Below are 72089 nucleotides of genomic sequence, written 5' to 3'. Positions count from 1 at the left end.
TATTGTCTAGGTGGTTATGAGTGGGGAGGTCTTTTTGCTGGTTCATCACAACAATTGAGCTTCTGTAATCCTAAGAATTTTCATTTCAAATAAAGCTGTGAAACCCAATCTGAAAACAGAAGGAAGAAAAAGTGTTGGGTGGGAAGTGTTGGGTGGGTGCTAGGGAAGGATCTAGGAATTGCTGAAGAGGACCTCCCATTCCTTTCAGGAATTTAACAATGGAGTTTTGTCAGAAGTTAGACTGCTCACCAGAGGGCTGGGGGTGTCGCTCAGTAACAGAACACTTTTCTAGCATGCTTGGCCCTGGGATTGATCCCCAGCCCACAAACAAACAGAAACTGGTAACAAGAGCCACTAAGATCTCAGAGGCTTCAACCAAAAGGTGTTGTTAAGGCTTGTCTATGGTTTGTCCCTTATGAAAACTCACCTTGAAATTGAATCCCCACAGTGAGGTATTAAAAGTGTGGAAACTTAGTTTGACTGTAGTGTTTACAGGAGGGGTCCTTGGGAGGTATAGGTAGGCGTAGACAAGGTCATCAGGGTGGGGCCTCCGTGACTGAATGCTGGTAGCTTCATAAGAAGAGAGAGGCCAGAGGGTACACACGTGTGTCCCTGCCTCTTGCCATGTGATACTCTGAGCCACCTCAGGACTCTGCCAGCAAGAAGGCCATCACAAGTTGTGGCCTGGCAACCTTGGACCAGAAAAGTGAGCCAAGATAAAACCTCTTTTCTTTATAACTTACCCAGTCTGTGGTGTGGTGCTATTAGCAATGGAAATTGGGCTGATGGAGTTGTGCTTTCCATTTGGGTCACAGGTCATCTGTTCGGCAGGTGGATTCTGCTCCTTGCACCAGCCCAGCCCAAGAGGAAGACCTCTGGCATGTCTTTTCAGTGGCAGGTAAGTGCTCTGGCCAGAAATGACACACATTGGCCAGAAGTCATCACATAACCCTGCACAGACACGAGAGTCGGGAGGTACAATTCTCTTACAGTGGAAAGAACTGGAAATACATGGGACTTCAAGTCATTGACAGACATTGCCCTGGGAACCTTTAGGCTTCTGTTCAAACTGAAACTCTGAGACTTCAGATTGTTTTAGCCATTCAGTGGTCTCTGGGGCCACAAAAGCATGGTTTCATAGCCTTGCTCTCCAGTCCTGGCCTAGAGAGCTATGGTTATTTTCTCAAAGCCTCTTTTTAGTTACACGATAGGCCACTTTGGAGGATGGGTGGCAATTGGGATTAGGAGTTGAGATCTTCATCACAGGCATGCCTATTTCAGCATTAATTGGAGAGCACTGCTTGGGTTGTATTAATAAAAGGAGAAGGTGCAGATCAAGGGAGGAGGGAGTACCCCTTTGCTTGCCATAGTCACACCCTGCCTGATGAGGCTATGTGCTCAGTGCCATGCTTTGAAGGCAGCTTTGTCAAGCTGAACCCAGAGAGGGTTACCAGGGCAGTGGGGCATCTCAAAGGCCATTGAAAGGGATAACTTGGCAACTGCTGTCAGTATTTGAAGGAAAGTCAGAAGTTTCTCCTTTACTGGGAGAGGGATTGACCTGAGTCTTAAGTGGTGTATTCATTACTCTAAATGACCAAAGAAAGCTGGAGAGAAGAAAGGAAGAACACTTATGGTGAGTACTTCCGTGGGTCCCTCCTAATTGTCACGATGTAGCTCTGATTCCATTTTTTCCCTCAGGACTAAAAATAAATTTTTCCTCACAGGAGATCCCATTATACAAAGACACTTGCTCAAAAGTGCTCTGCGGCTAATTCCTCTACAGCCTTGAAATTGGTGTTAGGATCTCCGTTTTATAGGTGAGGTGACTAAGATTGAGGATAAAGGGAGCCAGGCATGGTCTGACAAGATGTTGTGGTTAAATGCAGAGTCTGGAGCTAGACAACCTGGGTTCAAATGCTAACTCTGAAGCTTTTTAACTGTGTAACCTTAGGTAAGACATTCAACTTCTCTGTTCTGGTCTTTGTAAAATGGAAATGATAGTACCTTAATGATGCAAACTTAAACCAATTTAATTATGAAGAGTACATTGAACATTAGTATCTTGGCACAAAAATGAACTGAAAGAGCTTCATTTATTTACTGTTAAAATTATTATCAAGCCTGAACGAAAGACTAAGACTAAAGGAATCTGATTTGTATGAAAAAGAAAGCAAGCTTAATTTCTCTTTTCCTTTCTCCTGTCACCCAATATAAATGAGGTAATATATCTCATTTCTTAGAAATGACTCTTTTCTAGCACTTCAACATTATCCAGCAAGTAAGAGTTCATAAATGGAGATACTAGACATATTCAGAACCTGTCAGTCATATTTCAAGTCCTGAATCTTCTAAGTCCATCTTTTAAGTTAGCAACAGAAGAGAGATGGTGTCCTTGGGCCCAGGGGCTGCTGACCTTGTTGCCAGAACAGGAGTCAACATCACACAGCTTGTTAAATCCAGTGTTCTGCTTGCCCCCTGTGTCAAGTTTCTGACCACAGATTCTAACACTTTAAAAGATCACTACTCAAAGACGTCTGCAGAGGAAAGGGGTGGGGGAACCCTATCAACCCTCTTTCCCCTCTCCTTCTCTCTGCTCTTTCTTAGATGGGAACTGTTCTCTACCCCTTGACTTGTGTTCTGCCTTCTAACTGGGATCAGGGAACAAAACTGAGTGGCGGTGGGACTTGGTGTGGGGATTGGAATGGGATTCAGGCAACTAGGTTTCAATCCCAGATGAGTCCCTGTTTTGAATGCCAAGGGGAGCCAGAGCTGCTACAGTCCCTGCTGCTGTTCCAGCATAAGACTTTATCCACATGAACTCTGAGGCGATGGGGAGTATGGCATGGGTGGTACTTTGTCTTAAGTGGTATATGGTCCTTCTCCACACACAGTTCTTCAGCCAGCTCAGAGATCTGGTGATAGACAGGTGGTAGAGATGGCAACAGTAATAATACTCCTGGTCAACTAGGTCACAATGGGTTAGACCATTTTGGAACTAGGACTTTGTTAAACTTACCTGTGGACTTTATTAAGAGCTAAGAAAAGCATTCGAAATGTGATTTTTGCCCCAAACAAAACTTCAGTTGACAAAACAGTCTTTCCCCAAACTAATCATGTAAAAAAATTGGGCATAACTTATTTAACCTCTGTGTTTCAATTTTCTCTTCTATAAAATGGGAACAATTATAGTACCTACCTCAAAATGTTTTGTTGTGGAGGTTAAATGAGTTAATACAAAGAGTTTCTAACAGTGCATGGTATGCAATGCAAATAAAAAGTGTTAGTGGTTATTATAAGATATTGCTTGTAAGGCTAAGCATGGTCATGTCCCTTTTAAAATCAAGGCAACAAACATACCAAGAGCAAACACAATTCAAAAATAGACCCAGCTATTCTACTTCAAAAATCTTGGAATTATATAGCTTGTAAAACCCGTGTCAGGGCTGGGGTTGTAGCTCAGTGGTAGGGCGCTTGCCTAGCACATGTGAGGCACTGGGTTCAATCCTCAGCACCACATAAAAATAAATTAATTAATTCAATAAAGGTATTAAAACCCCACATGTTACCAACATATTTATCACAGGATTATAGTAAAAATTAGAAAGATAAAATAAATTAGACCATCTATGTGGCTGACTCCTTTGTAGGCACTAAAAGATGATAGCTATGCAAATCTTCTTAAAACGATATGAAAATCTGAATATGTAGTACATAACTGCAATGAAGCGGTAGATAGTTATGAATGCTGCATGGAAAATCAGAGTGCACCTAGCCGAGTGTTGGGCTGTGGCATTGTGGGTCATCCTTTTTCTTTCATAACTAAAAAGAAGATGTGCAACAGATGCTCAACAGAGTCGAATGAAACTGAAAGTGGAAACAGAAGACAATGAGGTTCTGTGCTTTCTCTCAGGACAGCCTGACTTGACTTTAATCATTGATTACTAAGAGTCCACTTAGCAGTTCTTTCCTGGAATGAGTTGCTTTTAATTTTTTAATCTTAGTTCACGGAAAGACAATCATAGTGGAGAGAAGCAGCAGCTTTTCTCCTGATGCTGGGAACCCTTTGGCCTTTTGGGGCAACACTTCCGATGTCTTCAGTCCAAAGCCAGCCTCCATCATCAGTAGCCAGGGGCATGTCGAGTCTTGACAATGAGCATAAAGAGCTGAGGTGGTCTCATAAAATCACCCTCCCTCCACTGGCTTGCTGATCTCAGGAAAAAAAGAACTGCTCACCCCAGAATGATGAAGCAGGCTAACCGGAATGGAAGCGTACTTTTTTTGGAGATTTGGTGGTTTTATTCAAGATGCCTTAACATATCATAATTTTACTTGGGGAGAAAAGTCAAATTCGTTTTTATTATAATCCAACTACCTGAAATAAAAGGCAGGGGGTGGGAAAGCATAATCAGAAAGTGTTAAGACTTGAGCATCAAACAAGAACTGCATGGTTTTCCTTCCTTTGCAGTAGACAGGAGGACCTGGTAAGGCACCATAATTGTGACCAGGGCCACTAACAGCAGTAATGCCCATTAAGAATATGATTTAAATGCTGAGCACAGTGGCACATGCCTGTAATCCCGGTGACTCAGGAGGTTGAGGCAGGAAAATTGTGAGTTCAAAGGCAGCCTCAGCAACTTATTGAGGCCCTAAGCAACTCAGTGAGATCCTGTCTTTAAATAAAATACAAAAAAGAACTGTGAATGTTGCTCAGTAGTTAAGTGTCCCTGGGTTCAATCCCCAGTACCAAAAAAAAAAAAAAAAAAAAAAGATTTAAAATCTTTTGCTTGCCCTCCTTTCTTTGCAAGAGATCAACTTTTACACAGATATAAATGGTGTAAAACTGATGGAAAAGACTCTGGGATTTAAGCAAGAGGCTTGATTAATATAACAGTCAGCAGCACAGATTTGTAACTCTATTGACCAGTCTTGGAATTCTTTAAAACTTTTAAACATTTCTCTACCAGGAGGTATTTAAATTGTTTTCTTTCTTCTCCCTTCCCAGAAAAGCCGCTATAAATGTCATCAGTGTTTTCTGGCTACATGGGTGCTCAGTACATGAGTTTGCCATATTCCCTATTTTACCAGCTAAGGACCCTCACTGAGGATCCTTTGGGTACCCACAAAGCACAGAGAGATGCTCCTTCCTTGAAGGTTTGGTGGTTCCCTTGGCGACTGGTGCCCAACAGTGAGTAACATGCTTGGAGGATTAGGTGTGATTCAGCCAGTGTTGTGTGGACCTGACTAAGCCCCCAGTGCTAGTCCATGTTGTTCCCCATGGAGAGCACACATTCCCCTTCTAGTCATGAGAATTATGCTTGTTCCCCAACCCAAGGAAAGGTCGGCTACTAGCTCTTCCATCATGTAGTGTATTTATCACACTCCCACTATGTGTGAGGCACTGTCCTAGACATGGGAGAGTCAATAGAGAACCTAAAGACAAATCCTTTTGTTGTGGACTTAAGTCTAGTTGCAAGATAAACAAGCTGAACTCTAGAGTAGGTGTGTTGATATGTTTGATGCAGAAAATCAGAAACGGGGGATAAATGGTGGAGTCGGGAGTGATTATAGTCTCTATAAAGGGGTGAGGGAGGATCTCATGGAGAAGTCATGGAGGAGAGCCATTGGGGAAGAGGCTTCCAGGTGGCAGTGAGGCCCTGAACAGGGTTGTGACTGTTGTGTTCAGGGACAGTGTGGAGACCAGGAAGAAAGGGAAAGGGCAGTAGGTGAGCCTTTGGAATAGCCTGGAAGATAGTGTGAGACTGACCAGAAAGATCCATTCGGTACAGCTACCTCTGAAATAATGTAAAATTGTCTCATGCTGCTACAGTCAGATCAATAGACCCAGTTTCTATTTCCCACCTTGCTAACTTGATGTGTGATCTTGGTGCTCCAGTCTTGCATATCTCTATGAAACAAAGGATTGGACGAGAGGGTGAGGCTTTGTCTAGATCTCTGAGCTCACACGGTTAATGAATGAGTTTAGTGATGGACAGACTGAGGAACTGTGAACATGCTTTGGAAAACTTCCTTTTTCATCAGCACTTTTCTCCCCTTTTGGCCTGGGTGAGTGGTGAGAAGCACTTATTCCTGAAAAATTTTGTTCCTTCATCCCTTGTTGTATTTTATCAGATGCTAAAATCCAGCAAAGATGCCACAAATCCCAGTCTTCTTCCACTGGAGTCTAAGGGCGGGTGAGTAAGCATGCAATGCTCTTCACAAGTTCTTTGGGGATTTTTTCTTAGTTTTTATACAGTAAGAGAAGATTGAGTTTGGCATAAAATAGAGCCTTGATATCAATTGAATTTCTCATGGCTAAAAACCTACTTGTAACTAACAGTTTATAATTTTCCCTCTCTTCCCTTGCCCTCCAAAGGGTCCAGATAAGGTAGTGATGAGAGCTAAGTTGGAACAGGGTCTGAGAGGCCTATCTTGAAGCTGTTGTGAAGTTGCAGAAACTTGGCGTCCGTGGCTATTGCTCTAAAGATGGTTTTTAGATGGTACGCAAACTTGCTCTAATTCTTTGGGTCTCTAGTAAGCTATATGTTGATAGAGTACATTCTGGAATACAATTGGTCTTTGAGCTTCTTTGGGTACATGTTCTCAAATTTAACAGTTTCTTTTTAAAAATAAGTAATTTCCGATATCCATAAAATGGAAGACTTTTAGTCACTAACTCCAAAGCAATTCAGAATTGGCATCAAAAGGGATGTTAGGCAGTTTCCAAAGTTAACTCTTGTGTACATACATACCATTATTGAAAGAGTCATATGGCAAAAGTTGGTTAAAATCCTTACACTTTCAAATTTATTTTGTTCTGTGTCTGGCTTTTGCTTTTGATAAAATGTTAGCAATGAGTTCATTTGTTTATTCTTTTAAAAAATAAGTACCGCTGATATGCCCAAAAATATGCTAGGAACACGAATATAAGAGTATGTCTCTGAGGGACTTTCGAGAGGTCATTAGGCAGGGGAATATAAGTCTGTAACCTGGTTCTCTTCTCAAAAACCTCTTCCTTTCATTTCAGGAATTGGGTTATCCTCTAACTATCTGAACCTGTGAGTTGGGATTGCTGTGGTCACTGCAATCTTGCTTGTCTTGGTCATTGGTCTTGGGTCACCTGTGACCAGAAATTACATTAAGAAGGTAAATTCTCTGGGTCAGAATTCAGCAGCATAAGAGCACCTGTTGATGGCATCTGCTTTTGACCTGATGAACTTCTGGAAGCTCCCTCCCTTTGACCCCTGCCAGTCTCAGCTATGTGCTCAGGTTCCAGATGGTGCTCAGGGCAAGATTTGTGAAAGTCAGGAATAGCGGGTGTGAGTGGGGCAATCAACTTCTGATGAGAGCAGTCATTTCCCTGATGCCTGAGGACCACTGTGTCCCCTCTGGGAGATGAGAACGACACTGTGCTGCCAAATCACATGAACACTCCAGGAATTCAGGAAAAACAAGCCTGTTTCTGATCCTGTGTGTCACCTATATTCTCTATGATGGAATTGTGTGGTGGTTCCAGACTCTCCCTCTATGCTTGTGATCCCATGTCAAGCAATGACTAAGGTAGACCTCTGGTGGCTCAGACACTGCAGGCCATGAGCACAGTCCACAGGAAGTGCTCTGGGGAGCAGGAAGCACATGGCATCAACTTGCAGAGTTGAATGGTTGAGCTTAGTAATGGACAGACTGAGGAACCATTAACAGCTTGGAAACTTGCTTGTGCTCAGCACTTTTCTTCCCTTTTAGGCTAAGCAGAGGATGAGAAACTCTGATTCTTGGTCCCCAATCCACTTTCACCCTCAACTCTTATGATTACAAGTTTGTATTTATGGAGAGAATTGTTTTCTGTTCTTATTTCTGTTTTGGCCACTGTCTGTGTCAGAATGCTGTTAGAGCCCTGTGGCTTAACCCTAAATAAAAGAAACCCATCTGTGCCTGTCTTCTTTTTAAAACTACCTCTGATGTTTGACTCTTTCAGATTTAATAGTTGGTGGTTACCATTCCTCTGTTCTCCCCTACACTTGGTATTTTCTCAGACAGACTTCTAGAGAGGAGGTAAGATGTCTGAAATGTGGTTCCAGCCTCTTATTAAGTAGGTGGGGGAATTAACACACAATTAGGGATAAAGCATGTGCTCACATACTATGGCGATATAGAGGGAGAAGTTTGTAGATGTAGCGGGAGTAGATCGACGTAGGGGTCTGTTCCCTATCTCAAAATAAAAAATAAAAAGGGCTAGTGATGTAGTTCAGTGGTAAAGTGCCCCAAATTCAATCCCTAGTACCCTCCTGGACAAAAGAAGGAACTCCTTCACTTGAAGTTGAAGGAATCCAGGAACTATCACCCCAAAATATAATGCCCTCATATGTTGACTATTTTAAACTAAAGACACTGGAGGATTTGATATTGGAAGAGGTTTTACTATGAAATTCTCCTGTCTACCTAAAGATCAGATCTTCCAAAAGGGGACATGATGGCCTCTGACCCTCTCCCTGAGTTTCCATTAACCAGGGAAAGTAGGAAGTCTGAGGAATGTCAGTTTTTGTCAGTTTTTCAGGGAGTTTCCAGAGATAATAATATACAGACTGTTGTCTGTTCATTGAGTCCATTCATTTCCTTTAAAAAAATCATTCACTGTCCCTCAATATTGCCTATATTCCCCCATTTCCTCTCCCCTGTGAAGAAGTGTATGGAAGTTTCTGGTTCTCTTTAGGTTATTGGGTGATCACCTTCCTGGGATGCCCTTGTGCACACAAATACATCTGCAAACCTCTCCTTCTGTTAAGCTGTCTATGGTGAATTCATTTTAGCAAATCCTCAGAAGGCAGAAGGAAAATTCCCCTTACTCCTACAAAGTAAAGATTGAGCATAAGGAGTGCATCTGAGTCGACCTCAGGATCTTGAGAGACATAGGGTACATAGGATTGAAAGCTCTGACCTTGCACTAGCAGCTTCCTACTGCTCCTACCCCTGCTCCCACATCCTAACAGCTCCTGAGACCAACCTGGCAGGTTGAATGGAGCTAGGGAAGAGCTGGGCAGAATGAGGTGAAGGGCCCTTCTTGGGGTGGGAATTAATGGTATATCAATTGCTCCATCTTAGACCCAGTTGTGGAGCATGTACCGGCTTCCATCTGGGTCCTTGGCCAAGGTGGGAGGTGAAGAGTGTGCAGCTCTTGCCCATGGATCCCCAAAATGTAAAGGAGAGCACCACATAATTGGGGACCCAATGATGGAGCTGTCTACCAGGCTGAAGTGGTGGAATGTTGTTCCCAAACCCAGTGGTCACCTGGCTGTCACATTCTATGTTTTAAAGTATTTTTAAGGAGTCCTTAAAATGCACATATTCCTGGAAAGTTTGAGGCTTCATCAACCTATATTTGGGCTGTGCCTTTAAAAAGAAACCTGTCTTTATTGAGGTATAATTTATATACCATAAGTATATATAAAGTGTATATTGCAACCATTGCTATAAACAAAATTTAAACCACTATAATCACTTCCCAAAGATCCCTCCTGTCCACAGCAGCCATTCCCCATTCCTGCCCTCAATCCCAGTCCCAGGCAACCACTGGTTTTTCTGTCTCTGTAGATCTGCCTCTTTTTTTTTTTTTTTCATCTATTTTTAAAATTTAAAAAACATTTTAAAAATTTGCTCTAATTAGTTATACATGACAGTAGAATGCATTTATGCATTTTGATAAATCATACATAAATGAAATATAATTTCTCATTTTTTCTGATTGTGCATGTTGTAGGATCATATCAGTCATGCGGTCATATATGTACATGAGGTAATAATGTCTGTTTCACTCTACTATCCTTCCTACCTCTCTTTTTTTTATTGTAAACAAATGGGGTACAACTTGTTTCTCTGGTTGTACATGAAGTAGAGGCGTACCATTTGTGCAATCATACATTTACATAGGGTAATGGTGTTTGATTCATTCTGTTATTTTTTCCTCCCCCCAACCCCTCCCACCCCTCTTTTCCCTCTATACAGTTCCTCCTTCCTCCATTCTTGCCTCCCTCCCACTCCCCATTATGTATCATCATCTGTTTATCGGCGAGATCATTCACCCTTTGGTTTTTTGAGATTGGCTTGTCTCACTTAGCATGATATTCTCCAATTTCATCCATTTGCCTGCAAATGCCATAATTTTATTATTCTTTATGGCTGAGTAGTATTTACCACATTTTCTTTATCCATTCATCAATTGAAGGGCATCTAAGTTGGTTCCACAATCTGGCTATTGTAAATTGAGCAGCTATGAATATTGATGTGGCTGCATGCTGATTTTAAGTCCTTTGGGTATAGGCCTAGGAATGGAATAGCTGGGTCAAATGGTCGTTCCATTTCAAGTTTTCTAAGGAATCTCCACATTGCTTTCTAGAGTGGCTGCACTAATTTGCAACCCCACCAGCAATGTATGAGTATACCTTTTTCCCCCTCATCCTCACCAACAGCTATTGTTGCTTGTATTCTTGATAATCGCCATTCTAATTGGTGCTTCCTACCTCTCTTACTATTTCTTGATAAATGGAGTCATATAATATGTAATCTTTTGTGTCCAGCTTTTTTCACTTGGCATGTTTTTGAGATTCACACATATTGTAGCCTATCACTAACCTGTTCCTTTTGATTGATGAATAACATTTTATTGTCTATATCACATTTTCATTCACTGTTGAACTCTTGAGTTATTTTCCAGTTTGGGCTCTTTTTGAATAGTGCAGCTAGGAACATTCATGTACATCTTTTGTTGTTTTGTTTTGTTATGGTGCTACGGATCCAACCCAGGGCCTTGTACCTGCCAGGCAAGCACTCTACCATTGAACTACATCCCCAGTCCCTATGTACATGTCTTTGGATGTAGGCATTCATTTATCTTGGGTAGATTCCTGGGAGTAGAATTCCTGAGAAATACTATCCCCAGGAATAGATTGTTGGGCATTATGGTTATTTATACTTGACTATTTAAGAATCTGCTGAATTACTTTCCAGAAGGGTTGCACCCTTTTGCAATCTATGAGAGCAGTGTATGAGAATTACGGCTTCTCTATGTCCTCACCAATGCACGTTATTGTCTGGCTCTTATTACAGCCATCCTAGTGGGATGTGGTGTCTCAGTGGGGTTTTATTTTGCATTTCCCTAATAAAAAAAAGTCTTGAGACTCTTTTTATGTGCTTACTGGTCATTCATATGTCTTCTTCAGCAAGATGTCTATCTGTTACTTTTTAAAATTCAGGGAGAAGCAAATGATAAAATTCCTTGGGGCTGGAGATGGAGGTCTGTCCATCTCCACTTTATTCTGAGTGCTGAGCACATAAATTTGAGAGTAAAAGGATGTGTTTTAGTTTTCTATTACTTTTTTTTTAAAAAAAAGTTACAAACTTGAAGGCTTAAAACAACACACTTTATTCTTTCACAGTTCTGGAGATCCTAAGTCTGCGATCAGTTTCACTGAGCCCAAATCAAGGTGTCAGCTGAGACCTTGGGGGCTATGGAGAGAATCCTTCTTTATCCTTGTAATAAGGCTTAGTTTCTCTTCTGCAGTGAAATATTTCTTTGCCTCCCTTTTATACCACTTCTGATTACACCCAGAACCCACCTAAGTATTTCATGGTACTGCTCTCAATCTCAAGAGTCTTAACTTGATCACACCTTCAAAGTCTTTTTGGCTATTAAAGGTCATTAGGATCTAAGTGTCCTGGGCGGGGTTTCAACCTACCGCAGTCAGTAACCATAAGTTAAATGAGTGAGGTGTTGGCTGGGTCTGAGAAAGTAACCTGACTGAGGGTGTGTCTTTTGGAGGACAATTAGGCCCTGGAGGGACACCAGAGCCACTCATGTGCTACAGATCCTTTACTTTTTTCTTCTTATTCCTTTCCTTCCTACAAACAGGAGGAGCTGACAGCGTTTGAGAACTGGGGTGTTGAAAACTGAGCGCTGTTCCCGAGGGGTGGAGGGGCAAGACTAGAACTCAGGGCCTTTGATGGCCCGATTCTCCCCGCTGGCCTTGCTTCTCCTACTTCCCTTCCAGGCCCACTGCCTCTGCGTGGAGTAAGAGCTCAGCCTTTTCCCGGGCAGACGGGGATTCGCCCGTCATGGTCACGATGCCTCTGTCTACCCGACAGCCATGCTGCGATCTCGCGCACAGCCAGCAGGGGTCAGCATCCCCCGCGCAAAGGATCTTCAGGCTGCGGCGGGGACAGCCCGGCTCCGCGGAGGCGTTTCCCTGGGCACCACGTCATACGTAGTGCTGCTTGTGTGTCTTAGACACACAGACGTGTGCCTTCACTTCTCACCCTAACTCGCTTCGCCTCTTTCCCAGAGAAGGAAGTTTGGGTGTGGCAGCCGTAAGCGGGCTCCTGGAGCGCTCCTCCTGGGAGGAGGTCCTGGGCTTGGAGGAAGCCTCGCCTGGCTCAGAAAGGCTGGGGAAAGGGCGTGTGTCTGGGTATGGTGGGGCCCATGAGGAATAGAGGCCCGTGGGACACAGATATCCGTTTCTTTGTGCACTGAAAACTCAGGGAAGGACTAAGAGTAATGAACTAAGAGTAATGTTGTATTTGGAACCAGTTTCTCAGCAAGGGTCTCAGATTCTTGGCCAAAGTTTGGTTCCCAAACCTCATGGTTCCTTGAGCAAGAGCTTCCATCTTCAGAAGGTGGGGTGGGGTCAGGCTGTCTAGCTGCAGGGGGCTGAGTTAGGCCTGTGGAATTTCTTAGCCGCCCAGCACTTGTGGGGCTGCACTATACTTTTTTTAGGGGCCCGAGCAAAGCCAGTGATTAAGGCCTTGGACTAATTGACTGCTTTCCCACTTGTTTGAGGCCTGATCTAAGCAGATGCCCCCAGCGGTGTTTGGCTCCATCACTGCTTGACCACCACACCTAGAAATAGCTAGTCTAGTGAAAAGGAGTTAAGACAGCCCTTCCTTGCACCAGTGTCTTTCCAGGGGTTTATTTCTCTAACCTCAGAGAAGTCAGAAGTTAGAGACCAGATCTGGTGTCAGAAAAAGACCTGGGTGTTAGATCTGACTTTGCCACTCATCAGCTAGAGGATGATGGGGAAGTACTCTGTTTTCCAGCCTTTTGTTCAACTGGGAGGCTAATCGTTTAGCCAGTTTGTATTTGTGGAGCCCTATATCTCTTGGTTTGTGCATCCCAGGAAGGCCTCAAGAACCAGTTGATGGATGTGGCCTTGTGATGAGCCTGCTCCTGGTGGAGCACAGCTGCAGGACAGAAAATGCAGCCTGACCTGGATGACAGAGCAGTTTACAGTGTGTGCTCTCAACAGACACCTTTCTATGCTCCCCTTTGATCCAGCTCAGAGATCACTCCAGGCAGCTCATTGCATCTGAATGGTCATCCTCAATTACTGTAGCCAGACCATGTGATCCAAGATTCACCAGCTTCATGACTTTAGGAAAGTTATTTTGCCTCTGTGGGAATTGGCTTCTGCAGAATGACTCTAAGATATCCTACCATCTGGACATGCCATGCAGAGCAAGAGGTAATGTGTGGTACTGCTGGGCCAGGATACTGAGCCGAGCTCCTGGCCCTCAGCAACCTGGTACTGATAATCCAGGCAGTGAACACTTGGATCTTGATACTAGGGCCAGAAAATGTAGAAACCCCAAGCAGGCTAAGCTGGGCCTTCTGGTGATGCTCTTGCTACTCCTGGGTGGATGTGTTTGTTTCTGTGGAAATCCAGGGCTTGTCAGTGCTTTGGGGTTCCTGGATATTTGAAAGCATGACAGCTGGCCCTATGCTGTCGTAGACATGTTTGTCTTTTCTAATAAAGAATTCCTCTCAATAGCATTATGGAACCCTGCAGATAGCTCAAGGAGAGACTAAACCCTGGTTTTGAAGTAAACTTAGCCTTAATCTTTAAAGCAGACTCACAATCTATTATGAATAAAAACTGCTATGAGCATTTGTGTATGATTTTGTATGGGCATGTGTTTTCACTTCTCTTGGATAAATATTTAGGAGTGTCATTTTTGGGGTCATGAGTTTCTTTACTCAGACTTTTGGATTGACAATTGTTTAAGATATTTGGAGAGTTGCTTCCCTCATGGAAGAGATTTCAATCAGGTTTGACAGCAGGGAGAATGCTATGGGTACTGAGAGTCAGGGGTTGTTTTGTGAATAAAATGGGCAGTATGTCTGTGTGAAGAACTGGGTGTTTCTTCCACCTTGACTTGGGGATGCTCTTGATACCAGCTCTTCAGGGCCTCTGCTGCAGCTGCACAGAGACAGGCCTTGCATGACCCTTTGTGTCCCCTTATTGTATGTCACTAATATCTGCATTTGTTAGACTATCAGAGGCTGCTCCTTTGGGATTTCCTCATGGTAGCATGGTTCAAGTCAAAGACACACACAGTTGATTCCGCCTCCCTTCGGTAGCCTGAGTCCCAGTCGCTTGGCACACAGGCACAGCTCCTGTTTCTGCTGTCCTGACCATGTCTCTCCACCAACTCACTTTGTGGAGCTCTCCTTTGGTTCATTTTCCAGACTGTCTCAACAAGAGACTTTTGTAACAAATTAAACCAGGGCTAACACTTTTCATTACCTCAGACAATGTCGATGCCCCCTGACACACTAACTTATTTCACAAAATAAACTGTAATACTTAATTTGATTTTCATATCGTCCATGTGAGCTCCTAACTGGAGGGGAAAAGAGAATTTCACAATCAGCCCAAATGTCACTGCATGTTATTTTAAAATGTTGTCTTGCAATACACATTTTTGAGTACTGGATTTTTCTCTCTGATGAAATAGTTTTCTCAAGCAAGCAAAGAAATAAGGACAAATCACAGAGCCAAAAAAAAAAAAAAAAAAAAAAATGCTGAAAGCAGAGGGATGGGGACTCTTGCCTGATGGGATGAGTTACTGAATAGTGCTTCTGTCTTCCACAGTAGAGGGTAGACACTTACCTGTAATTAACCAGGCCAAAGTACTGTTTACTGTGGTCTCAGGAAGAGTGAGACCCAGTAACCCTGCTGTGATTTTATTTAATCCTCAAAACAAATCTATGGGTAGAAATGATTGCCATGCATATTTTGTAGATGATGAACTTGAGGCTCCATGAGTAGATGAGATTTTCTTCCTTCCTTTGCTGCAGTTTAGTTTTTGTTTGTTTGTTTGTTTGTTTTCAGTGCAATTTAGTTTTTGAGATGAGTCAGTTATAGGGAATCCTGGAGCAAAATACCTGCCAGAGTCAGGCTAATGGGTCTTGGTCTCAGTCTTGAAATTCCAGGCTTTTTCTGTCATGATATTCCCACATTTTAGCATACATGTCTCAAAGACAATGGTTACTCTTATCCATGAGTACTTTATCTCCTTTTTTAAACTTAAAGGTTTCACCTTTATATCCCCTTTCCTGACAACCAGCTGTCAGGTCTGGGCATCCAGCCTTAATAGTAGACCACAATTGTCTCTTCTTTGATTTTCATTCACTTTACTCACAAGAAGGGAGCCTATCCGTTGGACCCAAGAACAGTACTGTAGTCCCAAAGGTTTCATGTTTTCCCATTATTCCATAGATGGTGTTCTCTCTGAGATAAAGTCCTTTTAGTGTGGGCTGCAGAAGACCCTGCCCTAGCCCTGTGGACTCCAGATGGTACACTAAATGTCAAAACTTCCTGTCCCCAAACCTCCCTCCCTGACAGGGCCCTCCATCTGCCTAGGTGCGAAATGGGTCTTGCCATTCCACCAGCATTCCTATGTCAAAGTTCTTACCATCTTTGTGTCTTTGATGGGATAAATGAGTCCCCAGTGGAACTTTCTTAGGTCATGCTTAGGTCATGCTTCCATTATGATTACAAACTGTGCACACAATTATTGTGGCCTTGGCTGTCTTTCTGGAAGAAATTCCTTCCCCACTTACCAAAGTAATCATTCCATCTACTCACTCACTTTGAAGCTTGGAAGAAAATAGAACTAAGTATATAGTTCCAATTCCTAGTTTTATCCTTGGGGTTCCTTTAGATATCACCCAATACTGACTTGTGCATAGTTTATTATTGCTGAAATGGTCATATATTATTTACAGAATGATTAATAAACTGTAGAAATAAGTAACATTATATCAATGATTTATCTAAAACAATAGCCCACACAAATATTTCTATACTTTTTGAACTGGATAACTAGCCATATGTCATTCAATTTTATTTTTAATTGGATGAACACCTGCTGTGTGCCAAGCATGCTGAAGTCCTTCCTTCCATCTAGTTCAGGAGATGGGCACTAAAATGGCTAACAAGGTTGTAGAGGAGGAAGGAAGCCTTGAAAGATGGGAATTTGGGTAGTAGAGAACAGACAGAAGGCCCACACACAGTGGAAAAACTTAGATTCAGAGGTAAAAACTGATGAGTATGATTTCCCGTAGAGGAACTAGGTCCTGGGGTGTTGGATCCTATGAGAGTTCTTTTTGATCTCCTAGAATTTGGGAGAACAGAGAGTATTTCCAGGGCTCAGGCCATTGAACTCTGCTCTCTATTACACAAATATGTTCAAATGAGCTTTGACCTGTTTGAGATTTGAGGTGACAGGATAGGCCAAGAGAGGGACATCGGAGTGGGACATCAGAGACCTAAACATGACAATGTGGTTTGCTATCATCAGGGGGCTCTGCCACCTTTGGTTCAGTCAGTCTTCCATTTCCACTGCCCAGGCTGGTAGTGCTGATTCCCTGGAGGCCAGTGTCCTGCTTAGCTACCCCTGCTTGGCCAGTGGGGACAGCTTTCTCCTGGCCTGCCCCATACTAACAGGTAGGGAGTGTCTGGAAAATGGTTACTTCCCCTCTACTTTACCCAAAGAAAGTTGTTGTTTTTTTTTTTTTTTTTTTTTTTTTTCTTTTCAGGGAAGCTGTGAGAGACCCCAGAGATAACCAAGTCTACTGTTGCCCAAAGTATGGTCCAGGAAGGAGGATGGCCCCAAATCGTCTGAGGGCATGTGTTAGCAAGGCTCGACCCTGAGCCTCATTGCAGACTCTTGAACCCCATCTCTGGTGTGGGCCTGGGACCTACATCTCACTAGCTCTCTGGTGATTCAGACTGAAACCTCAGAACTAGCCCAGGTCTTCCTTTTGCACCCAGTGAGAGGACTGGAACCTGGTAGGCAAAGGGTTACCAGACGACAGAACGACCCCCTGCCCAGCATTGGTCGCCCTTCTCAGTGTTACTGTTCCTTTCACCTTTCTCTGATAGTGGAGGATGGAGTCCAGGTTAGGGAGCTTAGTTGCTATAGGAGTGGAGATCCTGGGAGTGGGAAATTGAGGTCTGCAACTGGCCCCTGGAGGATTTTTCCAGTGTTTTTAGCCTGTGACTTCTGTATGAACTACCCGTCTCTATCTGGCCCCCAGTCTTCCTATAAGGCCCAGCTACCTGCTTTCAGCCCTGTGTGCAGCTATAAACACCCACACTTCTACGGAGCTCCCTGACCTCCCTTTGCTACCATAGGGGGTCCCAGGCCATTTTATTTTCCACTCCTGCATTGAAAAGTGAGCAAAGATCCTTTAGTACAAGAACAGCTATAAAATCAGTTGTCCAGGACCTGTTTCTAACCCTGCGTGACTTTGAACAAGTTGCTAATCCTTTTTGCTGTGTGAAAAATATTATCCAGTGTGTTTCTCCCTTTAGCTTCTCAATCTGTCTTAATCTACCTTACCCATGAGCCTTGAGGAAGACGAGTCAGAAAAAAACAAGAACAAGAACAAAACCAACCCCTCCACATTTGGCTAAGGGTACCCTGGTTATGCTCACAGTTTTATTCCCAATAGCTAACTATCACATAAAAGGTGCTCAAATATGGAGAAGCTGAATTATGGATAAATGTGAATAGAGACACAGAGATGCTAGTAGTCAGGGGAAGGACTTAGGTTGAAAAGACCCTTCCAGGCTATACTTCCTGCCAATGAGTTCCAGTAAACTCCTTCCCTGAACCCTACTTTGCACTGAAGGATCTGAATATAATCAATAAATTGTGGTCTTGGCCTCCTTATCTGTACAATGATGTACTGGATAAGATGGCCCTTCTCCTTCATCTACCATTTTCTCTCATCACCTACTCCCTATTAGCTTGCTGGTGTCTGTCTCTCAGAGCCCCCCACCCTCAGGGGAGACCATCCCAGCATTCTCTCCTTGCTCACAGACTTGGGTGTGTCTGCAGATAGGCCTCCTCACCTCTTTCCTCATGACCATACGGGCTAGGGAATAGGAAAAAAGGGAGACATTCTTGGTTCTGCCTCCTCCTCTTGACTTACCTGACCTCTTCAATCTTCCCAGCCACCAGGCAGCCCACATGTGCTCTAAGAACACAGATATGAGAGATGTGGAAAGAGAAGCCTGAAATGCAGGTCGGAGTGCCAGCTTCAGCCAGAGGGGGCTACTCAGGGGGAAAAGTAGCCACAGTCAGAGATAGTGGTGCAGGCCTTTTATCCCAGCTATTCAGGAGGCTGAGGTAGGAGGCTTGCAAGTTCAAGGCCAGCTTGGGCAACTTAGTGAGACTCAGTCTCAAAAGGGTCGAGAGTATAACTCAGAAGTAGAGTACTTGCCTAGTTTGCACCAGGACCTAGACTCATTTCCTAGCATGCACACACACACACACACACACACACACACACACACAAAGTCATATAACTGCCAGAATCTAAGCAGTTCCTGCATTTCAGCAAGACCAAGTGAGGAGGGGTCCCAATGCCTGGCAGGGCTCCCTTGTTATTAATAAAGGACAAAGGATCTGAGAGAAAGGGAATCTTCTGAGAACTCTTCTAGAGCTTAGAAGGTAAACTTTCCCACCAGTGGAGAGAGGAAAGGAAAATCCAGTTAGCAGCATGGCATTCTGGCAGGCAGCTGAAGTGGTGGCCCGGGTGGGAGGCAGTGAAAGCAGGTAGAACCTTGGCAGGGCCCGCAGAGACCAAGTATCCTGAGTGGAAATTCAAGCTGAGCCTGCTTACTGCTTCCTGGTCCCAGATGTTAAAATACAACAGGGAGGAAAAGGATGTTGGGAAACCATCCAGGAATGTTTGGGGTCTGCTGAGAGGTTAAACCAAATGCACTGTGAACCAGCCTTGTTGTGTCCAGTAGGAGGGAGGCCCAAGTACTTGATCACATGAGGAGACAGAAAATGAGAACTCAAATTCAAGTTCACTGTAGGGTGAGGGATGCTCATACACCTAGACACATAGCCCTCATCTTCCCTGAGCTGGCACATGTGGCCCTGAGTCTTGGGAAGCAGCATAACCCAGGGTTTCACCATTCAGGACAGAACAGACCAACTGGAGGACATGGGGTTCAGCCCTGGCTGGGCTCCCTGCCCCAGCTGCAGCTGCATGGCTTTGCCCTGGTCCTCCCATAGTCTCCCCTTGGAGAGGAAGGGCAATAGCAGAAGTTAAATCCAATGGAACCAGAATATAACTTGCTATGTTTGGTGGAAGATATGGGTGGATCAACTGCTCTCCTGCATGTGGGGCCCATGGAGGGCATCTAGTCAAGTGTCCTCAGTCCTGTCATCGGGGCACTCCTTTGTAAAAACACCAATGTCACCACCTGCCCCACTCCTGGCATAGTTAGTTTTAGGACATCATAAGTTTTTGTTTGTTTGTTTGTTTTTATTTTTTATTTTCTTTGTGGCGGTGGGCACTGGGGATTGAACTCAGGGGCACTCAATCACTGAGCCACATCCCCAGCCCTATGTTGTATTTTATTTAGAGACAGAATCTCACTGAGTTGCTTAGCATCTCACTTTTGTTGAGGCTGGCGTTGAACTCATAATCCTCCTGTCTCAGCCTCCCAAGCCACTGGGATTGTTTTTATTTTCTTATTATAAAAAACATAGTGAATGGAATAGTTTCACCCTTCCCCCTCACCTGTCATTGGCTTAAACAAGTCTCAGCCCTTGGCTAGTCCTGTTGCAGCACTATCCCCATCAACCCTCCCCATGCAGGTCCCCTGTGTTACTTTGAGCCATCCCAGACATCATAAGCTCAGTACTGCCGTTCCCAGGTGGTTCTCACATGCCCACAGGGTTAAGACTCACAGATCTAGTTCAACTGAATAGTTGAAGTGAACTAAAAGACCCAGAAAGGAGAAAGGACTTGAAAGTCCCATGAAAATTCTCTTCCTAACACAGTGTTAATTCTACAAACAGATGAACTTGGCAGTACTCTAGAGACTTCTGGAGTATCTTTCGTCAAACTCCTGGAAAGGCTCATTGACCTCCCAGAGGTAGCATGGGTTCTTCCCCAGGTGCTGGCAAGGGTTTCTTTTCTTTTGGTCTGTGTCCCATTTTGTTCTGCCAATTTTGTTGCAAGACTGCCCAGTAGCAGCCCTGTTTGAATCTTCTGAGTCCTCAGGGCTCCGGCTGGAAGGCGTCAGTTCTGTTTCCCAGTTGCAGGGTCAGGGATCTGAAATGATTTCTGACCTTTAGGAAAGTTCCCTTTTGAGTCCCCGCTGCCAATTGGGCCTCTTCCTGGAGCTCCTTCACATGATTCTGCAGAGACAGCCTGCTGTCCTGCCTGGCTCTTAAAGAGGCTGTGTTTGGGGCCAGGGCTGAGTGGAGAGAGAAGGTGGTATGTGTGCCCTGGCCTCAAGAGGAGTGGGGAAGTCGGAATACACCAGCACATTCCTGGACCAGCCCATACTCTGTCGGAGTTTCAACAATATGCAAGGGTAGAGATCCCAAAAATTAAAGCCTCAGAAACTCTACATCTTCATTCAGTATTTAGCCTGAAGTCTAAGGGAGAGTCACATTTGCCATCTTAAAAGAATTAGTGGCTTCTAGTAGAATTTCAACTGGGGCCCGGACTTGGGCTGTTATTGCTTTTTGTCCCACCCAGGGTTTAACCTGTACGTTGCTAGATAGAACTGGGTGTTCTTGGTATAGGTGGGTGTTGGGGGGAGAAAGGTTGTCAGAATGGACTCAGCATGCATCACAGACAAACTTTTGAAACCCTGGGCAGAACCAGAGGTAGTATCCCACATGCAAAAACCTTTGGTCCAACTGATAAGACAAACAGGCCCATACATACTGGAGGCACCCACAGGGAAGCCAAATCTCTGTGTGCCAGTAAACTGACTCGGAGGACTAATGTCCACTAAGTATGCTGTCAGAGGACAGAGGAAGGGAGCTATCAAAAGTGAGAGGCATGGGGCTACAGTCGTGGCTCAGTGGCAGAGCACCTGCCTAGCATGTGTGAGGCACTGGGTTCGATTCTTAGCACCACATTAAAAAAAAAGAATGAATAAAACAAAGGTCCATCAACATCTAAAAAAAAAAAATTTTTTTAAAGTGAGAGGCAGCTTGCTTGAAGTGGTAGGAGAGTTAGACAGACTAAGTGTTATCCTTGGACACAATGGAGGCAAAACAGGAGCCCCCATCCTCCCTCTCTGAATCAGAATACCAGGTTAGCTCAGTTCACGTCACGTCAGGCCCTGTCCCGGTGGCAGACACTCACCTCTTTTACCTTCTGTCATTGAATCCCCAGAGGGCCAAGCCAAAAACACCCTTATTTTTCCAGGAAATGTGCAAATATATCTTATGGTATTTCACAAAGATCTAATTTTTATACTACACACACTTTTATGCTATACAGACATCTTAGTGTAGAATAATATATATCCCTAAACCTACTAGTGGCATATTCCAACCCCAGGATCAGGCTTAGTTGATGTGGTTGGCTCATAGAGGTTGCTGAGTTCCTCCCCCAAAATAGGCCCAGGATGGGGATGGGGTGGGGTGACCTGGTAGGCAAAGCTGGATGTTCACTTGGACTGATAAAGCATGTAATCTAGGGGAAGTACAAATTTTGCTAAGTCTTTTATCTTTGATTTCCAGCTGCATAGGTTAATTTAGCATCTCACTAAAATCTTTCAAATTATTATTTTGCTTTTTTTGAATTAAAAACCAAAAGAGATTGACACCAGGTGTGATGGCACATGCCTATAATTCCAGTGACAGGGGGAGGCTAAGGTAGGAGGATCACAAGTTCAAGGTAAGCCTCAGTAACTTAGTGAGACTCTGTCTCAAAATAAAAACTGAAAAATTCTGTGACTGTAGTTCAATGGCTAAGCACCATTGGGTTCAATCCCTAGTACCTCCTCATACCAAAAAATAAAAAATGAAAATCCAGAGATTGGATTGCCCTGGATAATGGAAACAGTCAAAGTGTAGTCAAACCAGGAATTCTTCCCTCCTCACTTTCAAAGCCCTTTCCAAGGAATTTTATTTAAAGAAAACAAAAAATTAAAGGTGATGATTACTCAGTCTGCCTGCTTCTGGTTGCCAGGCAATGGGAGACCAAGGGTAGTTTGGACTCATTCCTGGCTCCTGGAAGAGGAAAGTGTGCAGGGAGTCCCAGCGGGCCTTCCTGTCAGCTGTACTATGTGGTCTCTGGGAAGAGGCAGTGTCTAAACCCAGGCATTGTGCTCACTGACCAGCCTGGATCATGCTGGCTGGCTGTGAGTTTGTCTTTGTCTCTGGTCGCCAGTCTCTCTCCCTTCCCTGGCCCCTGAAAAAGCCCATCCCCATTCCAGCCCAGGAGCTCTGTCTTTGCACCACACCTGTCTTTTTCCCCTGCCCCAAAGGTCAATCCTGAAACCAGTGAATATCTCCTCCCCAGGAGCCTTAGAAAGTCTCCAATTGATCGGTCTGTTTCCCTTTTCCATAATTAGGTTTCTTTTAGTCTACCTTCCTTACCACACTGATGGGGGACACTACTTTCTTGATTCTGGTATTTTCCTCTTTATCCAGCCTCAAGGGTTAAATTCAAGACCCTGTGGTCCCTTTCCTACTCATTAGATCCTAGGACCATCTCCAGGGAGTTAGATGAGACATTTAAATTGCCTCAAAGACAATAAACAAATCTACAAGAAGGTTCTGACCTGAATCCTGAAATCCCAATGTTCCCATACAGAGATCTCAGCTCCTGTTTCCTAAATCCCCACTACATTCTGTCAGGTTTGCTCATATAGGGACAAACACCCACAGGAGGACATTGGCCCACATACTGGTCTGTAGCGTGTAAGTGAATTTATAGGTGAACACTTTCAGTCTAAAGATGACCATTTTCATGGGTGCAGCTGCCTTTGGTTGCATGACACTCCTTGGTCAGAGGCTCAGACACATGGGGTCTTCAGTGACTTCACCTTGGCTGGCCCACTACTGAGCTCCTGGAGCTCCCCACATGTTCTCTCTGGCTCCTCCAAAACAATGCATTCTCCTGGCAAGACTGTAGTCCCTCACAAGGAGCTGCTGAGAAGGATGAGGGGAAATTCAGTTTTATCTCCTGTTCTCCAGATGGCTCATTAGAAAAAGGAGATAAGGGTAACCTCAATCTCTCCAAGCAAGAACACTGCAACCCAGAGCTTTATTTAAGGAAACCTTTCCTGTCATAAGGACTTCTCATTTGGTCCTGTCTTGGGGACAGAGCCTTTGGAGCAAGCAAAACTGTCTTCAAAGAGATGTACATCCCTTCCATGGCTGCTTCTTCACAGGATACCACACCAAGGGACTGTGAGTGTGAGGCCAAAGCAATGGAGAAGGAAGATGTGGGTCTGGATTGCAGGATTCCAGGTAGAATAGCCTCTGACCTTGGACCTGTGACTTCTGTGCCTGAGAGGGATCCAAGAGCAATTCACAACTAATGAATTATTATTAAGCACCCTGTGGCTCTGTTAACTCATCTGTAAGTTGAGGAAAATATTAATGAAAGCCAAGGATGGGCCCCAGATGAATTTTTTGCAATTCCTTCTGTTTTCAAGACAGATGACTCTGTGCAGGGTAGTCATTTGAACTAGTGGTTCAAGTGCTTTGGGGCTGGAGTGGTAGAGATGCCTTCCTAGATTGGTTATCTCCTTGCAGGTAGGGCTTGTGGGTTTCCTGGATGTATCCCCATTCCATTCCTAGAATTCAGCAGGTACTCAGTAATTGCATTCTGAAGGAATGGATAGAGCAAGGAGTTTGAGTCTAGAAGGAGAGCGGGATATGCCAGGCGTATGGGAGAAGGGAGGGCCTTACAGGCTGGAATATGGCACGCATGGGGGTGGGGGCTGGGCTGCCCTGCTGTTTGCTGACAACTTCCAGGCAGCAAAGCGTTTAACGTCTGGACTCTTTTCCAAGGACTGCTGACTGCAGTCAGTCCATAGCATTTCAGCCCATCTGGCAAAGGGACTCTTGTCCTCATTAACATGCCTTTATCTATATCAGGACGCAGATTCAAGGACCCTGGCTAGAGTAGGGAGCAGCCTGACGCCCCAGAAACCATAGTACCAAAGCAAAGCTTGGCAGGGATTTCAGCTTCGGCAGCAGGTAGCCAAGTGTGGGTGGGAATACAGATATTTTGTTCAGGGAAGTGGGAGGAATTTAGAGTTCTTTATGGAAAATAGAGTAGGTTAGCTCATTTATTACTTATGCAGTCTTTTCAAGGATAACACAGACTTAATGCTAACCTAAAACCATTTTCCAACAAAGCCTCCAAAATATCAAAAGAAGCCACGAAGTGCCCTCTTTCCAGTAGAAGAAGAGTGGCTAAGGAGAGCCACCACAGAACTGTGGGCCTTTCCCTGCAGCCTGGGCTGACAACTCCTTTGTGATCCTTGTCTATTTTATTACTGCAGTCTCTGCGCTCAGCATTATTTCAGAACATCGCTGAGGAAACAAAACTGAAGAAGAGAAGGTTGTTTGTTTATTGGCTCTGGCTGACATCTCCCCTGTATGATTCTCATAAAGTTATTTGGGCTTACCCCCAACCTCATGGAACAGAAAGAGGCTAGGACTGGAAGTTCTGCAAATTGTCACTCCTCTCTTCCAATTTACCAAAATCCAAGGTCCAAAGTCAAAGGGGTTCATTTAGTGTTATTTCTGGTCTCATGAACACTAGGTCTCGGGTGATTAATTAGTTTTGGGTTTTCTCAGTTTCAAATGTGTCATTCAACCAGTACCTAGAACTATTATTAGGCATCATTGGCAGATAAAGAAAACGCACACAACAGAATTGCTTGCCGCAAGAAGCCCACAGAGGTTTGAGAGATCAAGACTAACACATTCAAAACAGTCGTAGACTGTATCAGGGTGGTGATGAAAGTCCACCTTTTCAGAATTTGGCCATGGCTAGCCTCTTTGGGAGACACAGTACACCACAGAAGGAAACCCAGGAGTGGCTGGGAGGGAATGTTCATGGAGGCAAGGGCAGAACTGCCTCCAGCACTAAGAACCAAACGAGGGATGGAAAAACTTCAAGCTGCTGGACTGACAAATCAGGTGGCTTCTTACCTCCAGGTGGCTGACCATTTCCCCTCCATTAAAAAAACATTAAACATTATGATGTGTCAGGAACTAGCTACTTTAACAGAAGTAGGTCACTTGATCCTCTGAATAACCCAGTGAAGTAGGTACTATTATTACTCCACTTTCTGGATGAGAAAACTAAGATATCAGCAGGATCTAGCCACAAGGCCAGACTCAGCAGTGCACGTCAGGTCCAGACCACTGATCATGTGATCAGCTGCTCCCCACCGGGCCAGGCTGAAGTTTTAAACAGGACTCAGCATCTAAGAGTCTACTAGGATGCAACGGAGAAAGTGGAGGGCAGCCTGTGGCTCTGGGAGCTGTGGAAGGATGCCCCAACACAGAACCAGGGACAAAAGTCACATCAGAGCACTCCCGCCCGAGGCCTCATGGCAGCAGAGCAGCATGACCCTTGTCCCATCCCAATAACTTCAGCTGCTGGGAGTGAGGGACACAGCAGAGGACTGCAGCTTCCCTGGGCCTTTTGCTGACTGAATATCTGAACCACCCTCTTTCCTACTGATTGTACAACATGATGAGCAGGTAGGCAGACATGGCCATCTCAGTTTTCAGATGTCCCAGGAAGAGAAGAACTAAAGTTGGTGGGTAGTGAATATATCAGCAAAGGAAATGTTGGTGGAACTAACTACATGGTAACTTCCAGAAGGGATCACAGAGGAATGTTAGACAGAATGGGATAGACTCTGTTTGCTTTGGAAACTTCCAGAAAGGAGGGAGGGAAGGCAGGTTTCCAGAAAGAGCCTGAACTTGAGCTAATCACTGTAGAAATTGTGGAAGCAAGAGCGGCTGGGTGAGAGCTGCCCAGAGAGGTAATGGGGAGGACCCTGGCACAGCCACAAGGCTGGAGGGGGCGCGGGGGGCGGAACCTCAGTGACCAACCTGAGGACAGGGAGTGGCTGTGCGGTGGGGGCAAGAGGACTTCATTGTCAATCTGAATAGAAAGCTGCTGTGCTTACCACAGAAACTTATTTTACTTCCTCCCTGTGAAACCGAAGCAAGAAGAAAGAAAAATAGAACTCTGATCTTCCTTCTATAAGAGACAAAACTTCCAAAATAGCTAATTTTTGCAGTCCAGCTCCTTTGATAGAAAAATTGTGTGCATAGGGATATTTAAATGAGATCTATATCTGGTGAGAACAGCTTAGTGTCTCTGAAGTGTTTGCAGTCACAGCGTCCTGTGGCCACAAGCTTGCAAACGCTCCCCCAAAGCTCAACCCATAGCCTGCTCATCCACCTACACTGAAGTTGCTTCTCTAACTAGAACAAATAATACTATGTCTTTCTCCAGTCTACAAAGGCCTGGTAACATTCCTACATAAAATGCCAGCAGCAAAGGGCCTTTGTTGAATTAAACAGGAGGTAGTGAATCAGAAGCTGGGTAATGAGCTCTGACTGCCTGGCAGATACCAGGCACGGGAGCAGGAATAAGACCTGCCCCTGCCTGCAAGGAGCTCAGGCTCAGGGAAACCATGGCAAGCGCAGCTCAGGGTACTAGGGAGCTGTCAGGGTGACAGACTCAAGTTCCACATCCCAGGAACACTTCCCCAAACTCACACCCTCCAATCCCAGTCCAAACAGGGGCCTTTGTCATTCACACTAGGAAGGGGCTCCTATGATAGGATTTCTTTCCTTCTCATTTTATCCCTTGTCTCCATTCCACCCCTGCAAATAAGCTGTTGAAATAAGCTAGCATTTAACATAAAATAACAATAAAGACAGATTATGCAACTAACAATAGCAACCATCAATCCTTTACAGTGAGGTCCCACCCATGCTAACAAATGAAGTCTGGCTTTCCCAGGTGTTTTGTGTATAGCCAGGTGGAGGACCACTGCTGAGGGTTAGGATGTCAGGGGAAAGCAGCAGGAAGGAGACTGCCCAACCCTGTTGTGTACGCTGGAGTGTTTCAGCTCCAGGGTTTCTTCTGGCTGGTGAGAATGAGACCTTCAGTTCCTAAGCAGAGACTTACTGAGGAATTGTCATCTGAACCTCACCATGGAGACCCCACAGTCCCGAGGGGCACATTGGTGGGAAGTAGACAGCATACAGAAGAGGCATGCCCATGCCGCCAGCTCAGTGCATCTTTCTAGGGAACAGCCAGGTACAGATGTCCTCTTCAGCTGGCCTGGGAACCCATGAGGGTCCTGCCCACCTATTTCCAGCCTCCTGGCCTTGCTTCAACAAGTTGCGCCTGGGCTGTTTTCTAGGCTGCTGCTCCCTGGCGGTCCTGGGTTTCCCATTTGTCACCTCCGTGAGAAAATTTAACAGTTTTGCCAGACCCCATATAAACAGGAAGGCAAGCTGTTAACAAGAGCCTCCTGCCCTGCTGCCAAGCCCAGAGCTGGGTTTCCTTCCTCCCAGCCTGTCAATGGTGAGCAGGAGGAAAGCAGAGAATGGTGCTCTCTGGGTACTGGATGGGCTCCCTTTTGACCACTTGAATGCCAGTGTTGGGGTTTGCTGACAGCTGGGTCTGCAGCTGGCTGGCTTTGTCTTTTTTTTGAGGGACAGTTACTGATTAAACCAGGAACAAAGCAAGACTACAGTCGTGGTTGTGCACACCAATGCCGCTGAACAGCAGAGAACAATTAATTGCCGTGTTGTGGAATGTGTGGATGGGGGCAGGGAGGCTATTGGAAAATGTAAGAATGTGCAGGGAAATGTCAAGCAAGTGCTTGTGCTCATTAGAAGCTGAGAGAGGGAACCCGCTCTCAGGACCTCCCACAGTGGCACAGCTCTGGTCACCCCCTGCACATTCCACAGCCTTCCCAACTGGGGTGGTCTGGCACACTGATGAGCTGCAAATGGATCACACATTGCCAAGAAGATAAGGAGCTCCTCAACCTTTGGGATGGCAGATTTATCCATATACCTAACATATGGTTACAAAAAATGCCCATGAAAAACGTCTCTCCCCAGGTTTGCTGTGGGTTCTATCTAGGCACTATACAAGCCAGACTCTACTATAATTCTCCCAAAGCTCACAATCTCTTACACAAGAATCAGAAAGATAAGGCAACAATAGGGTCAGGAGTCCCTAAGCCCACCACTCTATTATCAGTGAAGGAAGATCACTGGGTCTTTAGTGCTACAGTGTCAAAACAGCTTCTGCAGAGAGAAAGGAAGGGGTATGTATGTATTAAAGCAAGAGATTCTAAATACATCCATGTGAAAAAAAAAAAAGAGATAGAAAAGAAGAGCAAGAATATCATCCAAAGGGATCTGGAGTAGTTTTGAGATGGTTTGGAGCCCAAAACATAGGGAATTTAGAGGGTTCTGGATGCCCTTTGAATAGCTTTATAAAGGCTAAAGATTGAAATTTCTTTTATTGATGCCTTTACTATTTACTGGACTGTATGTTGGATTTCCTGCAAAGGCTGAGACTTGTGGGGCCCGGGGATTTACTGAAGTAACACAAAAACATTATTTTTCCTATCCTGGGTTCTTCCTGGAAAGTTGAGCTCCAGATAAGGAATTGTGTGCAGGTGGTTTATCTGGGAAGAGGTTCTAGGGAATAGAAGTGAGGGACCTCAATATAAGGTGTGTAATCAAGGCTACTACTGAGCAACTGGAGCTTAATCATGCTCAGGATTTTAGCAGCATGTAAAAAAAATCTCAGGATTGTTCACCTGATGATCAGTCAGAAGAGGCATTCAACCATCCTTTCCCATTGCCCATTGTTTGAGGGGCACACTGAAGGCATTAGCTCCCTCATAGGTCTGGATTGTGTACATCTGAGTGCTTATGTGGACTCCCACTAATGTCCGTGGTGTCATAGAAACCCCAAAATAGGGAATGCTGAAGACATGGACCTTCTCTTGAGGCAAGAGGCTGCCAGTGTGAGGTTGACACAAACTTCAGGCAGAAGTAGAGTTGAGGTCAAAGATGGGAGGCAGGATGCCAGAGGCATCTGTCCTACCATCACCAAGAACTTGGGCCAGGTCCCTGACTTCACCTAGGAAATGACTGAGATACAAAGACAGGAAGGGTGGGCAGCTTTAGGTCAAGTTGTGGTGGAGGAACCTGCAGGGCCTTCCTACTTTCCTTTATGTGCCCTCTCCTACCTGGATGAGGCCCCTGATCTTACATTCCATGCCAGTATCACTCATGGGCTGGCAGCCCCAGGAACTCCCACCACAGGGGCCCCTCTCTTCAGGGCTTCCCTGCCTTATTTCCTGGGTCCTATATCCCCTATAGTTCCATCAACTGCATTAAACCTCCCATTCCTTACTGGGAGAATCTCTACTTACCATTACAAGGCAAAATTAAAATTAAACTATGTGGTTGCAAATTGGGTCCCATACAAGTGACTCCAGTGGTGGAATTCCAGGTGGGCAAGTCCAAGGAATGTAGTCAGTGCTGGGAGGAGGGTCAAAAAGCCAATGAGTTTCCCTATCCCAAGGAATGACTTGATGGAGTCCTAAATTGAACAGACGGTTTCCTAAATCCATTTCAGTTCATGTGACAGGAGGGGAATACTTCCTTTCCTAGCCCGGTTGTCTGTTATGAGTTCCCTTCAGCTCAGAGAAGGAGTAACATGTACTGTTTTGTGGTTTCCTGTACGGAGAGGGCAGGAATGAGGCAGTCCAGAGAACACTGTCCTCGGCAGCTGCCACAGGAGACCCAGCCAAGTCTCCAAGCACAGAAAGGCACATGGCAAGAAATTACCTTCCGCACATCTATGGGTGTGATGGACACCCTCACTCCTGGGACTTAAGGTGATATGTAACTGGACCGAAAAGGGCCCTGGCTTGATTTAAACACTTGGATCTCTCCCCTTGGCCCATGCATCTTGTCACCTCTTAAGTTGGCTTTGCTACTGACCTTGGGGGGAGTATAAACCAAAGCTGGATCAATAATACAAGATGCTGGTTCCATTAATTTCATTTACTGTGACTCTGGCAGAAAAGTTAAAATGTGATTTGTGCTGAGGGAATTTTAATTTTTTTCCCCTTGCTTTATCTTTTAAAAAATGATTAGTTTGAAGTCTATCTTACCTGATAGCTCTAGTTATATCCTAATTTGTAATTCCCTTGAAACAATCTCCAGAGGGTCCTCTGTCTCAGAAGGAAGCCCCAAAAGGAGACTATGGGAACTTTAGAAAAATTCAGTTCTGTTTTGTCAGTCAGGGTTCAGTGAGAGAAGCAGAACCCCTTAAAAGTAGGCAAGTGTGTGTGCGTGTGTGTATGAGAGAGAGAATGCCCCAGGGATTGACCTTTCACAATTGTGGGGCTGATTGCAGAGTCTCTGTAAAGCTGATAGAACCTGCAAGGAAGGACAAAAACCAGCGTCAATCAAGTCAGCTGCCTCTGACTTGATAGAGTCCTTCAGGAGAAGTTGGCACTCCCTGCAGTGGAACTGACAGGCAAGTTGAAGATGTCGAGGAAGGATTCAGGGGAAGGTGGAACTGTTGTAGGTCTGACTGCTGCCCCACACCAACAAGGTGAACCAGCAAACAACAACATTGGTAAGGTATAAAATGGCTGCTGCTTCACATTTATCTTCCCAATCTCCCTTCTGGCCATCTGACCAGAAACCCACAGGAAAAGGAATTCTGGGAAATGTAGTCCAGCCTAGCCAAATTGACCATTTCAAAGCCAGACATGCCCTAAGCAAAATAATAGTAAATTATTGTTCGGCAAGATCAGAGCCACACCTTTTGAGCAGTGTGCCAAATACTTTATGTAAATTATTTAATCTCATAATAGTTTTATGAGAAAAATATTCTATCCCCGTTTTATAGGCGTGGAATCCAAGGGCGCATGTTGTTATGGACGACTCAGCACTCACTCTGCTTTGGCATTTTTTTCATGTCTCTAGTTCTTTATTCATCACTACTGAAATCCTCCTTCTACTCCTGTTTCCCATATTGTTTGGAATAGTTTGGCTTTGACCAAAAATAATGGTCATACCACAGAGAGTTCCTCAGATGAGCAGAATGAGGGATAAAAAGAAAAGCAAGGCTGGGGTTATAGCTCAGTGGTGGAGTGCTTGCCTAGCATGTGTGAGGCACTGGGTTCAATTCTCAACACCACATAAAAATAAACAAATAAATAAAACAAAGATATTGTGTCCATCTATAACTAAAAAAACAAACAAAAAAAACAGTCACAGCCTTCCTGATTCATAATTTCTATTACATCAGGGGTTGCCTATCACTGCAAAAGTGGGGAAATGATAATATTGAGTCCCAGTTTTTTTCTCCTGAAACCCAGCTTCCTTGATCTTCCTGCTTTTATATGCCTTAACTTACTCCCAGGTTTGGAAACATCAAACGGGCCTTTGTGATTCTCAGAGGGAAATTCAACAAAAATGCTCACAAAAAGAAATAGGCTAGAAGGGTCTCATAATGAATATTTTTACCACTTCTCCTCTGCCTTGAATTGTTTCTTGGCCTGGGCTTTTAACCTTGCATTACACAAGAGAGTAGTACAAAACTTTTATATTAAACATGTGTTCTAAGCGCCAAGAGGATTAGGGGTATGTTTTAATTTGATTAACTCAGTGTATCTTTTTAACAATTTTAATGCTGACATTTGGTAAAATGCAAAAAAAAAAAACTGCTGAAGGTTAACTTTTGGAGATGCCAACAAAAGATGATTGGTTATTTGTTCTTGTTCTCTGGCACTACAAAATTATCTTTGTCTCCATGTCCAGTTTTTGCCCCAGTTAGTGGATGATACTCTGAGCAGCCCCACCAATCCCAGTTCCTCCATTGTCTCGTCCAGAGTCAGTGCTTCTGTGTCATTTCCAGTAGATTCGCACAAATTAACCTTACAAAGTTAATGTTTAATTTTAAAAGTTGCACTTTTTTTCTATTTCCATTTTGGTTAGCAGACCAGATGCTTTGCCAAATTTACCCTCAGCTAATTGCATAGTTCAATGTCCTGAAATGTGCCCTTGTTTGCTTAAAATCTGCTGATTTGCAAAAGAAATTGTTCCAGGAATGTGGGTCACTGTGGACGCTCCCATGGAAGCTGAATTGACCAGGAATGAGCCATGCAGCCCTGGCTGGGGCATTGGGTGCTTGTAAATTTGCAGAAATAGAGGACTCTCCAGGGCAGGATTTTCATTCTAATGATAAGGCTCCTGGAGATGGGGGAAAGCTGGGGCCTGCAGACATGGACAAAAATCAGTTTGGCTCTGATCCACCTTTGGAATCCCCTCAAGCTTTTCATCTTGAGCAGGCTTTGGATCAAGATTGAAATAAAACGTTAATGCACAGCCAGAGGAAAATAATTTCAAAATCTGACATTTGCTCCGCCTCTGTCCCTGGAGGCACTCTGATCCTGAAGTAGGAATGATCTTCCAGCCTGACGAGAATAAAGCTGAAGTTGCTCAGTTAGTTACACTCTCCTGCTTGTAAATCTGGAACCTGATGGTCAGAGGTGTGTTCTTGGAGATTGACTTGGCCTGAGGCATATCATGATACTCTTGCCAGCTCCCACTCGCACTATCAGGGGAATGAGCTGAGAGCAAACTCCCAGTGAACTGAGAGATTGGAAGGGTAGAAAAGAACCCAGAGAGACAATGTGGAAGCTGCTGTGGTTGAGGTGGGCAGCATGTGAGGGGAGAATGCAAGGTCTGCTCACCTTGGTGACCACATGGGTGTTGCCACTGAACAAGTGGGTCAGCTATGAGCACCTCTCGGGGTAGGAGAGGACAGCTCTAGTCTGAGTTATACCACTCTCCAGTTAGCTGCCATGCTCCTGCCAAACCTGCTGCCTGGTCATCTTTCTTTTAACAGATATGCTTTGCTGACCCAGGAGGCAGACGCTGAGGTGTCACTCACTGTATCTCACTCATCTCTCACATCCACCGAGATCTTGTTTCACTCCTTGGAAGTTCAGTCACTTAATAATTAACAAATTATCACATATTTAGTGGCTTAAAACAACACCCATTTGTCATCTTGTAGTTATAGAGATCATGAGTCCAAAATGATTCTCACTGGGCTAGAACCACCTTGCTGGTGTGAGAACTCACTTTCTTGCCTTTTGCAACTTGGAGAGGGGCCACAATCGTTGGCTTGTGGCCTCTTCCTGCTTCAAAGCCAGCCATGGCTGCTTGAGTCTTCCTCACATCTTATCACTCTGACACCTACCCTGCTGCCTCCCTCTTCCTCATTTAAAGACCCTTGTGATTATTTTGGGTCCACTGGGATCCAAAGTGCTTTTTCAGACTTCATTTGATTCTGAAAAGTGCCTGTGAAATAGGCATTAATGGAAAAGGAAGCTAAGATAGGAGTCAAAAAACATAAACAAACCTTGTTTGTATTCCAACCTGAGTTTACTTAGAAATAGAGGGTAGAACAAAGTTAAGTTACAGACCATGCTGTCCCGTTTATTTCAAGGCTGTCCTTCTTGATGACAGTCAAAGAGGAAGGGCATGGGGAAAGAATGGCTGTGTATGGCCTGCTGTCAGGGCTGGGTTCAGGTGCTGTCCTCATACAAACTTGATCTTAAGGGAGATTTCTGACTGCCATTCCAAGACTGTGATCCAAATACACAGGACCCAACTCTGTGGTTCTCCCAACAAGTTCAATTCCCCTCTGCACTTGGTCGAGGAAATTCAGGAATTGGATTCTGAGTCTAGGGAAGTCAGGGAAGAAAGAACAAAATCCCCAACCTAGTAAGAGGCCGTATGTAAAAAGGTTTACACTGAGCTCCTGTTTGTGAGTGCTTGCTCTCTGTTTTATTCTGTTTGTTTTGCTTTGAAGTGGAATTAAAGACTTTCCCAACCTTAGTACAACTTTTCTGTTCAGAGGGCAGATTTTAAAACAAGACAGAAAACACACACACACACACACACACACACACACACACACACACACACACAGACCAGAGCACACTCTTGGGATGTTGGGTTTGCTTTAGTCAATAATACAGGGAATCAACTCTTCTGCCAAGGACTAAACTTGAAAACAACGGTGTCTTCCACAGGCATCTTCACCAGGGAACGAGAGGTGGGCAGCACACACCACATATCTCTCTGAGGTTTGAAAACGGTTCAGCAATTATGATAGAACACACAAGGGTGGGGTTCCCCACGGGCCAGTGTGACTTTGATTCTTCATCTTCCAGCTGCAAAGAGTTGCTGTCTCGATTAGTTAAAGTGACAAGGGATGGAATGTTTTCGTTGGAGAGTCCCAACGCTGTTTCCAGCATATTTTCCACTTGCCTGACTTTGCTCTTGGCCCTGAATGAAGTAGAAGGTGGAGTTTTCTGTACTGAAATCATAAAACTCTCTTTACTGGCATGCGTGCAGTCAGATCTGCTCTTGATATTGCTCATGTTATTAACTGCAGCTGGGTTTGCTGTGAGTGAAGTGTTTTTGTCTTGGGTGAGGATCACTTGTTGACTCGTGATGGCCTGGACCCTGCAATTGGAAGTGGACATTTTAGTGAGGGGTTTGATTATTCTTGTATTTTTGTTGTGTCTTTTTCACTTTTCAATCCATATGTTGCTTTGGGCCTGTTTGCAAAGGGAGAAATATTTGGCTCATTTATTTTCATGCAGTAGAGACAGGAGCTTACTAGGGGCTTGGGAACTGTTTTTGTAATTTAGGGGACTGTTTTTATAACCTAGCAGACTAAAGTTTTCAAAACAATTTGGCAAGCCTTAAGTGTTACTAAAATTTCATGTGATAAGAAGCCACATAGTAACACCTCAAGTGTGCTTGCACCTTACTCAATTCTATTATAAAACAAAAATAATAAACAAAACCTTGCATCAAAGTGTTATTAAATAAGCCTGTACGCTTGAGCCCATGGTATTCATACCAGTGATTTCCAGAATCAGTGAGTTCCTTATTGTTCCTGTAGAACCAAAGATTAATTTCAGAAAAATTTGTATGATATTTTATAAAATCTTATCATAAATGCTGAGGAAGATCTGGAAACTTCTCATACTCTAAAGACTGCAATGTAGAAACACTTTGGGCTGGTGCTCTGGATCCCTAGGCTATTTGAAATGGGACAGAGTTTGGTCCAGGGAGGCCCAGAGTTCCCCCACCAAGCACACCTTGTTCTTTTTCCCTACACTCAAACTTTTGAAAGGTCCTCCTAGACTCTAAGTCGCCTTTGCTCAGGAGCCCATCTTAAAATCTCTGTGCCTGCCAAGCCATAGGACCACAATTAATTTGTAGAACAGAGCTGTGTGGAAGAAACTTCGAATCAGACTTCCCACATTTTGAATCACAATTCTGCCAATTTCCAGCTATGTGATCTTGGTTAACTTATTAAAATTCTCTAATACTTAGTATTTTTTTTTTCATTTTCAAAATGGGAAATGCCATTATAGTTACAATTTTAATATAATAATGATATTTACAGTCACGTGCTGTATAATGTCATTTCAGTCAATGACAGACTGCATAAACAATGGTAGTCCCAACTAATTGTATTCCCTAGTGATGTGTAGCGTGCCTTGTTGGTTTTAAGTACTCTCTAGGATGTTTGCTCAATGATGAAATTGCATTTTTCAGAATGTATCCCCTTCTTATAGTAGCTTGGAGGAGTAAATAAGACAGCACATGAAAGCACTTACCATTTCACAAGGACCTACTTCAGCAAATGGCAGTCCTTTTAATCAGTGTTCCAAAGGGGTTTCCCATTTAAAAAAAAATAATCAAACACACCTCTCTTTAACTGCCAGTCTACTTCGATCAACATGAAATGGCTGAGGATAACAGTCTGAGTTAGTGTAATTCCAATCTGAAGCAAAAAAAAAATCCAGATTTTTAATTTTCTTGGTCGGACTTTTCATGGGTAAATGGGTTAGATTTTATTTATTTATTTATTTATTAGCAACGACTAGCTTTTGAATTTTTTTTTTTTTTAAATATGTAACTACTTTCATTGACTCCTAGAGGTCTGGGATCCAAGTTTGAGAAATAGTGTCAATGTTCCTGCTTTGGTGTCTAGGTTGTATGGTCCTAACAACTTAAATACATTTCTGAAGCACGTGTTTATGGAGAGAGAACATTGCGCAATGAAATAGCATGTCAGAGCCACACAGGGTTAGGTGTGAATCCTGTCTTTCATTTATTTTGCTGTGTGACCACGGGTAAGTTCTGCAACATCTCTTGAGTCCAGTTTTAGCTTCAGTAAAATGGGAACAGTGTCTGCCTTACAGAGTTGTCATGAGAACTGGATGAGATGTTGATAAAGCCCCAGCACAGCATCTGGTACATAGCAGGCATCCAACTAAATGGTGGCTGTTAGTCTGGGAAGTCTAGCCAGATTTGAAGGTTTATGCTTAGTATAGGAGTGGTTACTGGTTTTAAAATTAGGATTATTTTTCATGCCATAAAAATTCAGATATAACTAAATGTGGCATTTCTATTCTGTAGGGAGTTTTAAAAAGAAACTACTGTATATTAAGAATAGAACACAGGAGCTCTGAGTTCTAGCAGCTTGCTTATTCCTTTATCTGTCTATTCAGTCAACATTACAAAGTGCACAAGCATTGGTCCTTGTCCTTAAGATGCTCAGCAACTGGAGGGGAGACAGTGACTCAAACTGGCTTTCTACCTCATCAAGACCTCTGCCCTGCCCTTGTACAGTATTACCCTTCAGAGTTTTGTATTCGTATATTTATTTATATTTATTTTGGTACTGGGGAATTGAACCCAGGGCCTTGTGCATGCTGGATAAGCACCCTGCTACTGAGCTATATCCCCAGCCTGCGCCCTTACCCTTCCATCTTATAGAGATCCTCATAGTTCATTTCTTCAGTCACTTTCGTGACAACACCTGAAATCTCCATATTGTTGTTCTTCCACTGCTCTCCATATGTTCCCAACTTTGAATCATCTCAACTATTTGCCTTCCAGAGTTACCCTGGTAGCTATAGAAAATGACCCAACTACATAGGTTGGAATAACTGCACACTTTGCAGTCTTCAGTCTCAGTGGTCTCAGTACCACTTAGTAATTCTTTGCTTAATGGTTACTCCTTCCATTCTCCGCATCCCATAACCTGGCTTTGCCTATTTCTTCAGTCTCATCTTGCCCACTCTTTTCCTCTCAACCTCCCCATGAGCACCACACAGTGCCTAAATTCTCTAGCACACACACCATGACATTTTCTGGCTTCCCTGGTATTGCTCATGGTATTTCCTTAGTCCTAGGGAGATGGAGCCCTGATCAGTGTGGATTTAAGAAGTCAGTTCTGTAGCAAACACATTTCTAGAGCAGGGATGAGTTACTGTAGCTAGAAGACATGAACAGCCACTTCTCTGATTCCAAGCAACCTATATGATTTCCTACAGGAAGAAAATATACTGGCAATTGTATTTTGCATTATAAACGAATACATTTGTAGTAGGTCTACATATCAATCTTTTGTGAGTTTGGTTACTATGGTTACTCCTTTTGAGTATGTTTAATTATGATACACTAACAAAATTGAGTTTCTGGATATAAGAGCCAAGAACCAAGCTGTACTAAACACGCCTAGACAACCAAAACCAAAGAAATTAGTTGGCCCCCTGACACAACATATCTAACCCTTCTCCCTACATCAGCAATGACTTCTAAAGATCATCACTCATTTTTTTAAATTTATTTTTTTATTTTTATAGACTGCATTTTGATTCATTTTACACAAGTTGGGTACATCTTTTCATTTCTATGGTTGTGCACAAAGTAGATTCATGCCATTTGTGTAATCATACCTGTACATAGGGTAATGATGTCTTTCTCATTCCACTATTTTTCATATCCCCCCCCCTCATTTTCTGCTACGTAATCTAAAGTTCCTCCATTCTTCTCACACCCTCCACCCCCCCACCCCCATTATATATCATCATCCACTTATCAGGGAAAATATTCGGCCTTTGTTTTTTGGGATTGGTTTATTTCACTTAGCATGATATTCTCCAATTCCATCCATTTATATGAAAATGCCATAATATTATTCTTCTTTATGGCCGAATAATATTTCATTGTGTATATACACCAAATTTTCTTTATCCATTCATCTGTTGAAGGGCATCTATTATCAAGAACACAATAATAGAAGTTAGCGTGGATGTGGGGAAAAAGGCACACTTTTACATTGCTGGTGGAGTTGCAAATTGGTGCGGCCACTCTGGAAAGCAGTGTGGAGGATCCTCAGAAAACTTGGAATGGACTCACCTTTTGACCCAGTTATCCCACTCCTCAGTTTATACCCAAAGGACTTAAAATTAGCATACTACAGTAATGCAACAACATCAATGTTTATAGCAGGTCAATTCACAAAGATCATCACTCTTAAGACAAAGGGAGTGGAGGAACTTGGATGTGACATATTATAGATGGAAATGTCCCTAATGCTTGTATATTAGCTCATTAAAAGCATCCTCATACCAATACTCAATTTCCTTTTTCTGAAACTTTGCTTTCCAAGCAACCTCTGCAGTTATGATTGATCTCCCAAGTGAACTTGGCCCTTAGAAAAAGTGTCTTATGCCTGCACCCAATGCAGACCAGATAAAGCTGTTGTTGTGCATTTTGAGCCTCTTATCAGCTTAGATGGAAATATCATAACCCCTGCCTAAGCAAGCCTGAGACTCAAGTTTATGGGCCTATAAGGCAATAAGGTGAATTTGAAGACTTAGAAGGAATTAAACTGCCTAGAAAAATCCAGGATATAAACTTAAAATAAGAATATTCTCCATTCATGAGTGTATTACAGTTTGGGTTTTAAATGTCCCCCCAAAGCTCATGTGGGGGCTTGGTCCCCAGACAATGGTATTACTGGAAAGTGGCAGAAATTTTAGGAAGTGGGACCCAGTTGGAGGAAGTAGGTTATTGGGGAGATGTGACTTTGATGAGTATATGGCCTCTCCTCTCTCTCTCTTCACTTCCTGGCTGTCATAAGTAAGCAGCTTTGCTCTACTACACATTCCTCGGTTGATGTTCTGCCTCCCTACAATGGTGGGGTCAAGTGTCTGGGGACTAAAACCTCTAAAATCAAGAATCAAGATAAATCCTTTTAAGTTGCTTATCTCAGGTATTTTGTCACAGTGACAGAAAGCTATCACAAAATGCTTACCATGCCATGCTTATTTAATTCTTGAAAATCTCTATTAGTACCCATATTAAAGATGAGGAAATTAATGATTAGGTAAGTTAAATAACTTAGCCAAATTGATAAATATGCCAAAAATTTGAATAGAGGTCTGTCTGCCTGCAAGCCCATCCTTTTAACCACTGTGCTACACTGATTCTCCTTAATAAGTCCACTCATTCATTTACTTACTAAATACTTATTGACCAGTTGTTGTTTGTTAAGCATTGGAAATTTAACAATGAGTAAGATATTTGCCATGAAGATCTTACTATGAAGTAACAGGAGTAAAATGTAATTGTTTTAGCTCTAGAAATAGAATAAATAGAGTATGTTCAGCAGAGATAAAGAAAAAAGTACAAGTTTACCTGGAAGTAGAAGACAATGGGAAATTACCATAGAGGATCTGACAGTTGAGCCAGCTAATAAAAAAAAAAAAAAAAAAAAAAAAAAAAAAGCAAGGTTTGGAGATGTAACTAGGTGATAGAACACTCACCAAGCAAGCAAGAGGTCATGCCGGAGTTTCAGCCTGTAGATAAGGTTACTTTGGGCAGAGAGAACAGTATGGAGGGAAAAGATTTGTAGGCAAAACCCAGACTGGTGCAGTGGGAGAACTGGAATGGTGTAGAATCGGAGAACAGGTGACAGCAAGATGAGGCAGGTGGGTGTGGAGAGGCCTTGTATGCCATGCTAAGGAGTTTAGCTATTATTCTGCAGGAAATGAGAGTCTTGACAAGCTTTAAGGAGAGCAGTGTCAAGATTAGGTTTGGTTAAGATTCTCACTAAGTACAATTGTAGGAATGACACTGTGCAATTGAGGCATTTACTACTACAACATGAAACAGAACAGTGGGATTTCTACCCTTTGTGATCCAGTCCTTATACTTCTATTAATATATGCTTATATTAATTATATTAATTGAATTTGCCACCTGAAACACCAGATGTTTTTCCTTTAAAAATAACATAGAATTATGTACTAGTGAGATGCACAGAGGAGGAGAATGTGTGCATGTGCAAGCATGCGTGTGTATAAAATGAATTTGGGCTTAGCAGTTCAACTTTTTGAGATTCTTTTGAAATGTAATTGTATCATCTTATCAAATTAGCTCTCCCTTTCAGCTCTCTATCATTTTCAAATATGACAACAATACCTTGTAATTCTGTTTAATGTAAACATGCCATTCATTGCCTACAGCATGAAGTTCAAACTCTTTATCACAATGCATCATATAAAAAACTGGTAACATCCTGATGCCAGTCTTTTCAGTTTATCTCATCTAAACACCTCCCCTTTTATACACCTTATATTTTCTTGATGCAAAACTTTTGCTTTTGGTTCTATTTAGGCCTTATATTTTCAAATGTCTATATCTTTGCCTATCCTGTTTCATCTATTCCAAAAGACTCATGCCCCCTGGACAGGCTTCCTCACTCATTTTCGCCTTTTACATAGCTTTATCACAATACTATCATGAGGCATTATGGTACTTTAAATTTCTCTCCTCTGTCAGACCTTGGATGGAAGGGCAAGGGCTCAATCCTATTTATCTTTTTAGTCCTGGAGTGTCAAAGCATAGTGGATGAGATATTGTTGGAGCTAATTAAACTAAGTTTACTTTGCAGAACAAAGTCATAGCATTCTAAAAATATGAAGCATATCTTTTGCTGCTGTTTTATAACTTACTGAACATTCAGTTGTTAACTTTCCAGCCTTCTCTAGCAAGGGTTTACTGACCCTAGGGAGCAATAATTTTTAGAACAGCAAAATTTTTGACTCTTAATAAGCTCTTATTCTTTTTAGGAAAGCTATTTGAAGCAAAGTCCTAAATATCTGCTCTTTCTAGTAGTCATTTTAGCACTCCTAGGTACTAATGAATCAAACATTTATAATTATTAACTGTGCATATAACTTGAATATTAAGCATTCTTCCTTGAGTCTATACTATTGAGCAATGTCTCCACTGTACTTTCAATTAGAATATAAATAACTCAAGATCAGGAACTTAAAAGCTTTAAAGATGGATCAATAATACCACTTTTCCTACCAGCTAAATATAGTGCTATTAAAGTTCTAAAAAATTAAAGACAAGGCTATTCTTGGTTGATCATTGTTTTCAAAAGTCTACATTTTTAATGTTCCTGAGTGCTGAACACCTAGGTCTGTGGAACAATGGAGGACAAGACAGTTGAGACCTGACCTTGCAATTGTATACCCATGGGTTAAAAAGCCCCCTCCAGCAAGGATGTTCAGCTGTGAGACTTGTTTAGATTGAGCACACTGATAGATTTCCAAATGTCTTTGGTTTTTCATGGAATATATATTTCATGCTATTCTCTGGTTTGTAGCTTGCTTTTAGGGGCTCTGTCCTTTCCTATCTCTGATTTATAATACTTAGCCTTATTTTCAGAAAGATGCAAATCTATCTATGCACCAACATTTAAACATTGTGGTTTAACTTATATTTAAACACAGTTTCTAGGGCCTGAGTATTTTAAAATGCTTGAACACTGGCGGGGTGGGGGGATTTTTTAAAATGATTCTTACAATTCCAGTAAATATTCAAGTTTTTTTGTTGACTTAAAATCTAAAAAATAAAATTCTCTTAAAACTAGAATAAAAACATATACTCATTACAAATGAGCGTTAACTGCACTTATAAAATACAGCAGTTAAGTCTTCTGATAAATCTTTTCTATGTCCAAAATCTAACACTTTATATGCTAACAAATGTACAGGGTAAACTGCTCTGTCTGCCTCATTGTTTTCTGCCTCCATGCCTATTTTGCTATGCAAAAGCTTTATGTCAATTTACTTTTTGAGCCGTTTAAGACCAAACCAAATTATTCTTTCAGTACATTTTAAACAATCCCTTAAAGACCTCTTTTTCTTGGCTATGTTTCCAATCTTGGCTTATCACTATAATATTTCATGCTCCATGCTTCTGAAAAAATTCAATATTCAAGAACAAAGTAATCCAGAGCTTTACTTCATTTCAGTCTTTTTATGTCCTAAGGCTGTCCCAACTCAATGACCCAGTTTTTATTGTGTCACATCTCACTGTCTGTTGCAGACTGCGACCAGCTTGCCTAATCCTTTTCCTATCCCTTATCAGTTTTCCCTTAATTCAAAAATATTTTTTTTTAATTCTTTGTACTCCTTTCACAGTTTTTAGATTTTTTTTCCTCCTCCTTCTCAAGAGACTCAGGGCTCCTGTGGTAGATACTTAGCAATACAAAGAAAAACAGGAAATCGAAATCCATGAGTCTGTCCTTGTTAGAATTTTTTTTGTACTATTTTTAGAATAGTTGGTAGCAAATGGCAGAAAGTAGATATTATAATTTGGCAATAGGTACTGAGTCCTTAAAAATATTCATACCTTATGACATGCAATTTACTTCTGATAATCTGGTTTATTAGTTAAAAGAATCACCTAAGTTGGGAGCAGTTGTGCATGCCTATAATCCCAGTAGCTCAGGAGGCTGAGGCAGGAGGATCATGAGTTCAAAGCCAGCCTCAGCAACTTAGGGAGGTCCTAAGCAACTTAGTGAGACCCTGTCTCTAAATAAAATATGAAAAAGGGTTGGGGATGTGACTCAGTGGCTAAATGCCCCTGGTTCAATCCTCAGTACCAAAATAAAAAAAAGGAGAATCACCCAAGATATGTAAAAAGCTATACTCATGAGATGTTCATTAAAATTATATATATATATATATATATGTATGTGTGTATGTATACAAAAGAAGAAAACAACACAAATATTCAATAACATAAGAGAAGTTAAATAAATTACAGTTCATGTACTTGATGGAATAATGTGCAATCATTTAAGATGATGGCTATGTGACATTGTAGATACATGGATAAATAATTACAGTGTCCTCAGAAAAGCAGGGTACAAAATTGAAAATGCCTATGATCATAACTTTTTTTTTTGGTAGTACTGAGGATTGAACCCAGAGGTGCTTTACCACTGAGTATATCTCCAGCCTCTTTTATTTTTGATTTTGAGACAGGGTATCATGAAGTTGCTGAAGCTGACATGGAAGTTGCAATCCTCCTGCCTCAGCCTCTTGAGTTGCTGGGATTATAGGCATGTGCCATCATATCCAGTAAAAAAAAATTTTTTTAAAAAGCACTTATAGAGCATTTTTGCCAATAGTTGCTACTTTAGAATGATAAAACAACAGATTTTCTTTCTCTCAAAAATCTTGTGATTCGGGCTGGGGAGATAGCTCAGTTGGTAAAGTCCTTGTAAGCACAAGGCCACGGGTTTGATTCCCAGCACCACAAAAAAAAAAAAAAAAAAAAAAAAAAAAAAAAAAAAAATCTTGTGATTCTACTTAAATTTTTTAAAACTAGAATCTTGCTGGGTATGATGGCACATTCCTATAATCGCAGGAACTCAGGAGGTTGAGGCAGGAGGATGGCAAGTTCAAGGCCAGCCTCAGTAATTTAGTGAGGCCCTAAACAACTTGGCAAGACCCTGTTTCAAAATAAATAATAAAAAGGGCCAGAGATGTAGCTCAGTGGTAAAGCACACCTGGGTTCAATCCCCATTGCCAAATAAATAAACTATACTCTTAACTGATTTAAATAAAAATCATTTAAATAGATTAAGTCAAGTATAATTGATAAAAGACTACTTGGAGAGCTCTATTTAAATCTAATAATAATGTAACAATTGGGGGAAGGAAGCAAAGAAAGCAAGTCGTTTTATTTACCATTGTAGTCATCTCTGAAAGGGAGAATTAGGAAAAATTCTCAATACCTATTTTAAAATATAAAATTTTTAAAATTTAGTAGGTTCTATTTTATTGTTTAGTTTATTTTACTGTCCCTGACTTGATCCAGGCCAGCTCGTTGTCTCCTAAATGACTTCAAGTTCTTATTGGTCTCTCTACCTCTAGTTCAACCCTTTCAAGTAATTTCCCACACTGTCTTCAAAGAGATCTTTCTGAAACCCAAATCTGTTTATGATACTTCACTGTTTAAACTACTCAGGGATTCAGAATATCTACATCTTTATCCTAGCACCTCCCAAGCTTTTCTACCTCATTCTGTGCCATTTCTTCTCTTTGCACCAGCTTTGTCAAACTACTTGTAATACCGCAAGTGTACTCAGAATCATTATTACCTTTACCTTTTACTACTAACTTAGTACCCACTCATTCTTCAGATCTCAAGTGTCTCTTTCTTTGGGAAGGCTTTCTGAATTCCTTATCTCACTGAGATATTCCTTCTCTGTAATCCACAGTGCCCCACCACACAGTATGATCACTCACTTGTCTGTCTTTTCTGTCAATCAGTTTCTTGTTTGTACTGGCAGGTGGGAGTGAGCAGGTATACGTTTAACCTGATATCGACCCCTCCCCTCCATCGTGGAGCACCGTGGATGCTAATTGATGTTGATGAAAGCTTAATGTGCTAACCTGGAAGTTCAATGCTAGGAGCACAGACATGGATGCATGGGAAGCCAGGGGCTTGTTACCCTCAGGTACTTAAAGGGGTAGTAACTCATTCAATGTACCCCTCTCATAAAGTTACACTTTTCCACTTTGTGTTAAGGTTGTTGTGCAGATGTTTACCTCCCACATCATACCCTGAGAATTGGGAGCCCATCTTCTCTATGAACCCTCCAGTATTTCTTGTATATACTCAGCATGCATTCAAACATATATTAAACTAATAAATTTCAATATTTTAAAATCATTTTGATATACAGGAATTCACACCTACTCTGTCTCTGATGAGAAAAAGCCTCTGGGAGAAAAAATATGTGGAAAACAAAATACTTGTGAAGCTCAACATCTTAACTAGAAATTTTCAGAACAATTTTGTGCCCTTAGAGAAAAGGATATATAGCAATTAAGGACAAATAGATTCAAATAAAATCAGGATAAAGACTGCCTAGATACTGAATGTGGTGACATGTAAATATCTCTTCTACCTCAATTTCATTCACTTACATAGGAATGAAGTATATTCCAAGAAAAATCTCTTGCTCAGCATAACACAAAACTCATGGTTATTGTTTAGATAAAAAGTAAATGACCTGGTCAGGTCTCAAATTACATTTTTCATTTCTTTGTTTCCACCTTACTATATCTGTATTTTAAACAATGTGTTTATTACAGCAAAATTACCTGAAAATTTTAATCAATCAAACTTTATTCTCAAAATTTTTACCATCTGAGCATTTTTTATAATGGCTAACATTTTAGGTATTAATCTCTTATTCATAAACTAAAGTTTAAATGTATCCAAGTCTCCCCTATTTAAAATAAAACTCTGGAAACAATCTGGAAATTAAAATCTTTCTGAATCATCCCCCTAATTTATATGCTTCGTAGATTTAAATTTATGTTTTCTTATGGAATCATCTGTTTCTATCTGGAAAATAAATGCAAACAAATGTGAGGTTTTGAAAAATATTCATAGAATTATTTTTTGAATTTCAAATTATTACAGTGTACCTCATGAGTATTCTGATATAGAGAAAGACTAATTAGTCACTGCATGGGGTAGAATTCTTTGGCTGAACTTTATATATAATAATAAAAAGCAGAAATAATAAAATTAACATAATAGGTCAGGTATAATCAAGAATGAATGGGAAGCAAAGATACTTTTTTAAAAGTAAGCAATGTAAGAATAAATAAGGCAAATTATGGAACTCCAAAGAAAAGGATGAATTGCAAAAAAAAAAAAAAAAAAAAAAGGAAAATTATAACAGTTTTCAAAGTAGCCACTATTCCCTCAGTAAAAATGTATAAAGGTATATACTTCCCTGTCAGAATGAAAATCTGAAATAAAAATATTATGTTCCTTCAGACAATCCAATAATCACTAAAACATAATGTTCAGATATAACCACACAACTTTGTTCTTAACCTATTTAAATTCCTTTCTTCTATTTGCAAGGAAACAAGCTCATTTAGGATCACGAGCCTTTGGTCAACTTAGCTCCTCAAATCAAGCCTCATGTGAATTTATTGGGTCTGTAGGAGCTCTTCAATGAATAATTATCTAGCAGATAAGATCACAAGGGTTAATTTAGTGTGTTTACCACAGAATCTGCTACATAGATGGATCTCTAATATTTTTTTCTTAATTTCCCTGCAATTCTGTAACCAAAACAGAACAGAACAAAACAAAACAAAACAAAAACAAAACAAAACCATAGCCCCAAAGAATTACACAGACAGGAATGATTTGTTGCTTATACTTTAGCATATGTTGCTTATACTTTAGCATAGTTTATAATTTATTGTAAAAACATTTTACATACCACCACCACAAATACTGAACATGGGTTTATGAAAATTAGGATTTTATCACAGAAATATTTCCTAAATACCATGATAAACCACCTGTCTTCTTCATTATAACAAGCTAAAAAAAATAAGGATTAGGATTTAATTTAACCCTTGCAGACTTGAAGATTTGGTCTCTTGGCTTATACGTACAGTCTAATATGCAAGAATACTGATTACCATTTTTATGTGTTTAGAGATATATGGTCAAACATATAGCCAAGATATGGGTAACTGACAAGTTTAAAAGAAACATACACATTTCTAGTTATAGATTCTAACTAGAAATATTACAGTAAAACTGGTAAGCTACAACGACAATAGACAGATACCTACACACCTGAAAAAATCAACAACAAAAAGTTTAGCAGCAGGTGGACAACATTTAGGTTTTAGGGTTAGTATACCGCTTTCACATACTGTACATTAAAGTCTTATTGCCCCAGTCTGGGGGTTTCAGAGCTAGACAGCACACAACTCAAAAAACTTGCACTGTCCTTTTTTTTTATGCTAAATCTCTGAGTTTTCCTAATGCTTGTAATTATCTAAAATCGTCTTTTAGATTTGCACTTAATAGCAATGATTCAAATCTCTTCTATACATGACCTCATTCTTCTCATGTCTCCTCTGTTTGCAGAGAGCCGATCAAAGTCCTGGAGATGGAAACGAACTGCCAACTGATTGACCATTTTCCTCAAGGTAAGAAATGCTGAAATAACTTGGAAAGTAAGGAAGATAGTGAAGATGATATGAATTGCTTTTTCCAAGGGCAGATTCGTTAAGCCTTCATTAAAGAGCAGGAAAAGAATTAAAGGCAACTGCAGTAGAAGACTCAAAAGCCAAAAGCCAGCCAACTCAGGAACCTGCAATGATACACATAAATAGTGATTAGATCAGGAAAATGTGGAGTTTTGTTTATACACATAAACAAGTGCTTAGCACTACTAGGAATCTACAATATGGGCTCTGTGGGTAATTCAAAAGAAGTATGACGTGGTCCTTGTGTCCTTAGAGATCTTAGTGTGGAATGAGAAAACAAACAATGTGAAACAGTACTAGAATAGTACACTTTAGTCAATCATTAAATGCAACATTTAGAGGTATATATGCTATAAGAAGTAAGACAATGTAATTAGGGTAGGTGAAAGAAAGATATCAAGGAGCTAGTCTTTTAAAGTTGTGCAGAGGGAAGAAGGTAAATAAGCAAATATGTGAAGATGAGCATGACTCAACACATTGGAAATCAACACATTGGCCTGGAATGGATTGTTGGGTTAAGAAATGGCAAGAAATTTGGTAAGATATGCTGGGTGTGGCCTAATTATGAAGGGTCTAAAAAAACCACAAAATTATCCCAACATTCTGGTTACTGTAAGTGCTTCTGCTTTAGGCAGCACAATGATTCAAAAAGCATGGGCCTGGCAAAGGAAATGAATTTATGATTTTTCTCATTTTCTTATTCAGGATCCAAACAGACATATTTAATTGACCAAATATTTTCAAGGCCAATATGAAGATGAAAACCTATCAATTCTTAAGTGCTTACTATGTCCACATACTTAATATAAATCAATTCACTTAGTCTCAACAAACTTGAGAAATCAATGTTATTTTCTTCATTTTATATATGTAGAAACCAGAGCTCAAGAGATTCAGCAAAGAGACAACAGTGAGAGGAGTGGTCAAGTTGGCGCCAGGTCTTAGGTTCAGGCCTGATGCTCCTTCTACTATCCCACAATGCCTTACACTAGCATGAAACCTTACGGCATTTATGGGTAGCCCTGAGAGGAAGAGAAGGGCCTACCTTCTCCTGTAGATTTCCCATGTAACCCAGGTATAACCGGATGGCTTCAATTAAGGTTATTAGGATGATAACAGTGATCACAATGAATTTGTAGTAATCAGGCAAAACTGAATACTAAAAACAAAACAAAAAAAGAAAACATGTTTGTAAAATCTCACATACAGTAACACTGACCTAAGATTTAAAAAAAAGACTTAGAACTCTAATTTTATTAACCATGGAACGATGTTGGGGATGAGCAAAAGAGCCCTCAGTGGTAAAGCACAGACCTACCTTCATCTGGAGCATCATAATGCAGCTCACCCACCAAAGTGGGAAAAAGTAAGTGTTAAAGTAAAGTGACATCTGCAATGCCAAACTGGAGACCATTTCATTATCTACAGAAGAAACAGAAAAGGAACAAACTCTTAATCCTGGTCTCTGCCCTATGAATCCTTTTATTCCTGAAACTCCATAACTGTAATATTGGCTCAATTAAACTACAAATTTTAGGCCTCTTAATAATCCTTGACAGTAAAAGGAATATTCATCTTAACACCATTTAGTTCAAATATTGATTACTTGGGGGTATGTTTCAAATTCTTCAGTTGCTTATTTTGCCATTACGGTCTGCTGACTTTTTTGCACATTACAGTTATAAATTAAATATGGAATATCAAGATGAATCCTGTTGAACAGACAATAATTATCATTGCCTCCTCTGTAGAATTCTGTGAAGTCTATAAAATGAATGCATAAATACATAAATGAATCACAAACTAATCCCATATAAAAACTAATCTCCTCAAATTATAGGTACATCCCTCTTTTCAGCATACCCTAATTCTATCCATTCTTTAATGCCCAAGCCATCACTACCTTTCTTGATCATATTCCCCCACCCCAGCAGAAATCTCTTTCCCCTCCAGTTACTTATTACTTTAAACTGTGTATGAGAGTGTTGGCATAGAACCATTCTCCCCTTGCCCAGTCTAGTGCACTGAAAAGACCATGTGCTTTAGGGTCCATGTAAACCCAGAACTCCTCAAGCCTGTCTGAACTTGGATGCCAGACTTGGGATAAATCATTTAACCTTTCAGAGCCTTAATTTCATCATCCATAAAATGATATTAAAACTACCTCAAAGGCTGCTCATAAGGATTAGAAATAACAAATCATTTCACCCTGGAACCATGTCTAGCACACTCAGTAAGCCCTCAACAAATATTAGTCCCCTTTCTTTTTCTATATGTATTATGGGCTCATTATAAGCACAGACATGTCCTACCCAGATTTGAGACCCTCATAGAACGTGCATCTTACTTTGTACTCTCTGAATACCAAATACACATAAGCAGAAAGAATAATTTGATGAAAACATACTGTCATAAGGAAAGACATTATCAGGGTAGCCATTGTGATACATAAGTCTCATTTATCTAAGGTTGATAACCTAATACCTTCTGTTTTCAAGTAAAGGAGAAGATCACAAAATTAAGAATTTAACTTTTCAAAATCGAACCCTATAAGATACATCCTAAATTAACCAAATTCTTAAGAGCAGATACATATTTTGAAATTGACTGCTCTAAATGTAAAATTTTACAAAGGCTCTAAAGTAAATTTCTTAAAAACATTACTATTTTCTTTTTCCACAACTGAGTTTTTATCTGTCATTTAGTAATTTTTAAATAAGAAATAACCATAGTCTCTTACAGAAAAATGGTTTCCTTTAGCTTCAAGAATATACCTGGCTATTATGATCTTTTGGTTGTACCAATTTATTAAATTACTACTGATAAAGTAATGAATTTTTTAAAAATATGTTAAGTCTGAAGACAACTTACTAGTCTAGAATTTTTTTTTTTTTTTCATTACAACAGTATAATTTTTGGTCAGCTGTGGCCTGAGAGTGACATAAACTTGTTATTATAGTACAAATAAAACTATTTCAGATTCACAAAGAATAGAATGTGGAGAAATAATGATTCATTAATTAAGTTGAAAACTTTAAACTTTGGAGCAGTGGCTGTTGTCAAAATTTTTCAAAGAATAATTTTTATACATGAACATCTTAAAAGTTATGCTGTCTGTATTTCAGCAGATCAAAGTTATAATCATGCAACTGAAAATCAAGTTAATATGTAAATGAACTTTGAAAGCACAAGACACAAATTTACTAAATTTTGCAAAATGTTGAGTTCTGTAAATGGAATTTAAATTAAAATGTTATATAATCCGGCAGGCAAACTACTGGCCAACTGCCTGTTTTCATACAGTTGGTAAGCTAAAAATAGTTTTTCTTATGTTTAAAAGGTTGGGGGGGAAAGCAATATTTTGTGACACTCGAAAAACATTGAAATTTAAATTTCAGTGTCCATAAAGTTTTATGGCTTTACTATTGTCTATAGCTGTTGCAGAGAACATATAGCCTGCAAAGTGTGAAATATTTATTATCTGGTCCTTTTCAGTAAATATCTGCTGACCCCTAATACCTTGTATTATCAGATGTTAGTGTCTGTTAATCCTCACCCTTGGAATCACAAAGGAGAAAATTAATTTTTCACGTTTTTCTCTGCATGTCTTAAATCATAAAAAGGCCTACATTTGGGAAATAGGCACGTGATCACGGTGACAAGATATAACTGCAGGAACTAACTTTGCCTTTCTCTGCCCCCTTCTAAAAATCCCCAAAGCAGAGGAAAAGATTTTTATTTCCCTGCAGAGCTCAATGATGAAAACCACACAGGTTTGATTGACAATATGCTGTCTATCATAATGATTTAAGAGGCGTAAACTGTTTCAGAGGAAACTGCATTATCACTTGTCATCACGTTGAATGTAGCATCATTATGTCGTGGTATTTTGTGACTAGATTTAGGGAAAGAGTTATATATAGAAGAGGAGAAGACGGCAGGGAAGAGGGCGAGTTTTGATGAAGGCCTTGTTAGTATGGCAGCTGACACTCCAGTGGATGGCGGTTTACAATGACTCATTAGATTTTTTCTTTTTCCATCTCTTCTGGTGGAAAATGGCCTCGTGTGGAACATATTCATTCTGCTAGAAAAGGAGAAAAGGCACATCTACTTCACCGGAGTTGGGGCTGAGGGATCAGGAAGGGGAGATGCTTCGGCTGTTCCCCCGATCCTGGTTGGAAATGCCCCGGCCGGAGCTGCAGAGGAAAAGCAAAGTTGGCTTTGGTGGACCGGTGTGCTGTGAAGGAGGCGTTTTTATTTTTATTTGAGTCCCCTCCCAGGCAGCTCACGCGGCGCAAAAGCTGGCACCATCTCAGCTGCCGCGCTTGCAATGCGCCAGCCAGGTGGCACACGACCAGACCAGGCCGGGTTCGGGGCGGGAGCCTGGATGAGCCCGGGCCTCGGCACCCGGGCCCAGCCCCTCCTCCAAGGAGCTCCCCGCACAGAGGAGAACCAGCTGAAGGCGAAATCGCCATTTTAGGTCCGGGCAAAATCTGGACGCTCCAAAACCCGCGCGGCCACACCCATCGGGCCTCGGCCACTCACCCGGACCCTCACTGTACTCCGGCCCGGTCCGGCTGGAGTCGCTGAATACGGTTCGGCTGAAGTTTCCCAGCCGCTGGCGAACTGGATCCGGCAGCTCCATGTCTGGGCCTCAGTGTCCCTCGCCCCCTCACAGTCTGGCTGGTCTGCTGGCGCAGCCGCGCTCTGCGGTTCCCACGGCAACCTGGCGGCGTAAGACGCGGCGGACTCGGGGTACGCGCTGCAGCCTCATTCGGAGCCCTCTTGCCTGGCGGGGAGAGGTCTGGGGAGAGCGGGTTCCAGGCCCTGGGAGCCTAGCGCCCCCGCAGTGCTGCACACCGCAGATCCCTTAGTCCTGTCTTAAGCCCCACCGTCTTAAAACTAATCACAAGTAGTAATAAACCACCTGAGGTTGGACTGCAACTGCACCACAAGGCTCCCTCAAACCTTGCCAGTGGGACTGTAAAGTAGTGCTACCTTTCTAGAGAGAAATATAGAATGGATGCAGAACATAAAGATTGTTCATGACTCAGTAGCGCGTGTTCTCTCTCTCTCTCTCTCTCTCTCTCTCTCTCTCTCTCTCTCTCTCAATCTGTGTGTGTGTGTGTGTGTGTGTGTGTGTGTGTGTGTGTGTGTGTGTAAAATGTCCGGAGAAGGAGCGTGTGCATGTGTCCACTGGCTTAAAAACAAACAAAAAAAGACTGAAAGTAAATAATCCAAAATAATAACAGTAGTCATCTCTGGATAGTGGAATTATGGGTGATTTAAAATTTTCTGGACATATTTGTATTTCCTAAATTTCTCTCAAGATGTATTAAACACACAATCAAAACCATATAAGTGTAATATAGAGAAAAGCAAAAAATGAATGAATCAATATCTAGGTCAAGAAACATAAATTTATCAGCATCCCCAGGAGCTTCTCCATCCTATTCCCTTTATGTGTCTCAGCATAGGACAATTTTGCCAATTTTTATACTTCAAATTAAAGCAATCACACAGTAGGAGTTTTAAATAAAATCTGGTTCTCAAACTTAGAAAGTCAAGGGTCATAAGTTTTCTCTCATATGTGGAAGCTAGAGAGGAAAAAGGGAAAGAAATGAGGTGGGTGGATCTCATGAAAATCAAAGAGAGATCAGTGGAATAGAGGAAAGGGACTAGAGGGAGGAAAGAGAGGAAAAGGGAAAATAACTTGGGAATTAGACTGGCCATATTATATTGTTATGTGCATGTACAATTATGTAACAATGAATCCCAACATGTACAAATAGTTAGGAGCAATTATGAATAGTGCTGCTTTTGGTAAAAAGATGCCTCTTGATGAGTATATGCATGCACTTTTGTTGAGTGTATAACTGGGAGTGGAAATTTCTGGGGTAGAGGATGCTGTAAGACACAGCTTTAGTAGGGATTGCCAACAGTTTTCCAAAAGTATTGTACCAATTCCTGTTTCCAGCAATGTATGAACATTCTTCTTACATCATATATTTCACCAACACTTGATATTTTCCCCTCCTTTCCTTCCAGCCTTTCTGATGGGTGTGTGGCAAACTATTAATTTTAAAATCAAAAAGAAAACCACACATATTCATACCAATGTCAAGAGGAAGGCATAGGAAGACATAGTTTTTTTGGCTAGAATTTTAAAATAATTCAACAAATGTTTATTGCATTTCTACTACATTTTGGGAAAGTGTGCTAGGCTAACTAGGGATCAAACTCAGTCTAGTGAGAGAGTGCAAGACATGGGAACAAATCAGTACAATGCACTGTTGTAAGTGCTCTAATAAAAGAACATTGATGAAGAAGCAGCTAACTGCAGCTGGGGATGTCAGGGAAAAGCTGGCCAACTTCTTCATTTCAAGATGGTGTACAGGTCTTGGTACCTCCATAAAGGCTTCCAGAACCTTTTTAAAGCTGGCTTAGGTGACCTCCTCTGCATTTTTCAAAGCATCTTCCTGTTGTTACTTTGGTCCCAGTGCTGGCGATTCTGTAATTGTATTTTTATGTGTCTCTCTTGCTAGTCCACAGGCTCCTTGAAGTCAGGAAGGGACTTTAAAGTTGGAACCGAATGATGACTGAGTGAATAAAGAGAGAAAAAACCTAATGAGCACTCCGATGGCTTCCCAGTCTTAGTTCGAGGACTTAGCCAACCTTTATGTAAAGTTTTACTCGGTAGAAGGGCGAATTGATGTATTAAAACACAGTGAATTATAGCAATCAAAAAATAAATAAAAGTTACAACCAAGAATTCATTTTCATCTATCAAATGAACAAAGATTTTTGTAAAGGGTACAGTAAAACTGGAGGCCTCAAGTTCAGCTGATTTATTATTTGGACAATCACAGTGAGATAGGCAACTGACAATATGTACAAACAACCTTAAAAGTGTTCCTGCCTGTAATGGCCTAAGAGAAATTTTAAGACTCTGCTTAGGGAAAATCATCATAGAAACAAAGTTTTATATAAGATGTTACTTCCAACATTATTAGTATTAGATTTTTTTAAAAAGGAGGAGGGATTAGGGATTTGAAGTACCCAACCACAGGGCAGATTATGATACCCATAGTAAGCTGTTGGGCTGTTGTGTGAAGAATGCCCTTGGAAGCAGAGAGGCCAAACATCTTGAATTCTCAGCTTACCACCCAAGAGCTGTGTGATTGATTTGATTTCGGACTCTTGTTTTGTAAAGTGAGAATAATGATGTTGTACAGTTGTGGTTAATATGAAAATTATATCATTAAATAAAACTGTACACGATAGCTATCATTTCAACATCTATGAATGTTTATAAAGAAGAAATACCTACAGTTAAGCCAAATACTGCTAGCATTTAATTTTCTGAATTTGACTGTACCTACTAGATAATACTTCTATTACCTTCCTAGTGAATGCAATTAATCATTGAAAAAGTCCATGCACATCAGCCAAATTTATCAAAAGCCTGAGTGAAATATTTTAAAGATGTTTTCTTCTAGCATTGAAAAAAAAATGTGGAACACCCTTTTCAGATTGTAATTAGTTCACCAAAATCCAGGCAAAAGAAATTGAAAAAGTTATTGGTATTTTTCCTTTTAATTTTATTATTCAAATTTCCTGTAATGAATATGCATTTCAGAATTGGAAGAAATACTATTAAAAATAAATTGAGAGGAAGAGGCAATAATGGTGCAAAACTAAATTAGAGGAGGAATTTGAGAGGAGCAATGTGGTTTGAAAACAGTCCTACTGCTTGAAACAAATAAAGTTTGTCTGATGTGGGGTGAAACTTCCTCTGGTTCATTTTCACAAATTTATATTCTGACTGATGCAGAATCACAAATGGTCCAAAGACTCAAAAAACTTTCCAAATATTTTGTTAGTTGATGCTCACAATTTTTATAGGCAAACACATTTTTGAAATTCAGAAGCTCACAAGAGGGGATCCACTTTCAGGGAATCAGGGACTAGTATAACTTGAGTTCCCCATAAGCAAGATCTACTACTCAATGTAGGGATGTAAAGAGAGAAGTATGGAGCTTCTAGTCTTAAAATACTGGGAATCCTTTCTAAAAAGATTAATAAATAGCCCTATAGAATTAAACTGTTTAGTTCTTGTACCATTGCTGATGTTCAGAGAAATAGTTGCTTATATAATAACTGTTTAATATATTTAATTGGAGTTTAATTATATTTATGGTTTACTTATTTATTTTTACAAAAACCTGAAAGCTAATATGATTTGTTTCTCTTTAATAAGAGGCAAAATTGTCTGGTAATTATTTATCTTATATGATAAGAAATTGATTTGGGGAGTGATTTAAGTTACTCCTTGCCATAATAAATATATATATTCTTTGCATTTGATACTAGTAAAGAGTTTAGAAATGAAATCTTAAATGAATATGTCTTTCACTTTATTGCTTCAAAATGAGTCAGAAGAAATTTCTAACAATCTAGATAAATTTAAAAGAAATTATATATTTAGGTATAATATCTTTATATATGATTCTATATCAGCATCCACATTTAAAAAAACTCATTCTAAATTACCTGAAATGTAATCTTATAATCATCAAATTGTTAATAAATAATCAAAGCTTTTTGAATTCTTCATACAATATTTTCTATTCATAGCACTTTGCAAAGGTTTATAAGAAAGCCAGACTATGAATTATAGAGAAAGTAAAAGCTCATGAAAGGAATTTTTTATACTATATTAAGTGATATTTCAAGGCTGACTTTAATACTTTGCCTTCAAAGTCATCCCCATTGAGCATTTTTATTAGAAAATTCTTTCCCTTTTAAAATGCTGTTTATATTCTAGTTTTCTGGTTCTGTGGCATTTCTTTGTGATACACTGCTCATCTGCTGTATCAAGCAGCTGCTCTGTGTGTCAAACTATGTAGGAGATGAGAATGTCACGCGGAGGGAAGAAGATCAGAAAAGCAAAACCCTGCTTAAAGAAGCCTCAGTTCTGTCAAATGAATGGTGATTCTGATTAGAAGCAATGGTCATTTTATTGAATAAGTTCCATTTTTAGTAATGATAGTCCTACTGTACTAAACATATTTATATACTATAGGTGTATAACTATAAATTATGTTCCCCTTTCTGGAAGAAAATTGTTTTTTACTTCTTATTGATTATAATAAAATATTATATTCTTACACCAATTACACACCTTGCTCCTTGTGGGTCTTTTTGTTGTTTTTGTGATGGTGGGAATTGAACCCAGGACCTCATGCCTCCTAGGCAAACTCTCTACCACTGAGTTATATCCCAGTCCTCCTAGTTCCTTCTGGATTGTTTTCAATTGTGTTTCTCTGCTTTTAATAAATTGTATACTTTGTCTCCAACAGTATATTTTACATTGCTTAGTTATGTTTAATTCTGATCTTCAATCACATCAAAGCTGTAAAAGTAGAAATGTTATAAATAGATATTAAAATGAAAGGTGTACATGCAGGTAAAGAGTTCAAATAAATTTGAATTATTTATTATATGTGTATAGATGAATAACCCAACTCTCCATATTTTCTTGAAGATGCTTGCTTTGCAAAATAGAAAATCACTGCAATTTTCCCTGTATCCCATTTCCTCCCTCACTGTATTTTTAGTTAATACAGAATTGTTCTTTTTCTTTCTTTTGACTTCAACACATGCTGTGAAGATTAACAGAAGTTCAAGGTGGTTAGAGACAAGTATAATAGAATATCAACAGGGATGTTCCCTGGACCCTGGCCAAAGTCTAAAACTGTGCACAGAAGGTGGTAAGCACATGTATTCTAAGTTGAGGGGCCACCTATAGTTAGGCCACCCTACAAGAAATGTCAATATGAAGAAGCTGCCCTATGGTTAACATTCCCAAAGCCACCCCATTCCTATTCCTTGGAGTATAAAGCAGAGGAGGGTAGATAGCAGGTCTGCCTTTTGTGAGGTGTAACCTTCATGAGGTTGTTCTGTTCCCTCCCTTCTTCCCATTCTCACTGTACAGGAGGGCTGCTGCCCTAATTTCAGAAGAGACCCACTAGCTAAAAGGATAGGAAAGGGTGTAAAGGGAGGAGCACCTGTCACCTCACTCACACACACACCACAAGCCACAGGCAACAAACTTGTCTACCTTTGAGCAAGTCTGGAGGTAAAGAAAGAAAGGGAGGAAAAAATGGTTTTAAATTCAGCTTGATGTTTAAGTTGAAAATTAAACAATTAAGTCACAAAATTGAGTCTTTCATGCTAGAATGAGATGATTTCAATAACGAAGGGGCTGATAGATAAATGGAATCAAGCCAAGATACAATTAAAAGCTGACACCCAGCAATAAGTGAGTTAGCTAGCATAATTAATGGGGAAGGAGTATTAAGTAATGTGAAATATTAAGCCATTTCACATCTATACTGCAATGAATTGGGAATCCTGAAGGAAGTAGTTACAATCAGAGTTCTGATTTTTAGAGAAATGGAATGATTGATTCTGAATAATGTAGACCAGTAAGAGTGGTAATAATTCAAGCAAGAATGGTTCTGTATTTTAAAGAAAATGTTTTTATTAAATTTAATTGAAGTATAACATGCACACAGAGAAGTGCACGTGTGCATAAGCACAGAATTCTCCTAATTTTGACCAGGTGAACCCACCTGTATAACCAGCACCCAATCCAGGAAATGGAATGCCCCACAATCAATACCCCAGAAGCACCCCTTTATGCCTCTCAGTAATCATCCCCCTTTCATTCTGAATCACCATTATCCTGATTTCTGTGTTTATCAATTAATTTTGCCTGATATTATTTTTATATACATGAAGGCCTACATCATGCACCTTTTGTGTTTGCTTCTTTCACTCAGCTTTACAATTTTGAGATTTATCCATGTCATGGGCAACAGTAGCTCATTCATCTTAATTGCTGCTTAATATTCTGCTCTTTGAATTTATCATGAATTTTACTCATAGAAATGATGGTGGAAATTTGTGGGTTTTTTTCCCATTTTGCACTACTACAAAGAATGTAATGAGACTTACTTGCTATTATTTTATTTAGGATGTACATGATGGTGAGATTCACCATGGTGTATTCATAGCAAAGGAAAGTTATCCCTGTTTTATTGATAGTGATTATTTATATCTTTGTTTTTTTCTTGATTAATATTAATAGGAATTTAGCAATTGTATTAGTCTTTTCAAAGAAAAAGTATATGGCTTGTTGGTGTTATGTATTTTTTTGGTTAAATAATTTATATTTCAATCTTCATTATTTCCTTATTTCTATTCTGTGTGGCTTTAATTTTTTTTTCCTTTGGATATTACTTCTCAGGTGGACATATGGATCATTGATTTTCAGACTTAAAAATATATGCATTAAGGATTATAAAATTTCCTTTGTCTTTTCCTGTACTCCATACATTTTAATATGTAGTATTTTCAATATCATTTTGTTAAAAATGTGTTCTAATTTCTATTGGGATATCTTCTTTGACCCATGAATTATTTAGAAATGTATTGTTCATTTCAAACATTGGGGAGTTTCTATTTATCTTTTTGTAATTGATTTCTAGCTTAAATCCATTGTGATTAGGGAACATATTCTATATTATTCCAAACCCTTGATATTTTTTGAAATTTGTTTTATGGCCCCAGTTTTGACAAATATCCAGGTATACTTAAAAATAACTTTTTTTTTCCGTAGTTGTTCAATGTCATTTCTATGTATGTTTAATTAGGTCATGTTTGTTTATTATGTTGAAATCTTCTATATTCCTTTTTTTCTGCTATCTGTCACAGAGCTATGTTAAAATCTTCCTTTCTGATTGTGAATTTGTCCATATCTCTTTTTTGTTGTCAGTGTACTTTCTGATATTTCAAAACCATGTTACTAAGAGCTTAGAAATTTGAAGTTGTTATAACTTCCTGAATGAATCAATTATTTTTATCATTTTAAAATGTGCTGCTTTTTGCTCAACTCACAATAGCTAAACTATAGAACCAACCTAGGTTCCCTTCAACAGATGAATGGATAAATAAAATGTGATATGTATATCATACACACACACACACAAACACACACACACAATGGAATACTACTCAGCTTTAAAGAAGAATGAAATTATAGCATTTGCTGGTAAATGGATGGAGCTGGAGAATATCATGCTAAGCAAACTAAGCCAAACCGAAAAAACCAAAGGCAGAATGTTTTCTCTGAAATGTGGATGTTAATTCACCCATAAGTGGAGTGGGAGGACTAGGGAAGATAGAGTTACTTGATATTAGGTAGGAGGGAGTGAAGGGAGGGGAAGGGATATGGGGTTAGGAAGGATAGTAGAGTGAAAGACATTATTACCTCATGTACATATATGACTGCATGACTGATGTTATCCTACAATATGTACATTCATAAAAATGAGAAATTACACTCCATTTATGTATGGTCTATCAAAATGTATAAATGCTTTCTACTGTCATGTACAAAAATTAGATCAATTTTTAAAAATTTTTTAAAAGTGCTGCTTTTTAATGTCCAATTTAGTGGTACTAGACATGTTGTAAAATATACTGTGGTTTATAACATTCTTTTTATGAATGCTTAGTTAGTATACATTTTCCCACCATTTAACTTCCAAACTCTCTATAATTTTAAGATGTGCTTTGTAAGCAGCATAAAGTGTCTTTTTCAATTATTATGACAATTTTTATCTTTTAGTCCATATACATTTTTAATAATATTTAAAAATTTGGGTAAATCTATCATCTTACTACCAGTTTCCTATTTGTCCCACTTTTTCTGTTTCCTTTGTTCTCCTTTCTTGCTTTCTTTTAGATTTATTTTTAATTATTTTTTACCCTATTAACTTGTTAATGATACATTATTTTATTATTTTTTGTAGTTACTCCAGAGATAAAATGTATCCTCGAATCTAAATGCAAATTAATATTATACCACTTTCATGACGTGTAAGGACTCCAGGCTATTCTTCTTTCCTCTGTTCTATCTTTTGTGTTAATATTGTCATATATTTTAATTCTACATCTAATCAAAACACTACAATGTTATTATTATTTTAGGCAGTTAATATACATTTACATCTATCCAGATTTTTTTCTATACATATTTTTACACTTTATATTGTTCTTTGTTCCTTTATGCTTCTCTCTCAGATTATATTCCTCTTTGTTTCAGTATCAGTTTACTAGCAACAGAACCTCTCAGTTCTTAATTTTTTTTTTTTTGGTATGGAATGTCTTTATTTTACTTTAATTTTGGAATGATTTTTTGCTGTGTAAAATTTTAGGTTGGCAGTTTTCTTTTACATTTTTAAAGAAAATATTCTATTATCTGTTTTTATTATTTCTGATGAAAAGTCAGCTGTCAGTCTTACCTTGTTTCTTTGAAGGTATTGTGTCTTTTTCTGACCATTTTGAATTTTTCTCTTCAGTTTTTAGTGTTTGATATATCTAGATGTGAGTTTTACGTTTTTTTTTCCATGTAAATCTCTTGAGGTATATACCACTTCTTATATTTTGATACACTTGGGATTTGGGGGAAAATCTTGGTCATGTTCTGTTCAAATATTGCTTCTTCCTCCATTTTCTCTTTTTCTCTTTAAATTTAATATTTTTTACTGCATTACATAAGCCTTTTAAGGTTTAAAAATGCATTTTCTTTCTTTTATCCTCCCTATGCTTTGGTCTAGGAGCATGTTTAGAAGTAAAATTGGTTCTTATTAAGCAGAGTGTGTTTACTATGAACAAATCATGTCACTCTAGTCTCACTTTCTACTTTGTCAGAATTAGCAGCTTGCTCGTAGTCACATCAGTCACAAGGCCTATGATACCTAGTGTTTCTTTTAAATGAAAATGGCTTCCACCATCCATATGCTCAGGGAAGCAAAGTTGGGCTAGTCTTTTCATGGTAGTGGCCAATCAGATTAGCTCTCTTTATGATTTAGAGTAGGGCAATGTAGGAGGAACTGGTTAGCTAGTAACAAAAGGAGAGCAAAGAAAATCCTGAAGCAGAAGCAGGTACCATGTAGGCAATAAGAGAGAGTAGCCTTTTCTTCAGAATGGCCTTGGTTCCTGGAAGCTATTTAGTTCTAAGCACAGGATGTTTAAACCCATTTCTTTTTTTTCTAATATATTTAATTATAGATGTATATAATTATTTTATTAATTATGTGGTGATGAGGATCAAACCCAGTGCCTCACACATTCTAGGCAAGTGTTCTACCACTGAACCACACCCCCAGCCCTGTTTAACCCCATTCCTTAAGGTGACCTGAATGTATCTCTCTTTCTTGCAATCATAAGGGACTGATTCATCAGGAAGTGTGTATCTAATCTTCAGAAAAGTATTTCATTAAGACTTTTAATACTTTATAGACATGATTGAGAAAGATGCTCAAGGGATACTAATTAATGAATTGCTTCAGTTGAAGAGAGAGGTTTTGTTGATGTTCTTGTTTTTAATAAAAATAAGTTTCTCTCTTGTACCCTGTTTTATTCAACACTTTTATCACTTTTGTTGAAAGCATACTTATTAAATTCACTGAGAAAAAGCATTTTGTTTTAACAGTATTCTACAAGTTATAATGGCTAAGTCCAGTACATAACATTTAAAAAAAATTTTTTTGATTACAAAAATAATATATTTTTATTGTCAAATATTTAAAAAATTAAGACAATTAATTCTTTTTAATAGCCTATTTCTTATGAGATGTAGAATTAGGATCATAAAGAAATACTGTTTATAAATTATTAAATATTATTTTATAACACTGTTTTAATATCCTATAATTTATTTGACTAATCTTCTCTTAAAATCATACTGTAATACCACTTTCTAAATTTTTTTCTTAAAAACCTTAAACATTTTTCCAAATCATCAAACATTATTCTTTCAATTTTATGATTATACAAATTATTTTACTTTATTTATGAAGTAATATTCTATACATAGGAATTAGAATGCAACATGGTTGTGGAAAAATGTTATACTTCTTTCTGATTAACTCCTAGCAATGCATAGAATATTGAGTGGCTCATCTTCTTGTTGCTTTACCACTGAATAAAAGGCTTTTACCACTGGGTAAAAGACTTTTGAAATTCTTGCCAATTTTATAGGCACAAATTAGAATCTTGCTTTTTTTTTTTTCCCCTCCTTTTTTCCTTTTCTTTACAACAGTACAGGGGACAGGGGATCCAATCCAGGGACATGCACATGCTAGGCAAGTACTCTACCACTGAGCTATATCCCCAGCCCTTTATCTTGCTTTTCTTTAAATACTAGTGGAGCTGAACATTTTTTTTTCATATGTATATTGGCCATTTGGATTTTGTGGTATGGAAAATTTATGTTCATGTCTTTGGTTCATTTTTCACCTGGAGTGTGTATCTTAATTTTTTTTAGTTTTATGTATTTAAGCACTTTAACCATTTTCTGAAATATGCAAATAAATATTTCCTTCAAGTTTGTCATTTGCATTTTGCTAATGGAATATACATATATTTTTTATTTTTTTGTTGGGGGGGAGTGCTGGGGATTGAACCCATGGCCTGCATGCTAGAGAAGTGTTCTACCACTGAGCTACATCCCCAGCCCTGAAGGTGTTCATTTTTAAGAAGTTAAATCTATCAATTTCTTCATTGTTTTTGCTTTTCATGTCATACTCAAAGATATTTCCAAATTGTTACTATTTATTTACATCTTCCATCATAGCTAATGAATACTTAATATCAATAGACTAATGACCAGCTTGTAGATTTAGAATACCAGTTAGATAACCTCTGGATGTGGGAACTTTGATGTTGCCAGAATCAGTGTGCTTTGGATGCCAAAAAACTGTTAGGATCTTAGGCTTTTTAAATGAAGGTTAAGGGGTCAGTACCAGAGAGGCTTCAGTCTTACACTACTGCCAAAGGGATCAAGCTTCACAGTATGTTTGCTTTAGTTATGTTTGAGATTATTTATTTTATTTGGCTAATATTTGAACAATCATTGGAGAGAGAGTCTGTAGTAGAAATACTCCCTCATCCTCAGGATAAGGCAGATGCATTTTCATAGTAAAATGAGGTACATAAAAAGTACAGCTTTTAGACAATAAAAATTCTCAAAAGGAGTATAGTTTTAAGTTTGTTTTTATTTATACTCCTAAGGCAGCTTGAGTTTGTCTGTTATGAATATCATAGACATTAAACACTTCTTAAAAAACCTCTGTGCTTCTCAAAACCATGCTTATATTTCCAAGAGTCCTAATGCAAGTTTGGCTAAAATTTGCTTGACATGAAGCAAGGCTTGCGGATACAAAATTTAACATCGGAATTATTCCTTTTAAAAATGCAGAAAACAAGGAATAAAGACTGTATCTCCCTTTTATTCAGCACTGAACCAGGCAAGAAAAGAAGTAAAAGATTTCAAAATTGGATGTGAAAAAATAAAACTGCTATTATTCAGAATCAGAATTTCATATGGTCTTAACTTCATAGTCCTCACCTAGACAATTTTCTTTAGCTGTGTGTATCACATTTTAAGAATGTTGTGTGGGGAAAAAAATTGAAAGAGTTTGAGTAGAGGAACAATCACAGTGGTAATGAGGGGACTTTGGACACATCACAAGAGGAAAAAATTTGGAAATATTTTACCTGGGGAAAAGACGACTCACAGAAGGGGAGGGGGAAGAACCGAATTGATTTGTCTGAAACTATTTGAAGGAAGAATTGTAATGTGGAACAGATTATCTCTACCCACATCACCCCCAAGGGCCAAGAAAGTACAATCAGAGTCAACAGGAGGCAAGAGGAAGAGAGAGAGAAACGCTGGAAGAACTTCTAAGAGTCAAAGTGATTCAAAATTGTGATAGAGATTTTTTAAGAGGCAAAAAGTTCATTGTCACTAAAAGTTCAATTAAGGGTTGAGAGTAACGGCCACAGGAACGCTGTAGGATTCCTGAGGCTGTAGGAACTAAAGAGCTCATATTTCTTGAGCACCCTTTATATCCATGTCCTATCTCATTGGATCATGGCAACCCAGTGAACAAGGTTCTATTTTATCTGCATTTAGCAAATCAAACAGAATTAGACGAGACTCAGAGGCTTGTACGAGATATACATATGGAAACCTGGCATGAGAGGGAGGGTGCGGGTGGGGAAGCATCGCTGTCAAGATCCCGAAGCGAGGCTCGCTGCCTGCACCCGCCCTGGCCCCCAGCGCCCACCTTGACTGCCCCGGCCCAGCCGCTATCAGGGCGATCCTCACTTTCAACAACCGCGGGAAGCCGCGGTTCTCCAAGTTCTACCAGTCCTATAGTGAAGATGCACAACAGCAAATCATCAGAGAGACTTTCCATCTGGTATCTGAGATGAAAATATTTGTAATTTCCTAGAAGGAGGATTTTGATAATCAGTCTTAAGCTGTGTAATTTACTGTGACCTATGGAGTTAAGTCTAATTAATTGGAGGATCTGATTTACAGACTTATGCAACCCTATATTTTGTCTTCTGTGTGGTTTCTTCAGAAAGTGAACTTGGCACTTTAGATCTAATTCAAGTATTCGTGAAAACCTTAGAGAAATGTTTTGAAAATGTCTGTGAACTGGATTTAATTTTCCATGTAGACAAGGTTCACAACATTCTTGCAGAAATGGTGATGGGGGAATGGTATTAGAGACCAACAAGAATGAGATTGTTACACAAAATAATGCACAAAACAAACTGGATAAATCTGAGGCTGACTTAGGGGAAGCTCCAGCCCACGCTGTATCAACTATAAAGAACATGAATCTTTCTGAGATCCCAAGACATATTAACAATGGTGACATCAGTATAAAAGTGCCAAACCTGCCCTCTTTTAAATAAAATATTAAAAAGGTTACTCCCTGGTAATGGGGGAGGGGGAGGCGGCGGGGAGGGGGGGATCATCTAAGTTTACCATGTAGTTGTTTACCAAAAACAGAGGAGGAGAGTCTTAACTTTTGCTCTTGGATTTAAGTCAAGGTACTGTATAAAAAATGTGTAAAATCAGTACGGAACTTCAGTGTTGCTTTTCTTGCTCAGTTGTTTTAATGAAATTGAGTAGTTCCAGTGTGATTTTTTTTTCCTTTTAAAAATTGCATTCCTATGCCCACCTGAGGCATGCCTCTGTGTATTGGCAATTACAGTATTTTGAAAAGTAAGATATTTCTTTAATTATGTACAACCTAAAATGTTTGGTGTTTTGTATGGATCATCAGCACATCATTCCTTAATTCTTTCTGCTTTTTGTCACAATTGTTATTTAAACCAGGTAACTGGACTTCTGTAAAGAAAGAAAGAAAGAAATCTGATGTAGGCCCATACTGTCTGTTTCCAGAGCTCCAATTCTTAACCAATGCACTCAATTGTCTGGAAAGAGTGGCTTCCACAATCTCAAAGTTCCTTCAAACCTTGAGGTTGTATAATTGTATGGGAAGAAAAGTCGTGCCTAAAGGGTTTTATGTTAACAATAAATTTTGTTGACAATGACGATAGGTGGCTCTTATTTCAGTATCTAATCTTTAAGTTATGAAAATCTACCATCATTTCTAAATTAGAAAGCTGTTGGATATTCATACATCTACCAAGGTACAAATAAATTGGTAGACAATGACTGAGATCCCAGACAGATGCTCTTGAGGCTCTAGCAATAAGACTAAGCCTATAAATACCAGATGTAGTATGACTTACAAAATCAAATATCAGCAGTATTGAAGCATCATGGTTTTGGGTTTTTTCTTCTAAGCAGAGCCAACAGTTGATCTTGGGCTACTTTTATATCATCTCTTAATGAAATTTCTTCTTTTTAAAGCATTTTTGAACGTTATATCACTGAGTTATAAATTGTATCACAGCAGTCACAGAATGTGTTTAAAATTTGCAGCGAAATCTGTGTGTGTTTCCTTCAAATATAAAACTAGATTAAATATACATAGAAGTAATGTGTGTGCAAGAGATAAGTACAGAGATTGGCCATATGCCATTGTTATTAGGAAGAAAGGCATGCACACTAAGAGTTTTAACAAATTACAAATGCCAAGAAGAAAATAATATGGCTGTGTTTGAAAAGATCATGCTATTTACTTGACAGGCTCTGCCAGGGCAAAGTTACAGCTGTGGCCCTGCTTTGCAGATCATTTAAACAGGCTTTTCTTTATGTCACTGACACTTTGGTCACATCCACAGAGCTTTGCCATCACTAAATAATAATTATTATATGTGAGAAGATAGTCTACAAGCAGCTCCAGTGTCAACACTGCCACAAGTGAATCAACAGAAACATACATTAGTTCAGATGTTTTATGCCTAGTGCCTTCAATTTATTAATACCACCACACCTGTCAGAAGACAAATAGAAGGGAAAAAGCACAGATTATAATTATATAAACATAATATATATTTCTATTTTATAAAAATTACATTTTTTATAATATATTATAAATAGTACTGTGTGCACATAAATTTATGTGTTTGTATAGATGTATGTTTGTGTTTATATTTTTAAAAATCAAGACTGTCCTTTTAATGTGACTTTTATGATCCTCTTTTTAATCTTTTTTTATTAATTTTTAAAATTCATTCTTTGTACAAGACAATAGAATGCATTTGTACCTCTTTTTAATCTTTATTCTTTATATTTCAGTCTTCTTATATTAGCTTTCCTTATAGCCTGTTATCTTTGTATTTAAATGCATAGGGAAACATGGGGTGATATAAAGAATTAAGAGTCCTTACTTCTTGGCTGTGTCATTTGAATTCTCTGAGACTCAGTTTCTTCATCTGCAATACTGCCTACTCAAGAGTTGCTGTTGCACAGATGGAAGGAAACTATGAACAAAGATATTCTGTAAACTATGAAGCATCACACCAAAGTCAAGCCCAAAGGTCCATTTCTCTTAGTTTGGTCTTCAAAAGAAACTCCGAAGATCTATAAACTATCTTTCAACTCAAATCTCCAGATTCATGGGTTTCACATCCATGGAGTCCACAAATCATAGACTGGAAATAATGCAGGAAAAAATTGCATCTGGTCTGAACATGGACAAACTTTTTTTTCTTGTCATTATTCTCTAAACAGCACAGTGCAACTGTTTCCATAGCATTTATGTTATATTAGGTATTATACATAATCAAAATGACTTAAAGCAAACAGGAGAAGGTCATGTAGGTTAGATACAACCTCTATATCATTTGTATAAGGGACTTGAGATCCTTGGATTTTCATATCTATGCAGGGAAGTAATGTCCTGGAATCAACACCTGTGAGTACTGAGAGGGACAACTTAGCTAACAATGGAAATAAGCACAGAAGTGAATCATGGTAAGACTCAAGGAAAACATTTCATTGAGTACTTCTGTCGTTTCCTTATTTTAGCTCTCATGTGAATTATGAGGTCTACTGATCATATTTATTCTAGTGAAAAATTCCTGTAGTGGTTATTATAGTTCTAGTGATACAAGAAACACTAAAATCAAATTATGGGCAGTGCAGGGATAGAAAGGGGAGGGGATGATCCCCTTTCTGCCCCATCATAATGGGGCATGGATGACACCTGTATAATAAGATAAATTAACAAGAGAGAAGCATAACAATTTTATTTGATTACTGTTTTATGTGACACAGGATATTTCAGACTGAAGACCCAAAGTGCAGAGAACTGCCTCTACTTTTATGCTTAGATTCGATGAAGCATGGACAACCAGGTAGAAATGTGACTATACAAAAAGCATATGATCTCATGCTAATGGAGTGGAGAAATCCAGCAAAGTCTGTTTGTTCAGATTCTTCTTCTCATGCAATATTCCTTTGGAAAGGTGAAAGGAAGAGTACAATAATATTTTTAGGCTTTATAGTTTGCTCTGGGGAAAAAAGGTCTCTGTGACTTGCCATGGGGAAGAGAAACCCTAGTTTCCATGGTTTGCTTTGAGAGAGAGAAAGGGGAGCAGGAAGTAAGAGGACCGAAGGTCAGAGAGAGACTGCTTTTTTGAGGTCTGCTTCTGAGACCTTCATTTTGGGATATTGTTTTCTGAGCCCCAACAACAGGTAAGAGAAGAAGGGAACAACATATGCTGGTGTGATTGGAATTTAATATTTAATTATCATTTAATTAAATAATTAACTTTATTTAGCTAACATGTATATGTACCCTCCATGCCCATCTTATATAACTCTTTGGAAATTTAATGGAGTGAGAAATGGCCTGGCAATTCTTTGGTGGCTTCCTTTCCAAGCCACTATTTGACACTTTGGCCCTTTAGGAGCAGGGAGAATAGCAAACTCCAGGTTGAATTTCTGAAACAATTTTCTGCTGGAAGCCTCCAAGAAAGTCCCACAGGCATTGGGGAAGGGGACCCTATGGAAAAATGATCTCTTAATTCTTTTCAAGATGTGGCTAGAATTTCCAATCGTTTTGTTTATTATAAGTTGGTTGAGTTTTTTCTTCCTTTCATACTTAAATAAAAGGATTGCTGATCCTTTAAAAACTGTCACAGAAGTGGAAGACAGATTCAAATTTAAATGGTACAGTGCTGTTTTGTGCTTTCATAGGTGTTTGTCAGAATTTTTCAAACCTGAAAGCTCCAAAGGTGAGAGATGTCATCCCTCAAGTGGCAGTAAGTGATCCTCACAAAAAGCCAGGGAGACAGAGAAGGCTATGCATAGGACTGGAGGGGTTCAGGAGGAGGCTGGGGAGGAAGTATTCCTTTCCTCATCCAGGGGTGGACTGTTAACTTGTGCTCTTCTTTCATGATGACCAAAATTCTTCTTTAACTCAGCTGGAAGGCTGTGATTTTCAGGGAAAAGAAATCCTTCAAATTCTAACTACCCAGAGCTGTATGAGGAAAGCATTAGTGCTATTTGGTTTGTATGCCTCTGTATATATTTTACATGTTTGGATTACAATAATTCCTCCCATTTGTATAAGGTCTTGCCATCTTAAAAGCACCTTATGCTCTTAATCCTCACAATAAACACTGATAGGAAGGTACAGATGGCTCTTCATTCATAATGGCTCCACTCAACACTCTGCGTTTATGACCTTTATTATTATAAAAATGATAATAATATGGCTAAGTCTCACCTGGTGACTGCCTGAATCTCATCAGAGGTGACAGGAAAAATGAAGCTGCTCTCATGGTGACGCGAGGAGTAAAGTGGGAAAATTTTGATTCTGTGGGTTCAGATATAGATGAAGCCAATCTATGTGGATATAAATTAGGCAACACTCTTGCAAAGGTGTTGTTCATCCATTTGGAAGAAGAGTTGCTTCCAGACATCAAAGGAAGAAGTTTTTATTGGGAGTAAAAGCTGATTGGATTACTTTTGGAAGACAGTTGGGAAAGCATTAACTGTTTAGGGAAGAAGTCACAATAACCAAGAGTAGCAGCAAACAGTTTGTCTACAAACTCTGCTAAAGATGAAGACTACTGTGTGCTATAAGTATTTAATGATAATAAAAGCAGAAGGTGAGATGGGAAGAGGATGAGGTGGAGCTGGAGAAGGAAAAAATGAAGATACCATTGCAATATGAACAACTTTTAACATTCAAAGAAGTTTCTACCCACCAAATCTGCAATGATAGTTTTTAAACAGATGGTCCTAATTTTGATTGCAGTTTCAAAGTCCATACAGCATTGAAGCATTCACTTGCTCCAGAGAAATTTATCAGAAAAACAAAATGTCTTTAATTAGAACTTCTTTGGATTGGTATTTTTAAAAGTCTCAGTCATTTGATAAGGAATAATTCTTTAAAAGGATCATTTACCACATTGACTTTTTCTTTATAAATTCAGGAAATTACTATAAATGCATTTGTTTGTTTTTTCATGATTGAACTTGGTATTTGGCAGTATAAAATGGGTGTCCAAGAACACTATCTTCAGTTTTAATCTTATAGGTAATAAAGGCTTAACTAACAGAAGCTCAACTTGTGACAAACATCAGGAATAAATTAGATCATCAATGTAATGTAATCAACCACCAGTCATGTAAGTCAGGCTATAATTGAGGAACAGGTCAGAAAGCATTGATCTCTTAAGTATCTTCCCTTAAAAAGGCAGATGAGGTCACATAAATACCAACCTGCTAGACTGACATATAATGATATTCCCTTTCTCTCTCTCATCTGAGAAATAAATACGTGTTTTTCATAGATCATCAAACAAATTCCCAGGTAACATCTGAAGGACTCTAATTTTAATATTATGGGAATATCAAGGACAATTATCAAAGGACATTGTATTTGTTATCAAGTTTTATCAATTTTAAAATATAATTAAAGTTCATCAGATAAAGACAGTCTAGAGCAAGAGAAGCAGCCACCTATATCTTTTTGAAAGTAAGTTAACAATATTTTTTGTTTCAAAAGAACAGAATTCCCATTTTCAGATTGCTTTTAATCTACCTAGAATCCAACCTTTTCTGTCTTCTTCAAAATTTGACTATCTTCATTATTTTTCACTCTTTCCTACTTTCAACCTCTTTCTTTGCTTAGCTATGGTTGGTGAGCCTATAATCTCAGAAGGGGTTCAAGTGTCTCCCATCTTCAAACACACACCCTACATCCACCCAGCTCCTCTTTCTCTACCTTCTTAAAGCCAAATTTCCTAAAAGAGTTCCCATATTCACTCTTCCCACTAAACACTCAACTCACTGTAATCTAACATCAGTAAAGTTTTTCTTTTAGAGTCTTCTTACCAAGTCACAAATGACCTCTATTTGCTATATCTTATGACTATTTCATTATATTTTTTGACTTCTCAGTTACATCTGACACTAACAAGCATTCAATTATCTCCACACCCACCCCACCACCGCCCCTATTGACTGGTTGAAAAATTTCTTTTCAACAAGAAAAACCTAGGCAGAAATACTCAGAGGACACGCTGGGAAGGCTGAACAATACTGAAGTCATTCTGCTTCCCACACACACAAAGGAAACATTGGTCATCTTTAGATACTTATCCAGAACTTTTCCTATGGAAGTCACCCACCCCCATCTGAGTTCCTTCATTTTCCAGCAAATTTCCTGCCAAACCAGCTGCCACTACAGTTCTCTTCCCTCATCTCTACAAAAGGTCACCCAGATTTCAGGGGAGCTTGCCCTTGACTCTCATAAGACAGAATACATTGCCATTAGCTTTTTTTTTTTGTACAGAGTTTTTAACTCAGGGGCACTTTACCACTGCATCATGTGCCCAGCCCCCTTTTTTATTTTTTACTTTTTATTTTGAGACAGAGTCTTACTAAGTTGCTTAGGGCCTCACTAAATTGCAAAGGCTGTCCTTGAACTTGCGATTCTCCTGCCTCAACCTCCCAAATTGCTGGGATTATAGGCATTTCCCACCATGCCTGGTTGCCATCAGTTTTTAAATCTGTTTTCTAAAATACCTGTGAAACCAATCCAGACAATTCCTTTGAAGTTTATGACTGGACTGAGACCAGCAAGGCCATAAGTGACATTGGAAGAAGTCATTACAAGTCTTCGAGGGTTTTAGAGGCTTGAGGAAGCAACCTAGAAGAAAGGAGAGACCAGGTGACAGCAAAGAGGGGATTTGAATGGGGCACTCTGTGACCAAACTTGGGGCTGGAGTTGGAGCTGGGAAGACTGCCAGGGTGAGACCTGGGTGACTTACTCCAACCCCATCCTCCCG

The 72089-nt window shown here is 39.9% G+C and overlaps 1 protein-coding gene and 1 pseudogene across 1 annotated transcript; one reads left to right on the top strand and one right to left on the bottom strand.

Moving 5' to 3' along the window:
* Window positions 1-46205: 46205 nt before the first annotated feature.
* Tmem17 (transmembrane protein 17) lies at window positions 46206-52510 on the bottom strand. Its single transcript, XM_047523417.1, has 4 exons — window positions 51984-52510; window positions 48757-48860; window positions 48484-48597; window positions 46206-47542 (listed from the first exon to the last, which is right to left on the bottom strand). The coding sequence occupies exons 1-4, from the start codon at window positions 52081-52083 to the stop codon at window positions 47264-47266; spliced, it is 597 nt and encodes a 198-aa protein (XP_047379373.1). The 5' UTR covers window positions 52084-52510; the 3' UTR covers window positions 46206-47263.
* Window positions 52082-65282, top strand: LOC124962871 (AP-3 complex subunit sigma-1-like; annotated as a pseudogene).
* The last annotated feature ends 6807 nt before the right edge of the window (window positions 65283-72089 follow it).

The sequence above is a fragment of the Sciurus carolinensis genome, chromosome 13 (genome assembly GCF_902686445.1).
Source record: "Sciurus carolinensis chromosome 13, mSciCar1.2, whole genome shotgun sequence".
Taxonomy (NCBI): Eukaryota; Metazoa; Chordata; class Mammalia; order Rodentia; family Sciuridae; genus Sciurus; species Sciurus carolinensis.
Note: the sequence above shows the minus strand (reverse complement) of the source record. Positions and strands in the feature narration are given on the sequence as shown.

What these genes read in the sequence shown, in the direction of transcription:
- Tmem17 (XM_047523417.1), bottom strand. Translation starts at nt 52,083, where the DNA reads ATGGAGCTGCCGGATCCAGTTCGCCAGCGGCTGGGAAACTTCAGCCGA. An exon ending in GGAGTACAGTGAGGGTCCGG is followed by an intron (nt 48,861 to 51,983) that starts GTGAGTGGCCGA and finishes TTTCTTCTGTAG; the next exon opens with ATAATGAAATGGTCTCCAGT. An exon ending in TGGGAAATCTACAGGAGAAG is followed by an intron (nt 47,543 to 48,483) that starts GTAGGCCCTTCT and finishes GTATCATTGCAG; the next exon opens with GTTCCTGAGTTGGCTGGCTT.